At 29.2% G+C, this 68,710-nt stretch overlaps 14 protein-coding genes across 21 annotated transcripts in view; all 14 read left to right on the top strand.

The window, feature by feature from the left end:
• The window catches only part of LOC116853075, a 2,436-nt gene extending 889 nt beyond the window's left edge, over nt 1-1,547 (top strand). Inside the window, exons 3-5 of one of the 2 annotated variants that reach the window (XM_032833941.1) lie at nt 745-794; nt 1,091-1,211; nt 1,356-1,547. In XM_032833941.1, coding sequence (XP_032689832.1) covers nt 745-794; nt 1,091-1,211; nt 1,356-1,450 — 266 coding nt within the window. In that variant the 3' untranslated portion in view covers nt 1,451-1,547. Of the gene's footprint in view, nt 1-744; nt 795-1,081; nt 1,212-1,355 lie in introns of both variants that reach the window. The other variant, XM_032833940.1, reaches the window with a different exon arrangement.
• A 1,160-nt stretch (nt 1,548-2,707) lies between these two features.
• LOC116853071 lies at nt 2,708-5,597 on the top strand. The gene is made up of 6 exons (XM_032833935.1): nt 2,708-2,822; nt 3,116-3,220; nt 3,867-3,960; nt 4,766-4,815; nt 5,106-5,235; nt 5,380-5,597. Exons 2-6 carry the CDS (start codon nt 3,179-3,181, stop codon nt 5,475-5,477), a joined length of 414 nt encoding a protein of 137 aa, XP_032689826.1. The 5' UTR covers nt 2,708-2,822; nt 3,116-3,178; the 3' UTR covers nt 5,478-5,597.
• Nucleotides 5,598-7,097: 1,500 nt separating this feature from the next.
• Nucleotides 7,098-10,997, top strand: LOC116853079. The gene is made up of 5 exons (XM_032833949.1): nt 7,098-7,199; nt 9,162-9,255; nt 10,046-10,095; nt 10,426-10,546; nt 10,693-10,997. The coding sequence occupies exons 1-5, from the start codon at nt 7,158-7,160 to the stop codon at nt 10,785-10,787; spliced, it is 402 nt and encodes a 133-aa protein (XP_032689840.1). The 5' UTR covers nt 7,098-7,157; the 3' UTR covers nt 10,788-10,997.
• Nucleotides 10,998-11,875: 878 nt separating this feature from the next.
• LOC116853080 lies at nt 11,876-14,973 on the top strand. Of its 3 annotated transcripts, none has more exons than XM_032833951.1 (6): nt 11,876-12,118; nt 12,222-12,517; nt 13,181-13,274; nt 14,044-14,099; nt 14,408-14,528; nt 14,679-14,973. In XM_032833951.1, exons 2-6 carry the CDS (start codon nt 12,476-12,478, stop codon nt 14,762-14,764), a joined length of 399 nt encoding a protein of 132 aa, XP_032689842.1. In that variant the 5' UTR covers nt 11,876-12,118; nt 12,222-12,475; the 3' UTR covers nt 14,765-14,973. The 3 variants fall into 3 exon arrangements, with proteins under 3 accessions (XP_032689842.1, XP_032689841.1, XP_032689843.1); XM_032833950.1 differs by having other exon boundaries at nt 11,879-12,118; nt 12,413-12,517; XM_032833952.1 differs by having other exon boundaries at nt 11,924-12,118; nt 12,413-12,517; nt 14,050-14,099.
• Nucleotides 14,974-16,198: 1,225 nt separating this feature from the next.
• On the top strand, nt 16,199-18,565 carry LOC116853077. The gene is made up of 5 exons (XM_032833945.1): nt 16,199-16,303; nt 16,944-17,037; nt 17,709-17,755; nt 18,045-18,165; nt 18,297-18,565. Exons 1-5 carry the CDS (start codon nt 16,262-16,264, stop codon nt 18,395-18,397), a joined length of 405 nt encoding a protein of 134 aa, XP_032689836.1. The 5' UTR covers nt 16,199-16,261; the 3' UTR covers nt 18,398-18,565.
• Nucleotides 18,566-19,853: 1,288 nt separating this feature from the next.
• On the top strand, nt 19,854-22,428 carry LOC116853074. Its single transcript, XM_032833938.1, has 5 exons — nt 19,854-20,021; nt 20,647-20,743; nt 21,522-21,571; nt 21,859-21,982; nt 22,125-22,428. The coding sequence occupies exons 1-5, from the start codon at nt 19,980-19,982 to the stop codon at nt 22,220-22,222; spliced, it is 411 nt and encodes a 136-aa protein (XP_032689829.1). The 5' UTR covers nt 19,854-19,979; the 3' UTR covers nt 22,223-22,428.
• Nucleotides 22,429-23,674: 1,246 nt separating this feature from the next.
• LOC116853076 lies at nt 23,675-30,099 on the top strand. 3 transcript variants are annotated; one of them, XM_032833943.1, is made up of 5 exons: nt 23,675-23,856; nt 24,482-24,578; nt 29,193-29,242; nt 29,530-29,653; nt 29,796-30,099. In XM_032833943.1, the coding sequence occupies exons 1-5, from the start codon at nt 23,815-23,817 to the stop codon at nt 29,891-29,893; spliced, it is 411 nt and encodes a 136-aa protein (XP_032689834.1). In that variant the 5' UTR covers nt 23,675-23,814; the 3' UTR covers nt 29,894-30,099. The 3 variants fall into 3 exon arrangements, with proteins under 3 accessions (XP_032689834.1, XP_032689833.1, XP_032689835.1); XM_032833942.1 differs by lacking the exon at nt 29,193-29,242 and adding an exon at nt 25,357-25,406 and having other exon boundaries at nt 23,681-23,856; XM_032833944.1 differs by lacking the exons at nt 23,675-23,856; nt 24,482-24,578 and adding exons at nt 27,527-27,691; nt 28,317-28,413.
• Nucleotides 30,100-31,123: 1,024 nt separating this feature from the next.
• On the top strand, nt 31,124-37,706 carry LOC116853083. Its single transcript, XM_032833955.1, has 7 exons — nt 31,124-31,272; nt 31,894-31,981; nt 33,142-33,365; nt 34,342-34,429; nt 35,832-35,881; nt 37,171-37,291; nt 37,410-37,706. The coding sequence occupies exons 3-7, from the start codon at nt 33,324-33,326 to the stop codon at nt 37,499-37,501; spliced, it is 393 nt and encodes a 130-aa protein (XP_032689846.1). The 5' UTR covers nt 31,124-31,272; nt 31,894-31,981; nt 33,142-33,323; the 3' UTR covers nt 37,502-37,706.
• A 5,825-nt stretch (nt 37,707-43,531) lies between these two features.
• Nucleotides 43,532-47,041, top strand: LOC116853072. The gene is made up of 5 exons (XM_032833936.1): nt 43,532-43,895; nt 44,578-44,665; nt 45,467-45,516; nt 46,577-46,697; nt 46,783-47,041. The coding sequence occupies exons 1-5, from the start codon at nt 43,836-43,838 to the stop codon at nt 46,875-46,877; spliced, it is 414 nt and encodes a 137-aa protein (XP_032689827.1). The 5' UTR covers nt 43,532-43,835; the 3' UTR covers nt 46,878-47,041.
• A 1,330-nt stretch (nt 47,042-48,371) lies between these two features.
• LOC116853067 lies at nt 48,372-51,052 on the top strand. 2 transcript variants are annotated; one of them, XM_032833930.1, is made up of 7 exons: nt 48,372-48,502; nt 48,953-49,040; nt 49,502-49,551; nt 49,984-50,104; nt 50,248-50,436; nt 50,592-50,712; nt 50,798-51,052. In XM_032833930.1, the coding sequence occupies exons 1-5, from the start codon at nt 48,383-48,385 to the stop codon at nt 50,334-50,336; spliced, it is 468 nt and encodes a 155-aa protein (XP_032689821.1). In that variant the 5' UTR covers nt 48,372-48,382; the 3' UTR covers nt 50,337-50,436; nt 50,592-50,712; nt 50,798-51,052. The 2 variants fall into 2 exon arrangements, with proteins under 2 accessions (XP_032689821.1, XP_032689820.1); XM_032833929.1 differs by having other exon boundaries at nt 50,248-50,512.
• A 1,179-nt stretch (nt 51,053-52,231) lies between these two features.
• Nucleotides 52,232-54,390, top strand: LOC116853066. Its single transcript, XM_032833928.1, has 5 exons — nt 52,232-52,398; nt 52,841-52,928; nt 53,389-53,438; nt 53,859-53,979; nt 54,104-54,390. Exons 1-5 carry the CDS (start codon nt 52,279-52,281, stop codon nt 54,196-54,198), a joined length of 474 nt encoding a protein of 157 aa, XP_032689819.1. The 5' UTR covers nt 52,232-52,278; the 3' UTR covers nt 54,199-54,390.
• A 2,904-nt stretch (nt 54,391-57,294) lies between these two features.
• LOC116853064 lies at nt 57,295-61,140 on the top strand. Of its 2 annotated transcripts, none has more exons than XM_032833925.1 (5): nt 57,295-57,458; nt 58,158-58,260; nt 59,023-59,072; nt 60,281-60,401; nt 61,031-61,140. In XM_032833925.1, exons 1-5 carry the CDS (start codon nt 57,327-57,329, stop codon nt 61,132-61,134), a joined length of 510 nt encoding a protein of 169 aa, XP_032689816.1. In that variant the 5' UTR covers nt 57,295-57,326; the 3' UTR covers nt 61,135-61,140. The 2 variants fall into 2 exon arrangements, with proteins under 2 accessions (XP_032689816.1, XP_032689817.1); XM_032833926.1 differs by lacking the exon at nt 61,031-61,140 and adding an exon at nt 60,516-60,731.
• A 1,833-nt stretch (nt 61,141-62,973) lies between these two features.
• LOC116853065 lies at nt 62,974-66,334 on the top strand. Its single transcript, XM_032833927.1, has 5 exons — nt 62,974-63,133; nt 63,832-63,934; nt 64,710-64,759; nt 65,874-65,994; nt 66,112-66,334. The coding sequence occupies exons 1-5, from the start codon at nt 63,002-63,004 to the stop codon at nt 66,195-66,197; spliced, it is 492 nt and encodes a 163-aa protein (XP_032689818.1). The 5' UTR covers nt 62,974-63,001; the 3' UTR covers nt 66,198-66,334.
• Nucleotides 66,335-67,466: 1,132 nt separating this feature from the next.
• The window catches only part of LOC116853087, a 3,401-nt gene continuing 2,157 nt past the window's right edge, over nt 67,467-68,710 (top strand). Inside the window, exons 1-2 of the mRNA XM_032833958.1 lie at nt 67,467-67,620; nt 68,301-68,388. Coding sequence (XP_032689849.1) covers nt 67,579-67,620; nt 68,301-68,388 — 130 coding nt within the window. The 5' untranslated portion in view covers nt 67,467-67,578. The remainder of the gene's footprint in view (nt 67,621-68,300; nt 68,389-68,710) is intronic.

Genomic DNA, 68,710 nt, shown 5'->3' with positions numbered 1-68,710 from the left:
AGAAATGTCATAAAAAATAGTATAATTATAAACAATAAATTTCAATGCAATCAAATAAATATAGTCCGAGTTAGGGAACCCGGAGTATTAAATTTATTCCAAAGCAGGACGCTAAGAAACTTCGAGACGAGCATCTAAATACATGATAATAGAGACTCAAGCTCTATTTACGTTGTAATACATATTGAACGCGGAAACTTATATCTGGAATCGTTACCGTTCTCGCAAAAAAGCATAAGAACTTAAGCTAATAAAAAGCAATTTATGCAATGCAATGAACTATTTGACATGTTCATTGTTCTATTAAATCGTATTATTAAATAATTTCTAGTTCAGTCAAAACATATATTAATATAGAAAGATTTATTATTAGAAAAATTTATACTGAAAAAATTACAGGCGCTCTATCACCTGACGGTTGTTTTTTATAAATATTCATATGAGTTTACAAAACAAAAATATAATTTTGCATAACAAAATAATAATTTTATTAGCAATTACTTTTTAATTAGACAAACAAAACCAGAATTGTTCTAACTTTGCTTCTCTATTATATGAAGTTACTTACGTCCTATATTGTAAATAATATTTCATATCTGCTTTGTAATTGCTCAATAGTTTTGTGTTTCGAGTAAACAAAATAAGTACATCCTTATCAATACATCGGATTGATTTGCGTAAGAGCTAGCATTACAAAAGAAAATCTCTAATTGTGTGCGTTATTAATTAATTCTTGCGTTTCAGCGATTCTCAGTGCCGGAATGTTTGTTTGCGCCTTGCAGAAGGACGGCCAAGTACGTATATTTGTATTTAATGTAAAAAGTGAGATGCTACTTACACTTTGCAGATTATAATTAAAATAATCGCCCTATCAATAACCAATAACAATACTATGAAAAAATTTATTATACAATATAAAACTAATTTAGCTAAAGTATACATCACAATATCAATATTAAGGGCACAATTTAATAATAATTAATTATTATATTCTAAAGAAAGAAGATCATCTATATATTGACAGTTATCATTTTGCATACTCTTCGAAGTATGTTTTAATAAAACGAGGCCTATGAAATAGATATTTCAGGTTTTTGACGATGAAAGCGTGATCAAATTAGGTGCAATGCATAAATTTATGACAGACGTCATCCCCAATGTAAGCAATATAGAATCTTCATGGATTGAATTCAACATTTGCAACAAGAGAGGTACTCAATTATTTCTATGCATGCCTATATGTATACGTGTGTGTTATAATGAAACTAAAATACTATTAGGAGAATAATAATATTCTTCAAAATGAATTCTTTCATATCAAATATTCAATTTTCATTTAATAATTTGTTTCCTAGCTGACTCTCTGGAGTATCCTTACAACATTCGAATATTATATATTTTTACCTGCATCGGACCGATTGTGTCTACCTTTAAGCTAGATGTGGATTAATAATTTCGCTTTATACAATATACAAACTCTGTTTTCATTCTTTATCTGATATTCTGTAAAACTTTCTCTATTACTGTTTCAACTATTTATATAACTTTATTATCTATAACAAATTAGTGCCATGATCATACAATTCAACAGTGTTTCTGTAATAATTGTATAAAATGTGGTTCAATAAAATATAGTTGTTCTATAAAAATGTATTTTGTTCCTAGCTTGTTTTCGCAGGATAATACTCGAGTAATGGGATTAAAGATAATATTATACATAATTCTCATTTAATGTAAATATTATATTAATGCTAGGGCATAAAATTGATAAGATGGCTCGCTTGAGTCACTTTGTACTATTTGTGGAATTAACTTAAACACTTAAACACTTAAACACGAAAATAAACACTCTTTCCGAACATCAGGTAAATTAAGGAAACAATAACACAACGGTTCGCGCAATTCAAATTTCTTTAATATTTTTCCACTGTCTTGCTGTAACAACATCTTCTAACGCAATTGCGTGGTTAAAATATCTGAATCGTGTATGACAAAAGGAATAGCACCGTTTACATAATTAATTTATATCAAAAAAATATAGAGAATATATGTAATAATCATAAGAAATATATACATATAATAAGAATAAGAAATATTAAAAAATATAAAAAATAAGAAACATAAGAAACATAAAAAGTATAAGAAACATAAAAAGTATAAGAAACATAAGAAACATAAAAAGTATAAGAAACATAAGAAACATAAAAAGTAAAAGAGACATCTATCTGCAAAAACGAGGTTAACCGTTTTCCTGTTCTTTTACTCATTTCATCAAAATTCAAATATATATTAATATTAAAAATTATTCCGTTAGTTATGTGATAACAAAAAATAATCTAGATACAACCGGACATACTTCGATATTGTTTACGAAAGGAAAGAGTTGCGAAGGAAAAAAGATAAAATTTTAATGCAGATGCATGCGTACATCCTTGAGGTGCTACTTTCGCTTTACAGATTGTATTCAAAGTAGTTGTTTCGCGAAACTATTAAACATTTAATCATATAATATGAAAAGAATTAATCACAATTTTATGGGACACATACAAAAATATTGATTTTTAAATATAACTTAATAACATCTTATGAGCAAAAGATTTGCAGAAAAATATATTTTTTACAAAGAGACCGTTTTCTAATATAATATTAGATACAAAATAATACGCTGGCTTGTATAAATATAAATCACTTATAAATACACGGTTTACTTATGATGCGAGATATAAATAAAATATGTGGCAATCGAATTTGTTAGCAGTGCTCTACAAAAACGATCCAGATGATAAAGACTCGTAGTCATTGTATGTATCCTGGCTATTACGGTAGGTGATACGCAACTATTAAATTAATTAATTATTATAATTAAGAGATAATTAGTATTAACCAATCATTATTGGGACATGACCGGTAGTTAAAATTAACGGATGTTTGTTATACTTACTCTAAGAGCAGTCATCTGGAAAACAAAAGGGGATACGATTCCCGCTCTAGTTCCTATAACATCAGCATCATATTTCAATATGTCATCTAAGTTATGAATAACTAGTATAATATATTAGATAATGCGCATGCTTATAACAGTGAGTCTCCTATAAATTACGCAATTCTTCGACAGAAGACACTATACCACTAAAACTTCTGGCACCTATACTTTCTTCCTCGTGTATATGAAAAAAGGATGAAGACCTTGGAGATTATTGGGTGTTTACTGGCCATTATAGTAAGTGATAATCAGCAAGTGAATTTTTTTGCAAGTCTTATGAATTCAATGAAAATATCGTACAAAAAAGAAACAACTCCAGCGCAATTGAATTTTATGTTACCTGAAAACCATATAAAAAAACTTGGTAATATGAACATAAAGATGCTTGTAAAAGATTTTTGCTCAGTCATTTGCACTCATTTATTTCAACCAAGTTTTGTTGCATCTATTTTTCTAGAAGAATGTCTCTAGTCACAGTAACGGAAATCTTATTTCTCGTCATTAAACTTTTCGCCCGGTTCCCCCCACTCAGTTACAAGAACGAAATTTTTTTCCATGTATTTGTTCAAATCATGTATTTAGTTTATAAAAGAAGAGTTTTAGTTTGTACTTGCAATACAACAAAAATTCAATCCGCATTTAAATAATAATTCAATGATTATCCTCTCTTTTTGACTGTTCGTATTTATGTAATTTACACTGTAAGAGATTACGTTACTATTGACGGGAATGGGAGAAAATATGACAGCTTGTAGTGAAATTAGCTACTTCTTGCAAATGAAAAGTTTGCCAAAGTTTCCAACGCTGAACATCAATATTGCACATAATTTTTAATTAAAGATAAAACAATTATTGTACGTTTTGGTAAGATCAATTCTTTTAGGTGGTTGGTCACGCTTACAATACCGACCGTGCTGTACAATTCAGAAGATACCTTGATGAATGCAGTGAAGAACTAGAGGAAACACTCACACTTCGTGAGTATTAAAATTTATTGCACCTAAAGAAATGTCATGAAAAATAGTATAATTATAAACAATAAATTTTAATGCAATCAAATAAATATAGTCCGAGTTAGGGGACCCCGAGTATTAAATTTATTCCAAAGCAGGACGCTAAGAAACTAACATCTATAACATCTATCTTCGAAACTAACATCTATAAAAAAACATGAAAATAGAGACTCAACCTCTATTTACGTTGTAATACATATTGAACGCAGAAATTGATATCTGGAATCGTTACCGTTCTCGCAAAAAAGCGTAAGAGCTTAAGCTCACGAAAAGCAATTTATCCAATGCAATTAACTATTTGACTTATTAATTGTTTTATTAAATCGTATTATTAAATAATTTCTAGTTCATTCAAAAGATATATTAATATAGAAAGATTTATTATCAGAAAAATTTATACTGAAAAAATTGCAGGCGCTCTCTCACCAGACGGTTGTTCTTTATAAATATTCATATAAGTTTACAAAACAAAAATATAATTTTGCATAATAATAATTGCAAAATAATAATCTTATTAGCAATTACTTTATAATTAGACAAACAGAACCAGAATTGTCCTAATTTTGCTTCCTTATTTAGTAAAGTTACTTATCGTTCTATATTGTAAATAATATTACATATCTGCTTCGTAATTGCTCGATAGTTTCGTGTTCCGAGTAAACAAAATAAGGACATCCTTATCAATACATCGGATTGCTTTGCGTAAGAGCTAGCATTACAAAAGAAAATCTCTAATTCTGTACGTTATTAATTAATTCTTGCGTTCCAGCGTTTCTCAGTGCCAAAATGTTTGTTTGCGCCTTGCAGAAGGACGGCCAAGTACGTATATTTGTATTTAATGTAAAAAGTGAGATGCTACTTATACTTTGCAGATTATAATTAAAATAATCGTCCCATCAATAACCAATAACAATACTATGAGAAAGTTTGTTATACAATATAAAAGTAATTTAGGTGAAATATATACATCACAATATCAATATTAAGGGCACAATTTGATAATAATTAATTATTATATTCTAAAGAAAAAAGATCATCTATATATTGACAGTTATCATTTTACAATACTTTTCGAAGTATGTTTTAATAAAACGAAGCATATGAAATAGGTATTTCAGGTTTTTGACAATGAAGGCGTGATCAAATTAGGTGCAATGCATAAATTTATGACAGACGTCATCCTCTATCCAAGCAATGTAGAATCTTCATGGATTGAATTCAACACTTGTTACAAGAAAGGTACTCGATTATTTCTATGCATGCCTATGTGTGTATGTGTGTGTTATAATGAAACTAAAATACTATTAGAGGAATAATAATATTCTTCAAAATGAATTCTTTCATATCAAATATTTAATTTTCATTTAATAATTTGTTTTCTAGCTGACTCTCTGGAGTATCCTTACAACATTCGACTAACGTACATTTTTACGTGCATCGAACCGATTGTGTCTAACTTCATGCTAATTGAGGATGGGTAATTTCGCTTTATACAATATACAAACTCTGTTTTCATTCTTTATTGGATATTCTGTAAAACTTTCTCTAATACTGTTTCAACTATTTATATAACTTTATTATCTATAACAAATTAGTGCCATGACCATACAATTCCAAAGTGTTTCTGTAATAACTGTATAAAATGTGGTTCAATAAAATATAGTTGTTCTATAAAAATGTATTTTGTTCCTAGCACGTCATTTTATGTTAGGTTTGCGCGTTAATTTAATTTTATTACAGGATAATTTTCGAGTAATGGGATTGAAGATAATATTACACATAATTCTCATTTAATGTAAATATTATATTAATGCTAGCGCATAAAATTGATAAGACGGCTCGCTTGAGTCACTTTGTACTATTTGTAGAATTAACTTAAACACTTAAACACTTAAACACGAAAATAAACACTCTTTCCGAACATCAGGTAAATTAAGGAAACAATAACACAACGGTTCGCGCAATTCAAATTTCTTTAATATTTTTCCACTGTCTTGCTGTAACAACATCTTCTAACGCGATTGCGTGATTAAAATATCTGAATCCTGTATGAAAAAAAAATAGCACCGTTTACATAAATAATTTATATCAAAAAAATATAGAAAATATATATAATAATCATAAGAAATACATACAAGGAATAAGAAGTATTAAAAAATATAAAAAATAAGAAACATAAGAAACATAAAACGCAGTAAAAGAGACATCTATCTGCAAAAACGGAATTAACCGTTTTCCTGTTCTTTCACTCATTTCATCAAAATTCAAATATATATTAATATTAAAAATTATTCCGTTAGTTATGTGATTACGAAAAATAATCTAGATACAACCGGACGTACTTCGATATTGTTTACGAAAGGAAAGAGTTACGAAGGAAAAAAGATAAAATTTTAATGCAGATACATGCGTACATCCTTCAGGTGCTACTTTCGCTTTACAGATTGTATTCAAAGTAGTTGTTTCGCGAAACTATTAAACATTTAATCATATAGTATAAAAAGAGTTAATCACAATTTTATGGGACACATACAAAAATATTGATTTTTAAATGTAACTTAATAACATCTTATGAGCAAAAGATTTGCAGAAAAATATATTTTTTACAAAGAGACCATTTTCTAATATAATATTAGATACAAAATAATACGCTGGCTTGTAAATATAAATCGCTTATAAATACTTTACTTATGATGCGAGATATAAATAAAACATGTGCCAATCGAATTTGTTAGCAGTGCTAGTTTTACAAAAACGATCCAGATGATAAAGACTCGTGATCATTGCATGTATCCTGGCTATTACGGTAGGTGATACGCAACGATTGAATTAATTAATTATTATAATTAAGAGATAATTAGTATTAACCAATCATTATTGGGACATGACCGGTAGTTAAAATTAAACGGATGTTTGTGGAACCTACTTTGAGAGTAGTCACCTGGAAAACAAAAGGATTCGATTCCCGCTCTAGTGCCTGTAATATCAGCATCACATTTTAATATGTCATCTATGTTAAGCATAACTAGTATAGTGAATTAGATAATGCGCATGCTTATAACAGTGAGTCTTCTATAAATTACGCAATTCTTCGACAGCAGACACTGTACGACTAAAACTTCTGGCACCTATATTTTCTTCCTCGTGTATATGAAAAAAGAATGAAGACCTTGGAGATTATTGGTTGTTTACTGGCCATTATTGTAAGTGGTAATCAACAAGTGAATTTTTTGAAAATCTTATAAACTCAATAAAAATATCGTACACCAAAGAAACAACTCCGTTAGGGCAATTGAAATTTTTGTTATCTGGAAAGCAGATGGAAAACACTATAGTAGAACCAGAAAGATTTTTGTAAGATATTTTTGCTCAGCCATTTGCTCTTAGTAATCTCATCCGAGTTTTGTTGCAACTAAATGTGCAGACGAATGTCTCTAGTCACAGTAACGGAGATCTTATTTCTCGTCATTGAACTTTTCGCCTGGTTCCGCCCACTCTTTCAACAGAACCAAATTTTTTTCCATGTATTTGTTCAAATTATGTATTAGGTGCACAACTTTGCTTCCTCCGTTTTCCTATAGATGGCTTTAGCGATAAGTGGTGGTCGAAATAAATAGATCATAGACGTCATACAATAAACTTGGGCATCTGTCAACATAACCCCATAGAAACATTAGTCGATTTGTGTCTGCATCATAAAGTTATTGACGATTGAAAATATCAGTTTACGAGTCAAATTTTCCTCATTTGCGAGAGGTTTTATTTTCTGCTTCAATATGAAGAAATCTGCGGCTGAGACTCATCGAATGCTCTCAAATACTTATGGTGAGGCCGCTATTAGTGAAAGAACATGTCGTGAGTAGTTTCAACGCTTCAAGAAAGGTGATTTTGACGTCGAAGACCGGCATAGCGGTGGAAGGGAGAAGGTTTTCGAAGATGCAGAATTGGAGGCATAATTTGATCAAGACTCGTGTCAAAATCAAGAAGAATTGGCACGATCATTGGGAGTAACTCAACAAGCCATTTCAAAACGCCTCAAAGCCATGGGAATGATTCAGAAGCAAGGAAATTGGGTGCCGTACGAATTGAAGCCGAGAGATGTTGAACGGCGTTTGTTTGCTTGTGAACAGCTGCTTGAAAGGCAATGACGGAAGGGATTTCTGCATCGCATTGTTAATGGAGACGAAAAATGAGTTCATTACAATAACACCAAGCGCAGAAAATCATGGGGAGTTCCCGGCCATGCTTCCACGTCGACGGCCAAACCGAATATTCACGACTCCAAGGTCATGCTCTGTATTTGGTGGGACCAGCTCGGCGTAGTGTATTATGAGCTGTTAAAACCAACTGAAACAATCACAGGCGATCGATATCGAACGCAATTGATGCATTTGAGCCGAGCATTGAAAGACAAACGGCCGCAACACAACGAGAGACACGATAAAGTGATTTTGCAGCATGACAATGCTCGATCCCATGTTGCGAAAGTGGTCAAGACATACTTGGAAACGTTAAAATGGGAAGTCCTACCCCACTCGCCGTATTCTCCAGACATTACTCCCTCTGACTATCACTTGTTTCGATTAATGGCACACGGCCTGGTTGACCAGCACTTTCGGTCTTATGAAGAAATAAAAAATTGGATCGATTCGTGGATCGCCTCAAAAGATGACCAATTTTTTCGACGCGGGATTCGTACGCTGTCCGAAAGATGGGAGAAAGTAGTGGCCAGCGATGGACAATACTTTGAATCATAAATGTATAACCAATTTTTACAACAAAGCCTCGAATTTCGGAAAAAAAACGACGGAAGCAAAGTTGTACACCTAATATTTAGTTTATAAAGGAAGAGTTTAAGTTTGTATTTGCAATATAACAAAAATTCAATCCGTATTTAAATAATAATTTAATGACTTCCCTCTCTTTTTGACTGTTCGTATTTACGTAATTTACACTGTAAGAGGTTGTGTTACTATTGACGGGAATGGGAGAAAATATAACAGCTTGTTATACTTTTGCTGAAATTTGCTACTGTTGAAATTTGCTACTTTTTGCAAATGGAAAGTTCGTCAGAGAGTTTCCAATGCTGGACATCGATATTGCACACAATTTTTAATAGAAGATAAAACAATTATTGTACGTTTTGGTACGATCAATTCTTTCAGGTGGTTAGTCACGCTTACGATTCCTACCGTGCTGTACAATTCAAAAGATACCTTGGTGAATGCAGTGAAGCACTAAACAAAACACTCGTACTTGGTGAGTATTAAAATTTAGTGCACCCAAAAAAATGTCATAAAAAGTGGTATAATTATTAATAATAAATTTCAATGCAATCAAATAAATATAATCCAAGTTCGGGAACCCAGAGTATTAAATTTATTACAAAGCAGGACGCTAAGAAACTCCGAGACGAGCATCAATAAAAAAACATGATAATAGAGACTCAACCTCTATTTACGTTGTAATACATATTGAACGCGGAAACTTATATCTGGAATCGTTACCGTTCTCGCAAAAAAGCATAAGAACTTAAGCTAATAAAAAGCAATTTATGCAATGCAATTAAATATTTGACTTGTTAATTGTTCTATTAAATCGTATTATTAAATAATTTCTAGTTCAGTCAAAAGATATATTAATATAGAAAGATTTTTAATTAATATAGAAAGATAGAAAAAAACTTATCCTGAAAAAATTACAGGCGCTCTCTCACCTGACGGTTGTTCTTTATAAATATTCATATGAGTTTACAAAACAAAAATATAATTTTGCATAACAAAATAATAATCTTATTAGCAATTACTTTATAATTAGACAAACAGAACCAGAATTGTTCTAACTTTGCTTCCTTATTTAGCGAAGTTACTTATCGTTCTATATTGTAAATAATATTTCATGTCTGCTTCGTAATTGCTCGATAGTTTCGTGTTCCGAGTAAACAAAGTAAGGACATCCTTATCAATACATCGGATTGATTCGCGTAAGACCTAGCATTCCAAAAGAAAATCTCTAAATCTCTGCGTTTTAATTAATTCTTGTGTTCCAGCGAGTCCCGGTCCCGAATTGTTTATTTGCGCATTGCAGAAGGACGGCCAAGTACGTATAAATATACGTACTTAATGTACGTATTATACGTATTTAATGTAAAAAGTGAGATGCTACTTATACTTTGCAGATTATAATTAAAATGACGGTCCCATCAATAACCAATAACAATACTATGAAAAAGTTTATTATACAATATAAAACTAATTTAGCTGAAGTATACATCACAATATCAGCATTAAGACGCACAATTTAATATTAATTCTTATATTCTAAAGAAAGCAGATCATCTATATATTGCCAGTTATCATTTTACAATACTCTTCGAAGTATGTTTTAATAAAACGAAGCATACGAAGTAATCGGACTCATCTATTTCAGATTTTTGACGATGAAGGCGTGATGCAACAAGGTGCAATGCGTAAATTTATAACAGACGTCACCCCCAATGAAAGTGAAGTAGAATTTTCATGGCATGTACTCGACATTTGCTGCAGTAATGGTACTCGATTATTTCTATGCATGCCTATGAATGTGTGTGTGTATGTTATAATGAAATTAAAATACTATTAGAGGAATAATAATATTCTTCAAAATGAATTCTTTCATATCAAATATAATATTTTCATTTAATGATTTGTTTCCTAGCTGACTCTCTGGAGTTTCCTTCCATGGTTAAGATGACGTATGTTTATAACTGCATCATACCGATTGTGTCTAACTTTAAGCTAGATATGGATTGATAATTTCGCTTTATGCAATATACAAAATCTGTTTTCATTCAAAATCTGTTCTTCATCGGATATTCTGTAAAACTTCCTCTAATATTGTTTCAACTATTTATATAACTTTATTATCTATAACAAATTAGTGCCATGACCACACAATTCAACAGTATTTCTGTAATAATTATATAAAATGTGGTTCAATAAAGTATAGTTGTTCTATAAAAATGTATTTTGTTCTTAGCACGTCTTTTTATGTTAGGTTTGCGCGTTAATTTAATGTTTTCGCGGGATAATACTCGAGTAATGGGATTGAAGATAATATTATATATAATTCTCATTTAAAGTAAATATTATATTAATGCTAGGGAATAAAATTTATAAGACGGCTCGCTTGAGTCACTTTTTACTATTTGTGGAATTCCACTCAAACACGAAAATAAACACTTTTTCCGAATATCAGGTAAATTAAGGAAACAAGAGAATAACATAACGGTCGCGCAATTCAAATTTCTTTAACATTTTTCCACTGTCTTGCTGTAACAACATCTTCTAACGCGATTGCGTGGTTAAAATATCTGAGTCCTGTATGACAAAAGGAATAGCACCGTTTACATAAATAATTAATATCAAAAAAATATAGAGAATATATGTAATAATCATTAAAAATACATATAAGGAATAAGAAGTATTAAAAGATATAAAAAATAAGAAACATAAAAAACATAAAAAGTAGTAAGAGATATCTATCTGCAAAAACGGGGTTAATCGTTTTCGTGTTCTTTTACCCATTTCATCAAAATTCAAAAATATATTAATATTAAAAATTATTCCGTTAGTTATGTGATTACAAAAAATAATCTAGATACAACCGGACATACTTCGATATTGTTTACAAAAGGAAAGAGTTACGAAAGAAAAAAGATAAAATTTTAATGTAGATACATGCGTACATCCTTGAGGTGCTACTTTTGCTTTACAGGTTGTATTCACAGTAGTTGTTTCGCGAAACTATTAAACATTTAATCATATAATGTGAAAAGAGTTAATCACAATTTTATGGAACACATACAAAAATATTAAGTTTTAAATGTAACTTAATAACATCTTATTAGCAAAAGATTTGCAAAAAAATATATTTTATACAAAGAGACCGTTTTCTAATATAATGATAGATACAAAATAATACGCTGACTTGTAAATACAAATCGTTTATAAATATGCGGTTTATTTATGATGCGAAATACAAATAAAATATGTGGCAATCGAATTTGTTAGCAGTGCTAGCTCTACAAAAACGATCCAGACGATAAAGACTCGTGGTCATTGTATGTGTCCTGGCCATTACGGTAGGTGACATGCAACAATTGAATTAATTAATTATTATAATTAAGAGGTAATTAGAATTAACCAATCACTATTGGGACATAACCGGTAGTTAAAATTAAACAGATGTTTGTGGAACTTACTCTAAGAGCAGTCACCTGGAAAACAAAAGGGGATTCGATTCCCGCCTTAGTTCCTATAATATCAGCATCATATTTTAATATCTCATTTAAGTTAAGAATAACTAGTATAGTAAATTAGATAATGCGCATGCTTATAACAGTGAGTCTCCTATAAATTACGCAATTCTTCGACAGAAGACACTATACAACTAAAACTTCTGGCACCTATACTTTCTTCCTCGTGTATATGAAAAAAGAATGAAGATCTTAGAGATTATTGGGTGTTTACTGGCCATTATAGTAAGTGGTAATCAACAAGTGAATTTTTTTTTAAGTTTTATGAACTTGATAAAAATATCATACAGGAAAGAAACAACTTCGTTAGTGCAACTGAATTTTATGTTACCTAGGAACTAGATAAAAAAACTTGGTAGAAACGTAGTTCCTTAGTAGTAGAAAGATTCTTGTAAAAGATTTTTGCTCAGCCATTTGCTCTCAGTTATCTCAACCGAGTTTTATTGCAACTAAATTTCCAGACGAATGTCTCTAGTCACACACACAATAACGGAAATCTTATTTCTCGTCATTGAACTTTCCGCCTGGTTGTCCCCACTCAGTTACAAGAACGAAGTTTTTTTTCCATGTATTTGTTCAAATCATGTGTTTAGTTTATAAAAGTAGAGTTTAAGTTTGCAATATAACAAAAATTCAATCCGTACTTAAATAATAATTCAATGATTTCCCTCTCTTTTTAACTGTTCGTATTTATGTAGTTTACACTGTAAGAGATTGTGTTACTATTGTCGGGAATAGGAAAAAGTATAACAGCTTGTAGTGAAATTAGTTACTTGCAAATGAAAAGTTCACCAGAGTTTTCAACGTTGAACATCGATATTGCACACAATTTTTAATTGAAGATAAAACAATCATTGTTTGTTATTTTGGTATGATCAATTCTTTCAGGTGGTTAGTTACGCTTACGATTTCGAACGTGTTGTAGAATTCTTTACGTACCTTTATAAATGCAGCGAAACACTAAACGAAACACTTATAACTTGTGAGTATTAAAATTTATTACACTCAAAGAAGTGTAATAAAAAATTGTAAAATTATAAACAATAAACTTCAATACAATCAAATAAATATAGTCCGAGTTAGGGAACCCGTAGTATTAAATTTGTTCTAAAACAAGACGCTAGGAAACACTTGAGACGAACATCTATAAAAAAACATAATAATAGAGACTCGACCTCTATTTACGTTGTAATACACATTGAACGCAGAAACTTATATCTAGAATCGTTACCGTTCTCGCAAAAAAGCGTAAGAACTTAAGCTAATAAAAAGCAATTTATGCAACGTAATTAGCTATTTGACTTGTTAATTGTTCTATTAAATCGTATTATTAAATAATTTCTAGTTCATTCAAAAGATATATTAATATAGAAAGATTTATTATTAGAAAAATTTATACTGAAAAAATTATAGGCGATCTCTCAACTGAAAGTTGTTTTTTCAAATATTCATATGAGTTTACAAAAGAAAAATATAATTTTGCATAACAAAATAATAATCTTATTAGCAATTACTTTATAATTAGACAAACAAAACCAGAATTGTTCTAACTTTGCTTCTCTATTATATGAAGTTACTTACGTCTTATATTGTAAATAATATTTCATATCTGCTTCGTAATTGCTCGATAGTTTCGTGTTCCGAGTAAACAAAGTAAGGACATACTTATCAATACATCGGATTGCTTTGCGTAAGAGCTGGCATTACAAAAGAAAATCCCTAAATCTCTGCTTTATTGATTAATTTTTGAGTTTCAGCGAGACTCAGTCCCGAATTGATTATTTGTGCATTGCAGATGGACGGCCAAGTACGTATATTTGTATTTAATGTAAAAAGTGAGATGCTACTTACACTTTGCAGATTATAATTAAAATGATCGTCACATCAATAACCAATAACAATACTATGAGAAAGTTTGTTATACAATATAAAACTAATTTAGCTGAAGTATACATCACAATATCAGTATTAAGACGCACAATTTAATATTAATTAATTATTATATTCTAAAGAAAGAAGATCATCTATATATTGCCAGTTATCATTTTACAATACTCTTCGAAGAATGTTTTAATAAAACGAAGCATACGAAGTAATCGGACTCATCTATTTCAGATTTTTGACAATGAAGGCGTGATGCAACAAGATGCAATGCGTAAATTTATAACAGACGTCACTCCCAATGAAAGTGAAGTAGAATCTTCATGGCATGTATTCGACATTTGCTGCAGTAATGGTACTCGATTATTTCTATGCATGCCTATGTATGTGTGTGTGTGTGTGTGTTATAATGAAATTAAAATACTATTAGAGGAATAATGATATTCTTCAAAATGAATTCTTTCATATCAAATATTCAATTTTCATTTAATAATTTATTTCCTAGCGGACATTCTGGGATTTACTTCCACGCTTAAGCTGACGTATGTTTTTAGCTGCTTCGGACCGATTGTATGTAATCTTTATGTTTGATGTGGATTGATAATTTCGCTTTATACAATATACAAAATCTGTTTTCATTCTTTATCGGATATTCTGTAAAACTTTTTCTAATACTGTTGCAACTATTTATCTAACTGTATTATCTATAACAAATTAGTACCATGACCATACAATTCAACAGTATTTCTGTAATAATTGTATAAAATGTGTTTCAATAAAATATAGTTGTTCTATAAAAATGTATTTTGTTCTTAGCACGTCTTTTTATATTAGGTTTGCGGGTTAATTTAATTTTTTCACAGGATAATACTCGAGTAATGAGACTGAAGATAATATTATATATAATTCTCATTTCATGTAAATATGGGATAAATTAAATGAAATGGAATTCAGCTAAATAAACGTTAGATCACACTTACTGAATTCCTATCAAGATAAGCAAAAAATATTCTCTTGAATAAATATAGCAAGATTTCATCGCTTCTAAATTGATTGTTATCTATATTGACTCTTGATTAGATCTATGTTTGTGTTTATTTATTTCGCGAATAAAAGAGTAAAGTACCTCTTGTCGTCATCGTTACGAATATCGAGCAAGAACCACGGTTTTACAACAACAGCGCGATGATCGTCCGTGTAACACTAATGGCGAATTCTATTTGGAATAGAAGTGCACACTAAGGCCGTTTCGTGGTTTGTTCTTAATATTTGCATCTTGTATTTAAAATTGTTTTAAATTCGCCTCGGAATGTTCCGTAATTATTGTAACATTTTGTATAGCATCTGAAGATAAATAAATTTATCTCTCTAATAAGTTAGTTCTCAGTTATTTTAGTTGTTTTAACACGATTAAGTGTTCAAATGAATAATTTTGGCTACGGTGACAGAGATACATTATTTCTCGTTAACGTATTTTCCATTTGATCTCCCTCCTGTTAAATAAACTAAAATTTTTTCTGGGTGTGTGTCTCTATCGGTTGGCCGACGCGGCAGAATCCATTTGATCCGGCGATTTCACGCATCGCACCGAAGTCCGCAAAGCGAATTCTCTTCGTTTACTCTTATAGGCGAATGAGATACTGTACATAGATGAGATGTATTGAGAGCAGGAGTCTGAATAGCTCAGCACTTAAGGCCCAGTTCCACAATCTCCAGTTAATTCCACTGGCTGGTTATTTCATTGGATTTGACCAAACGCATTTGATGTTAAAAAGAATTCATTAGAATCAACCAATCACTATTGGGGATTAACCGGTAACTAAAATTAAACGGATGTTTGTGTAATTTGGCATAAGAGCAGTGAAACAAGGGCTGGAAAACAAAAAGGGTTTTGATTCCCATTCTAATTCCTATAACATCCGCATCATTTTTAGTATATAAGTTAAGAATAACTAGTATAGTAAATTAGATAGTGCGCATGCTTATAATTGTAAGTCGCCTATAAATTACGCAACTTTTTGACAGAAAACACTATACGACTAAAACTCCTGGCACCAATACTATCTTCCCCGAAAATACGAAAAACAGATGAAGACCTTGGAGATTATTGCGTGTTTATTGGCCATTATAGTAAGTGGTAATCATTAAGTGAATTTTTTTACAAGTCTTATGAACTCGATAAAAATATCGTATATGAAAGAAACAACTCCGTTAGTGAAATTGAATTTTATATTACTTGGAAACCAGATGAAAAATTCGATAATAGGAACGGAAACATTCTTGCAAGAGAATTTTTCCTCAATCATTTGCTCTCAGTTACCTCAACCGAGTTTTGTTACATCTATTTTTCTAGACGATGTCTTTAGTCCCAGTAAAAGAAATCTTATTTCTTGTCAACAAACTTTTCGTCTGGTTTCCCCTACTCAATTACAAGAACGACATTTTTTTCCATGCATTTGGTCAAATCATGGATTTAGTTTATAAAAGAAGAGTTTAAGTTTGTATTTGCAATACAACAAAAATTCAATCCGCACTTAAATAATAATACAATGATTTTCTTCTCTCCCTTTATTGTTCCTATTTATGTAATTTACACTGTGAAAGATTGTGCTATTAAAGACGACAATAGAAAAGATTATAACAATTTGTGATGAAATTAGCTACTTCTTGCAAATGAAAAGTCAGAGTTTTAAACGCTGGCTATCGATATTGCACACGATTTTTAAGTGAAGATAAAACAATTTTTATTTGGTACAATTAATTTTTTCAGATGGTTGCTCACACTTACAGTTACTCACGCTCTCTACTATTCCAGGAGAATCTTATTAAATGTAGCAAAAAATTGAACGAAAAAATCATACCTTGTGAGTATTAAAATTCATTGCACCCAAAGAAGTGTCATAAAAAGTTGTAAAATTATGAACAATAAAGTTCAATGCAATTAAATAAATATATTCCGAGTTAGGGAACACGGAGTATTAAAATTTATTCCCAAGCAGCACGCTAACAAACACTTCAGACAAACATCCATAAGAAAATATGATAACAGAGACTCGACCTCTATTTCCGTTGTAATACATATTAAACGCAGAAACTTATTTTTGAAGTCGTCACTGTTCTCGCAAGAAAGCGTAAGAACTTGAGTTAACAAAATGTAATTTATGCAATGAAATTTACACTGAAGAAGACTACAGCGCTCACACGACGGTTGTTCTTAATGGATATTCATATGAGTTCACAAAATTAAAAAATAATTTTGCATAATAAAATAATAGTCTTGTTAGCAATTACTTCATAATTAGACAAATACAGCCAGCATTCTTCTAACTTTGCTTCTTTATTTTGTGAAGCGTATACTTACCGTTCTATATTGTAAACAATCTCTCATGTCTGTTTGATAATCGCTCGATAGTTTCGTATCCCGAGAAAAGAAAGTAAAAACATCCTCACTAATACATCCGACTGATTCGATTAAGAGCTAGTATTTCAAAAGAAACTCTCTAAACTGCGTTATTAATTAATTCTTGCGTTCCAGCGGAATCCAGTCACAAATTGCTCCATTGCGCATTGAAAAACATTGAAGTATGTATATTTATATTTAATGAAAAAAGCGAGATGCTACTTATACTTTGCAGATTGCAATTAAAATAATCGTCCCGTCCATAACTAACAACAATACTACGAGAAAGTTTATCATACGATATAAAATTAATTTAGCTGAAGTATATAACTCAATATCAGCATTAAAACGCACAACATTTACTAATAATTCACTAATATGTATTACGGAAAAAAGATCATCTGTACATTGAAAGTTATCAATTTACTAATAATACAAGGTATACGAAGTAATCGGTCTCATCTATTTCAGGTTTTTGACGAGGATGGCTGGCTCATAAAAGAAAAAATGTATCGAGTGATAATAGATTCCATCCCCAATAAAAGATTAGCACAATCTTCATTGCATTTATTCGCCATATGCTACACATACGGTACTCAATTTTCTCTATACATATGTGTGTGTTACAATGAAATTAAAATACTGTTAAAAAAAAAGTAAAATTCTTTAAAATCTATTCTCTCATTTAAACATTTAAATTACATTTAATGATTTTTCTTCTAGCTGACTCTCTGAGAAATGTATCTACCGCTTATAAGACGATGCATGTCTTTAACTGCAGCAGTCCGATTGTATCTCACTTCATGGTAGACCCGCAATCATAACTTCACTTCATATACTATACAAAAGCACTTTTTATTCTTCAACGGATATTCTGTAAAACTGTTTTTAATATCGTTTTGGTTATTTATCTAACTATATTATCTATGACAAATTAGTGCCATGACCATACAATTCAACATTGTTTCTGTAATAATTGTATAAAATGTAGATCAATAAAATATTGTTGTCTTACATAAATGTACTTTATTCCTAATTTTTATGTTGGGTTTACGCGTTAATTTAGATATTTCATGGAATAATATTCGAGTATGATGGGACTGAAGTTAGTATTATATACAATATTATATATAACATTAATATTATATAATATCGTATAATATTAATATTATATAATATTCCATAAATATTATATTATATATAATTCTCATTTAATATAAATATTATATTAATGCTGGGATGCAAAATTTGTAAGACGACTCGCTTGAGTCACTCGTCTTATTACCTGTATTTTATGTTTGCTGTCTTCATGTAAATCTTAATATATCATAAAACGGCATACAAAAGGCGAAGCGCGATTGATCTGATGTGTGTTTTAATATAATTATTGAAAAAAACTGCTTCAATACTAAATCAATAGCGTTATTCTCGAAAAAGTTTAATCCATTTCAAGAGTTTTATCTAGAATTCTATTTTATGCACCCAAAGGTACCGATTCAATCATAGAATTAATTGACAATAAAAGGTTAAAGGTCATATTTGCAATCCCAAAATAACAAAAATTTTAACCTTACGTATGTAATTTGTATAATTTTTTCTGTAGAAGAATAAACTACTAGAGAAAGATAATAAAGAATATAACAATTTACCATAAAATTTGCTATTTTCACAAACAAGAAATTTATTCAATTTGTAACCATTTGATATCTGATCATAATTTCAAACGAATATTAAGCCAAGTTGATATAATTCTGATGTTTTGGTACATTCTATCCTCTCAGACGGTAGTTTACAAATTACCAGTCGTGGCGACCAAATATAACGAACGCGTTCAAATATTTTACGAGGATTTGTTCAAATGTTTTTTGGAAGCGGGTGAAAAAGTGTGAGTGAATATTAAAATTTAGCGCACATTAAAAGGAATACATCGCTCTTGAGTGTGCGATGCGAATTCGTTTACTGCTATAGGCGAATAAAGTAATGTATAGGCGGGAGATGTAACGAAAGCAGAAGTCTGAATAGCTTAGCGGTTAAAACCAGTATTTTTAAAACAAAAATAATTGTATCAATTGTCACACGAGCACGTACATAAATATGTCTCACATTAGACATCATATTGTGTATTATATTTAGATGAAACTTATGTGTCAAATATATTCTCAAAGAACTCACATACATACGTACGCACACATGGGATTTTACTGTTTCCGGTCTTGTCTTAGTCCCTACACAATCAGCATCATCTTTTAGTATATCATATGAGCTACGAATATCTAGCAGAGTAAATTAAAAAGTGCGCATGCTTATAACTGTGAGTCGCCTATAATTAGGCAACTCTTCGACAGAAGACGCTATACAACTGGAACTCCTGTCACCTAAACGTTCTTCCCTGTGTATACGAAAAAAATGAAGATTTTGGGGATCATTGTGCGTTTACTGGCCATTATAGTAAGTGGTAATCAACAAGTAAAGTTTTTTATAAATTTTATAATCTTGATAAATATATTGTACACGAAAGAAACAACCCCATTAGTGCAATTGAGTTTTTTGTTGTCTGGAAATCAGATGAAAAATTCCGTAGTAGGAACAAAAAGATTCTTGCAAGAAATTTCTGCTCAGCCATTTCTCTCAATTATCTCAACCGAGTTTTAATGCAGCTGAATGTCCAGATAAATGTCTTTAGTCACAGTAATCTTATTTCTCGTCAACGAACTTTCCGTCTAGTTCCCTCTGTTACACGAACAAAATTTTTTTTCCGTGTATTTCAAATCATGAATTTAGTTTATAATAGAAGGTTTTAAGTTTGTGTTTGCAATACAACAAAAATTCAATCTGCACTTTAATAATAATGCAATGCTCTTTCTCTCTTCTTTGACTGCCCATATTCATGTAATTTACACTGTAAAAGATTGTATTACTATAGACCGTAATGGAAAACAGTATAACAATTTGTAATAAAATTCGCTACTCCTTGCAAATGAAAAGTCCGTCACAATTTTAAACGCTGAATATCGATATTGCACACAATTTTTAAGTGAAGATAAAACAATTATTATACGATCAATTCTTTCAGATGGTTGCTCACGCTTACGATTACTTACGCGCTATACAATTCAAAGATAATCTCATTGATTGCAGCATAGAAATGGATATATCAACTTTCATACTTAGTGAGTATTAAAATTTATTGCAACCAAAGAAGTGTCATAAAATGTTCTAAAGTAACATTAAAGTTCAATACAATTAAATAAATATAGTCCGAGATAAGGAACACGGAGTATTTAAATTTATTCCAAAGCAACACGCTAGCAAACACTTGAGACATATATAAAAATACTTGAAACCTCTATAAAAAACGTGATAATAGAAACTCGACTTTTATTTCCGTTGTAATATATATTGAATGCAAGAACTTATTTCTGAAGTCGTCACGTTTCTCGCGAAAAAAGCGTGAGAACTTTAGCTAACAAACAGCAATTTATGCAATGCAATTAACTATTTAATTTGATAATCGTTCTATTAAATTGTACTATTAAATAATTTCCAATTCAGTCAAAAGATTTATAAATAGAAAAAGATTTATATTTGCAAAAAAATTTACACTGAAGTAGACTAGCGCTCACGCGACGGTTGTTCTTAATAGATATTTATATGAGTTCGCAAAATTAAAAAATAATTTTGCATAATAAAATAATAGACTTGTTGGCAATTACTACATAATTAGACACAGCCAGCATTGTTCTAACTTTGCTTCTTTATTTTGTGAAGAGTATATTTTTCGTTCTATATTGTAAAAAATATCTCGTGTCTGTTTGGTAATTGTTCGATAGTTTTGTGTTCTGAGTAAACAAAGTAAGAACATCCTTTCCAATACATTCGATTTATTCGCATGAGAGCTGGTATTTGAAAAGAAAATTACTAAATTATTAATTAATTCTTGCGTTCCAGCGAATATCAAGGGCGAAATGTTCTTTTGCGCATTGAAGAAGGACGGCCGAGTACGTATATTTGTATTTAATGTAGAAAATGAAATGCTACTTATACTTTGCAGATTGCAATTAAAATAATCGTCCCATCAATAAATAACAACAATACTGCGAAAAAGTTTATCATAATATGTATAACTAATTTAGCTAAAGTATATAACACACTATCAGCACTAAATCGCACAACATTTACTAATAATTCATTAATATATGCTACGGAAAAAATATCATCAATATTGAAAGTTATCATTTTAATAGTAAAATGAGGTATACGAAGTAATCGGTCTCATCCGTTTCAGATTTTTGAGAGGTTTACTGACAACATCATAGGAGACGAAATGCATAATTTTTTAATCGATACCATCGAAGATAAAGACGTAGCAACTGCTTCATGGAATTTATTCCGCATTTGCTACGATTATGGTACTCAATTTTATCTATGCATGCGTATGTGTGTATGTGTGTTATAATACAATTAAAATATTACTAAAAGAAAAATAATATTCTTCAAAATGAATTCTTTCATTTCAAACATTCAATTTACATTTATTAATTTTTTTCCTAGCTGACGAATGGAACAAATACCCTAAAGAGAAGTGGAACTATGTTTTTAACTGCAGCGCACCGATTATACCTAGGTTAATGCTGGAAAAATTTGGTTAATGCTTTAATACTTTCGTTTGTACATTATACAAAATATCTCTTCATTCTTCATCGGATATTCTGCAAAACTTTTTCTAATACTGTTTCAACTATTTATCTAACTGTATTATCTATAACAAATTAGTGCCATGACCATACAATTCAACAGTGTTTCTGTAATAATTGTATAAAATGTGGTTCAATAAAATATTGTTGTTCTACATAAATGTACTTTATTCCTAATTTATATGTTGGGTTTACGCGTTAATTCAGATATTTCACGGGATAATACTCGAGTATGATGGGACTGAAGTTAGCATTATATACAATATTATATATAACATTAATATTATATAATATCATATAATATTAATATTATATAATATTCCATAAATATTATATTATATATAATTCTCATTTAATATAAATATTAAATTAATGCTGGGGTGCAAAATTTGTAAGACGACTCGCTTGAGTCACTCGTCTTATTATCTGCATTTTATGTTTCCTGTCTTCATGTTAATCTTAATATATCATAAAACGGCATACAAAAGGCGAAGCGCGATTGATCTGATGTGTGTTTTAATATAATTATTGAGAAAAACTGCTTCAATACTAAATCAATACCGTTATTCTCGAAAAAGTTTAATCCATTTCAAGAGTTTTATCTAGAATTCTATTTTATGCACACAAAAGTACCGATTCAATCATAGAATTAATTCACAATAAAAGGTTAAAGGTCATATTTGCAATCCCAAAATAACAAAAATTTTAACCGTGCGTGTGTAATTTATATAATTTTTTCTGTAGAAGAATAAACTACTAGAGAAAGATAATAAAGAATATAACAATTTACCTTAAAATTTGCTATTTTTACAAACAAGAAATTTATTCAACTTGTAACCATTTGATATCGGATCATAATTTCAAACGAATATTAAGCCAAGTTGACATAATTCTGATGTTTTGGTACATTATATCCTCTCAGACGGTAGTTTACAAATTACCAGTCGTGGCGACCAAATATAACGAACGCGTTCAAATATTTTACGAGGATTTGTTCAAATGTTTTCTGGAAGCGGGTAAAGAAATGTGAGTGAATATTAAAATTTAGCGCACATCAAAAGGAATATATCGCTCTTGAGTGTACGATGCGAATTCATTTACTGCTATAGGCGAATAAAGTAATGTATAGGCGGGAGATGTAACGAAAGCAGAAGTCTGAATAGCTTAGCGGTTAAAACCAGTATTTTTAAAACAAAAATAATTGTATCAATTGTCACACGAGCACGTACATAAATATGTCTCACATTAGACATCATATTGTGTATTATATTTAGATGAAACTTATGTGTCAAATATATTCTCAAAGAACTCACATACATACGTATGCACACATGGGATTTTACTGTTTCCGGTCTTGGCTTAGTCTCTACACAATCAGCATCACCTTTTAGTATATCATATGAGCTACGAATATCTAGCAGAGTAAATTAAAAAGTGCGCATGCTTATAACTGTGAGTCGCCTATAATTAGGCAACTCTTCGACAGAAGACGCTATACAACTGGAACTCCTGTCACCTAAACGTTCTTCCCTGTGTATACGAAAAAAATGAAGATTTTGGGGATCATTGTGCGTTTACTGGCCATTATAGTAAGTGGTAATCAACAAGTAAAGTTTTTTATAAATTTTATAATCTTGATAAATATATTGTACACAAAAGAAACAACCCCATTAGTGCAATTGAGTTTTTTGTTGTCTGGAAATCAGATGAAAAATTCCGTAGTAGGAACAAAAAGATTCTTGCAAGAAATTTCTGCTCAGCCATTTCTCTCAATTATCTCAACCGAGTTTTAATGCAGCTGAATGTCCAGATAAATGTCTTTAGTCACAGTAATCTTATTTCTCGTCAACGAACTTTCCGTCTAGTTCCCTCTGTTACACGAACAAAATTTTTTTTCCGTGTATTTCAAATCATGAATTTAGTTTATAATAGAAGGTTTTAAGTTTGTGTTTGCAATACAACAAAAATTCAATCTGCACTTTAATAATAATGCAATGCTCCTTCTCTCTTCTTTGACTGCCCATATTTATGTAATTTACACTGTAAAAGATTGTATTACTATAGACGGTAATGGAAAACAGTATAACAATTTGTAATAAAATTCGCTACTCCTTGCAAATGAAAAGTCCGTCACAATTTTAAACGCTGAATATCGATATTGCACACAATTTTTAAATAAAGATAAAACAATTATTATACGATCAATTCTTTCAGATGGTTGCTCACGCTTACGATTACTTACGCGCTATACAATTCAAAGATAATCTCATTGATTGCAGCATAGAAATGGATATATCAACTTTCATACTTAGTGAGTATTAAAATTTATTGCAACCAAAGAAGTGTCATAAAATGTTCTAAAGTAACATTAAAGTTCAATACAATTAAATAAATATAGTCCGAGATAAGGAACACGGAGTATTTAAATTTATTCTAAAGCAACACGCTAGCAAACACTTGAGACATATATAAAAATACTTGAAACCTCTATAAAAAACGTGATAATAGAAACTCGACTTTTATTTCCGTTGTAATATATATTGAATGCAAGAACTTATTTCTGAAGTCGTCACGTTTCTCGCGAAAAAAGCGTGAGTACTTCAGCTAAGAAACAGCAATTTATGCAATGCAATTAACTATTTAATTTGTTAATCGTTCTATTAAATTGTACTATTAAATAATTTCCAATTCAGTCAAAAGATTTATAAATAGAAAAAGATTTATATTTGCAAAAAAATTTACACTGAAGGAGACTAGCGCTCACGCGATGGTTGTTCTTAATAGATATTTATATGAGTTCGCAAAATTAAAAAATAATTTTGCATAATAAAATAATAGACTTGTTGGCAATTCCTTCATAATTAGACACAGCCAGCATTGTTCTAACTTTGCTTCTTTATTTTGTGAAGAGTATATTTATCGTTCTATATTGTAAACAATATCTCGTGTCTGTTTGGTAATTGTTCGATAGTTTCGTATTCTGAGTAAACAAAGTAAGGACATCCTTTCCAATACATTCGATTTATTCGCATGAGAGCTGGTATTTGAAAAGAAAATTTCTAAATTATTAATTAATTCTTGCGTTCCAGCGAATATCAAGGGCGAAATGTTCTTTTGCGCATTGAAGAAAGACGGCCGAGTACGTATATTTGATTTAATGTAGAAAATGAAATGCTACTTATACTTTGCACATTGCAATTAAAATAATCGTCCCATCAATAAATAACAACAATACTGCGAAAAAGTTTATCATAATATGTATAACTAATTTAGCTAAAGTATATAACACACTATCAGCACTAAATCGCACAACATTTACTAATAATTCATTAATATATGCTACGGAAAAAATATCATCAATATTGAAAGTTATCATTTTAATAGTAAAATGAGGTATACGAAGTAATCGGTCTCATCCGTTTCAGATTTTTGAGAGGTTTCTGACAAGATCATAAGAGACGAAATGCATAATTTTTTAATGGATACCATCGAAGATAAAGCCGTAGCAATTGATTCATGGAATTTATTCTGCATTTGCTACGATAATGGTACTCGATTTTTTCTATGCATGCGTATGTGTGTGTGTGTGTTATAATAAAATTAAAATACTACTAAAAGAGAAATAATATTCTTCAAAATGAATTCTTTCATTTCAAACATTCAATTTACATTTATTAATTTTTTTCCTAGCTGACGTATGGAACAAATACTCTAAAGATAAGTGGAACTATGTTTTTAACTGCAGCGCACCGATTATACCTAGGTTAAAGCTGGAAAAATTTGGTTAATGCTTTAATACTTTCGTTTGTACATTATACAAAATCTCTCTTCATTCTTCATCGGATATTCTGTAAAACTTTTTTTAATACTGTTTCAACTATTTATCTAACTGTATTATCTATAACAAATTAGTGCCATGACCATACAATTCAACAGTGTTTCTGTAATAATTGTATAAAATGTGGTTCAATAAAATATTGTTGTTCTACATAAATGTACTTTATTCCTAATTTTTATATTGGGTTTACGCGTTAATTCAGATATTTCACGGGATAATACTCGAGTATGATGGGACTGAAGTTAGTATTATATACAATATTATATATAACATTAATATTATATAGTATCATATAATATTAATATTATATAATATTCCATAAATATTATATTATATATAATTCTCATTTAATATAAATATTAAATTAATACTGGGGTGCAAAATTTGTAAGACGACTCGCTTGAGTCACTCGTCTTATTACCTGCATTTTATGTTTGCTGTCTTCATGTTAATCTTAATATATCATAAAACGGCATACAAAAGGCGAAGCGCGATTGATCTGATGTGTGTTTTAATATAATTATTGAGAAAAACTGCTTCAATACTAAATCAATACCGTTATTCTCGAAAAAGTTTAATCCATTTCAAGAGTTTTATCTAGAATTCTATTTTATGCACACAAAAGTACCGATTCAATCATAGAATTAATTCACAATAAAAGGTTAAAGGTCATGTTTGCAATCCCAAAATAACAAAAATTTTAACCGTGCGTATGTAATATATATAATTTTTTCTGTAGAAGAATATACTACTAGAGAAAGATAATAAAGAATATAACAATTTACCATAAAATTTGCTATTTTTACAAACAAGAAATTTATTCAATTTGCAACCATTTGATATCTGATCATAATTTCAAACGAATATTAAGCCAAGTTGACATAATTCTGATGTTTTGGTACATTCTATCCTCTCAGACGGTAGTTTACAAATTACCAGTCGTGGCGACCGAATATAACGAACGCATTCAAATATTTTACGAGGATTTGATCAAATGTTTTCTGGAAGCGGGTGAAGAAATGTGAGTGAATATTATAAAATTTAGCGCACATCAAAAGGAATACATCGCTCTTGAGTGTGCGATGCGAATTCGTTTACTGCTATAGGCGAATAAAGTAATGTATAGGCTGGAGATGTAACGAAAGCAGAAGTCTGAATAGCTTAACGGTTAAAACCAGTATTAATAAAACAAAAATAATTGTATCAATTGTCACACGAACACGTACATAAATATGTCTCACATTAGACATCATATTGTGTATTATATTTAGATGAAACTTATGTGTCAAATATATTCTCAAAGAACTCACATACATACGTATGCACACATGGGATTTTACTGTTTCCGGTCTTATCTTAGTCCCTACACAATCAGCATCATCTTTTAGTATATCATATGAGCTACGAATATCTAGCAGAGTAAACTAAAAAGTGCGCATGCTTATAACTGTGAGACGCCTATAATTAGGCAACTCTCAGACAGAAGACGCTGTACAACTGGAACTCCTATCACCTATACGTTCTTCCCTGTGTATACGAAAAAAATGAAGATTTTGGGGATCATTGTGCGTTTACTGGCCATTATAGTAAGTGGTAATCAACAAGTAAAGTTTTTTATAAATTTTATAATCTTGATAAATATATTGTACACGAAAGAAACAACCCCGTTAGTGCAATTGAGTTTTTTGTTGTCTGGAAATCAGATGAAAAATTCCGTAGTAGGAACAAAAAGATTCTTGCAAGAGATTTCTGCTCAGCCATTTCTCTCAATTATCTCAACCGAGTTTTAATTGAGCTGAATGTCTAGATAAATGTCTTTAGTCACAGTAATCTTATTTCTCGTCAACGAACTTTTCGTCTGGTTCCCTCTGTTACACGAACAAAATTTTTTTTCCGTGTATTTCAAATCATGAATTTAGTTTATAATAGAAGGTTTTAAGTTTGTGTTTGCAATACAACAAAAATTCAATCTGCACTTTAATAATAATGCAATGCTCTTTCTCTCTTCTTTGACTGCCCATATTTATGTAATTTACACTGTAAAAGATTGTATTACTATAGACGGCAATGGAAAACAGTATAGCAATTTGTAATAAAATTCGCTACTCCTTGCAAATGAAAAGTCCGTCACAATTTTAAACGCTGAATATCGATATTGCACACAATTTTTAAATAAAGATAAAACAATTATTATACGATCAATTCTTTCAGATGGTTGCTCACGCTTACAATTACTTACGCACTATAAAATTCAAAGATAATCTCATTGATTGCAACCTAGAAATGGGTGAAACAAATTTCATGCTTAGTGAGTATTAAAATTTATTGCAATCAAAGAAGTGTCATAAAATGTTCTAAAGTAACATTAAAATTCAATACAATTAAATAAATATAGTCCAAGATAAGGAACATGGAGTATTTAAATTTATTCCAAAGCAACACGCTAGCAAACACTTGAGGCATATATAAAAATACTTGAAACCTCTATAAAAAACGTGATAATAGAACTCGACCTTTATTTCCGTTGTAATGTATATTGAATGCAAGAACTTATTTCTGAAGTCGTCACGTTTCTCGCGAAAAAAGCGTGAGAACTTCAGCTAACAAACAGCAATTTATGCAATGCAATTAACTATTTAATTTGTTAATCGTTTTATTAAATTGTACTATTAAATAATTTCCAATTCAGTCAAAAGATTTATTAATAGAAAAAGATTTATATTTGCAAAAAAATTTACACTGAAGAAAACTACAGCGCTCACGCAACGGTTGTTCTTAATAGATATTTATATGAGTTCGCAAAATTAAAAAATAATTTTGCATAATAAAATAATAGTCTTGTTGGCAATTACTTCATAATTAGACACAGCCAGCATTGTTCTAACTTTGCTTCTTTATTTTGTGAAGCGTATATTTATCGTTCTATATTGTAAACAATATCTCGTGTCTGTTTGGTAATTGTTCGATAGTTTCGTGTTCTGAGTAAACAAAGTAAGGACATCCTTTCCAATACATCCGATTATTTCGCGTGAGAGCTGGTATTTGAAAAGAAAATCACTAAATTATTAATTAATTCTTGCGTTCCAGCGAATATCAAGGGAGAAGTGTTCTTTTGCGCATTGAAGAGGGATGGCCAAGTACGTATATTTGTATTTAATGTATAAAGTGAGATTGGACTTATACTTTGCAGATTGCAATTAAAATAATCGTCCCGTCAATAAATAACAACAATACTGCGAGAAAGTTTATCATACTATGTATAACTAATTTAGCTGAAGTATATAATACACTATCAGCACTAAATCGCACAACATTTACTAATAATTCATTAATATATGCTACGGAAAAAATATTATCAATATTGAAATTTATCATTTTAATAGTAAAATGAGGTATACGAAGTAATCGGTTTCATCCGTTTCAGATTTTTGAGAGGTCTGCTGACAAGATCATAAAAGACGAAATGTATAATTTTTTAATGGATACCATCGAAAATGAAAACGTAGCAACTATTTCATGGAGATTATTCCGCATTTGCTACGATAATGGTACTCGATTTTTTCTATTCATGCGTATGTGTGTGTGTGTGTTATAATAAAATTAAAATACTAGTAAAAGAGAAATAATATTCTTCAAAATGAATTCTTTAATTTCAAACATTCAATTTACATTTATTGATTTTTTTCCTAGCTGACGAATGGAACAAATACCCTAAAGATAAGTGGAACTATATTTTTAACTGCAGCGCACCGATTATACCTAGGTTAATGCTGGAAAGATTTGGTTAATGCTTTAATACTTTCGTTTATACATTATACAAAATCTCTCTTCATTCTTCATCGGATATTCTGTAAAACTTTTTCTAATACTGTTTCAACTATTTATCTAACTGTATCATCTATAACAAATTAGTGCCATGATCATACAATTCAACAGTGTTTCTGTAATAATTGTATAAAATGTGGCTCATTAAAATATGGTTGTTCTACAAAATTGTATTTTATTCCTAGTGCGCCTTTTATGTTAGGTTTGTGCGTTAATTTAGTTTTTTAACGGGATAATACACGAGTAATAGGATTGAAGATAATATATATAATTCTCATTCAATTTAAGTATTATATTAATGCTGGAGTACAAAATTTATAAGACGGCTCGCTTGAGTCACTTTGTACTATTTATGGTATTCCACTTAAACACGAAGATAAACACTCTTCCCAAGCATCAGATAAATTAACGAAACGCAAGAGAATAATACAACAGTTCGCACAATTGAAATTTCTCTAATATTTTTGTAATGTCTTGCTGTATCTTCTAACGCGATTGCGTGGTTAAAATACTTGAATCGTGCATGAAAAAAGAAATAGTGTCGTTTATAGAAATATTTTATATCAAGAAATATAGAGAATATGTAATAAATATTAAAATGTAATAAACATTAAAAATATATACAAGAAATAAAAAGTATTAAAAAATATTAGAAATAAGAAACATAAGAAACATAAAAAGTAGTAATCATAAAAAGAGATATCTATCTGCAAAAACGAGGTTAACCGTTTCGTGTTCTTTCACCCAGCTTAATAATCTCATCAAAATTCAAAAATATATTAATATTAAAAATTATTCCCGTTATAATCGTTATTATAGCCGTTGGTTATGTGATCACAAACAATATTCTAGATACAACCAGACATATTTCGATATTGTTTACGAAAAGAAAGAATTACGAAGGAAAAGAGATAAAATTTTAATGTAGATACATGCGTATATCCTTGAGGGGTTACTTTCGCTTTACGGATTGCAAATAAAGTGGTTGTTTCGCGAAACTGTTGAATATTTCATCATATAATATGAAATGACTCAATCACAGTTTTATGGAACACATACAACAATATCGATTTTTAAATGTAACTTAATAACATCTTGTTAGCAAAAGATTAGCAAAAAAATATACAATTTTGTACAAAGAGGCCGTTTTCCAATATAATAACAGATACAAAATAATTCTCCGGCGTAAATATAAATCGCCTATAAATACGCGGTTCATCTTTGACGCGAAATAGTCTACAAGTAAAACCTCTGATAATCGAATTTGTTAGCTGTATTAGCTGTACAAAAACGATTCAGAATAAAGACTTTCGTGGTCATTGTATGCGTGCTGGCTATTATGGTAAGTGACATGCAATGATTGAAGTTCTATGTGAATTCACGAAATATTTCCGACATATCTAGGTAACTTAAATATTATTACTATTTTATTCTAATATGTGTAATTACAATTAAGTCTTATTACCTGCATTTTATGTTTACTGTCTTTATGTTAGTTTTAATACATCATAAAGCAATACGCAAAAGGCGAAGCGCGATTGATCTGATTTGTGTTTTAATATAATTAATGAAAAAATTGTTACAATACTAAATCAATATCGTTATTCTCCGAGCAAATTTAATCCACTTCAGAAGTTTTGTCTAGAATTCTGTTCTATGCAAGGACATCGATTCGATCATGGATTTATTTGACAATAAAAGATTAAATGTCATATTTGCAATCCCGAAATAACAAAAATTGTAACTGTATATAATACATAATTTATATTACTTTTTCTGTAGAAGAATAAACTTCTACAGAAAAATAATAAAGAGTATAATAATTTACAGTAAAATTAGCTATTTTTTACAAACAAGAAATTTGTTTGGATTGTAATTATTTAATATCTGATCATAATTTCAAACGATTATTAAGCCAAGTTGAAATAATTTTAATATGTTTTGATACATTCAATCCTCTCAGACGGTAGTTTACGGTTTCGACCAAAGACGCCTTGATTGCTTTTACAAGAATTTGCTTACATGTCCTCTAGAAGCAAAGGAGCCCGTGAGTGAGTATTAAAATTCAACGCATGTCAAAAGGAATACATCATAAAACATTGTAAAATCATAGATAATACGGAGTTATGCAGTCAAATTAATACAATAATTTTACCAAGTAAAATTAAAACACGATATATTAAAATTTATTTCATAAGATTAAAACAAGGACACTTACAGAAAAACGCGGTAATATGTGCTTCAGTTTTTTTCCTCTTACAATACACGTTGGGAACAGAATTCTATTATCTGAAGAAATCGAAACCGTTGTCTCAAGAACACATGAGAATTTGAAATAACGAAATTTGGTTGATATAATTACTAACTATTTTTATATATTTTAATAAATATATATTTATTTTATAATTAACTATATATTTATTTTATAATTAATTATATGTTTATTTTGTCAATTATATAATTAAATAGTGTGTAGTTTACAATTCAAAGATTTATTAATAATCTTAATATAATATCTTAATAATAATTTTAATCAAGGTCCTACTGTCGAGCAAGAGGAGGCGAGTATTTTCAATTGTAGCGTAAAAATTATATTTCATTTCCCACCTCCAAAGTCAGAGAACAACTGAATTACAATTTAGTCACAGTATACAGAACACTCTTTTTATATCTCTTCCTAGGTTATCTATGTAATTTTTTCTACACTTTGTTTGAACTATTTCTGTTCAATTATATATTCATGATAATGATGAGTAAAATGTAGTTGTCCTCGAGAGTATTCGAGACTAAACCTACGCTTATCCTGTTGATAATCGATAATGTGTAAGGTTGCAAAATTAAAAAAGAAACATTCGCGTTACATATTATAAGAGAAGGAATTGATGAGGAATAATGATTATCAATTGCCACGAAAATATACTTATGTCAAACATTGTATGTATTAGATTTCCAGACAGCACAATGTCAAATCGGGTCATAAGACGTCTTTAAAACATCTTTAAGACATCTTTAAGACAAGTTTATAAGGTATTGTCTTAAAGATGTCTTAAAGACATCCTAAAGACATCTTATAACTCGATTTTGGACATTTGTGCTGTCTGGGTTTGAATGCAAAATAAGAGTCACATATTTTCAAGTAATCCACATGGGATAGCTCATTTCCTCGTCATGATTTAGTCAAGATTTCCTGCAAGATTAGCGTTAATTTTAGCAACGGAAATCAGATGAATTACAACAAGGAATAACTGGCATAACAAACTGCGTGAGGAACGTGTTTACAGTTCTGTGAGTCGCCTATAAATACGTAACTCACTTTCAACGAGAAGCAGTATACGATTAAAGTCGTTCGTACTAATTTTCTTTCCTTCCTGTACACTTGGAAAGTAGTCCAAGATGAAACTTTCGGCAATTATCGTGACTGTGCTGTGCATTATAGTAAGTAATTAGTACTGAGTAATATTCTTGTTGACTCACTTTATGAATTCGATAAAAACATAATGTTTTGATCGTGTATTCGGTTATTAATAAAAGTAAATTCGTATTTCCATTCGCGATACAACAAATATTTAAATCGCATTACTATTTACGTATATTAGACATCGATATATTGTATTTGCCTGGTTATTATTCATCAAGTCCGAGATTCAAGAATGTAACAATTCCTGTGCACCTAGGAATTTCGATATAGCGCTGAGCACAAATAGATAATAATACGAGAAAGGTATCCTTCTCTTCACAGTCCGTAAATAAATAATTTTGAAAAATTGAAATAATAGAAAGCTTCTTAAAAATAAATAAACTAATAGTGAGAAATTAACGGCACATAAGGAGCAAGCACGAATGTCTTAGTGCTATTAAATACTAATATTACTTTATTTAATATTAATATGATTGTGGGAGGATAAAAATGTCCAGTATGTTAAACGCACGTATCGAAATTTTTTCTTCGATTATCGTACGCGGAGAATCACCTTCCATACTTAGACCGATCCTTGAGTCCCAATTTTTCAATATATATTTTTATTAAAATTCCAAACCCCCATTAAGCAAATGACTCAAATAAATTCCTTATATATGTTGCGAAAAAAATAATAATGATAATGAATTGAAGATTGTATCCAGAAAATCTCCGAGATAAAGTGGGCACAAAATGTTTACGAGAAATGTTATAATAAATGTACGTTATCATTAAATAATTTTGACTGTAAGAGGCTGTAAATAATAAAACTACTACAAATAACGGTGAAAAAATACAACAATTCCTTGCAAAATTTGCTACATTATGTAAAAGAAATGTCGATTTGAGTTACAAACGCCAGATACTGCTGTAGCAAACAATTCTTAAGCTTAAGCTAAAAATAAGATAATGAAACAATTCTAATATATGTTTTAATGGAATTAATCCTCTCAGGCGACTGCTCACGGTTTCAACCCAGACCGAAGTATAAATTTTCAGCAGAATATCCAATATTGCCTTGAAATAGAGAATAAAACACCTTGTAAGTATTAAAATTCAGCACACTTAAAAGAACATATAAAAAGTTGTAAGACAATGAATAATAAAGATCAATGCAGACAAATAGATACAATTTAAATTAGGGCACCAAATATTAAAATTTATTCCAAAGCAGGAGGCAACAACAAAAATACGCGACAAACATGTTTAAAAAAAAGACTTGTAACAGGAGTTCAACCTTTATTTTTGTTGTAATATACATTAGAAGCTTAAATCTATTTCTTGAAGAAATTCACACCGATGTCTCAAGAAAGCTTGAGGATTGTTACAAAGTAGTTTATGCAATTACTAGCTATGTGTACTATTAAATAGTTTGTAGTTTAGTCAAAAAATTTATTGTTAGAATTGTGTTTAAAAAATTATATCAGAGGTCCTCTAAAAAAATATTTAAATATTATACAAAACAAAATAACTGTTTGGTGGTAGCAATTATTTTATAGTTGAACAATCGAAGGAAGAATATTCCCAACTTCACTGCGCCTCTTTATTTTATTAAGCGCTTCTTGTTGTGCACTCAGTTGCTTTGATAAATTTGCAGGTTGCAATAAATTTATCAGGTCGATAGTCACTAGAAAGTTTCGACCAACCGTGTCCGTTTCTGATTGTTTTTCATGACTGTTGACTCATCCGGTAAGAGGGAATGTGTTAAAATAGAAATGACATTGTCTAGATATAGCTTCCGGAATGGAGCCGTGTCTTGAATCAGCGATATGCCGGCATATCGCTGATTCAAGACACGGCTCCATTCCGGAAGCTATATCTAGACATTGTATCAATGGCCGTGAAAGCCTCAAATCTAGTAGAAATGACATTCTGACAGTTTTTCGTGTTAATATTTTATTTCAATATTTTCACGCTATTTTCTCTCGAACTATTTGTTATTTGATAAGCGCTCCAGAATATTAATAAACATTCTACTTTAATGTATTAAAAAAAAATATTTTAAGTAAAAAAATATTTAAAAATATTTTTTATTTACTTTTAACATTCTTACTCTTCTTCTACTAATTGCGCGTTACACGTGAGCAGATAACCTTCTGATGAAAATACATCATCTCATATCTAAGAAACATCAAGCTGTTAAAATGTCACTTCTGCTTTGACACATTCCCGCTTGCCTGATGAATCAATAGTCATGAAAAACGATTAGCTAGAAACGGACACGGGTGGTTGAAATTTTCTAGTAATTATCAATCTAGTGAATGATATAGCATCAATACAACTGAATGTACATTATAAGCAATCTTACGTGTCTAATAACTGCTCAATAATTTCATATTTCGGGTAAAAAGTATTGAGGACATCCGATTAATTCGTATTAGTGACAGCATTCGAGTAGAAAATCTCTCAATTGCGTTATTGCATCAATAATTGTTGTGTTGCAGCTAGAATCGATTCCAAAATATTGAAGTGCGCATTGACATTTGATGGCCAGGTATGTATATTTATATTTAATGTAGACTTGTCGGCAGAGGGAGAGAAAATAATTCAAACGTGCAGTAGAACTAAATTCCTATTATTTTATAACTATATTTGTTTGTTTCATTAAGAGAGAGAGAGAGAGAGAGAGAGAGAGAGAGAGAGAGAGAAGCAATCAAAATAACAGATTATTAATTTAACATACCTAGCAGAACATGATACTATATTAATAACATCAAATATAACGTGTATATATTATTTTTATCAAAATCTGAAATTAATTTTAAAATCGCATATCTTAAGAAGAAATCGTAGACAAACTTAGAAAGAAGCATTTTTAGAAAAAGGAAAATAAACAATTCAATCTTTACTGTGATTTCAATAAATTTGAAGAAAAATTCTTTTTATTCGGTGAAATGCATAAAAATAATTTCCAAGGAACGAAATACTTCCTGGTTTGATAAAGTATAGTTCTGTAAGAAAGTGATATTATTTAAATTTGTGAAAAGCACTTTGTAATAGAAACTTTATCCTTTAAAATTCTTTTTTCTACTACGTTTCTATCTTAAAACTACAATAGTTTAAAACTTAACATATTTTACGAGAAAGAAGCGTTCTTCATTTTATTTTAAAGATATATTAAGATTATTTTATATACTAGCTGGTGTGTGAGCGTAGGATGTCCTGAATTTTAAACGATCTCTTGATATATTCTATGCAAGTAGAAAGAAAATAGATATAACATAAATGTATAATGCGAGTATATATTCATACGTAAAATACTACTTATGCTTTGCGGATAACAATTAAAATAGTTTTCTCGCCACACAATACTGTCAAAGAGTTTATCATACACAATATCAAAATAATTTAAACAAAATAGATAACATTGTTCTGTAATATTGCTATTGAAATGCATGCAACATTTACTGATAATTAATTATAAAATGCTACAAAAAAAGACCTACACTGAAAGAAATTATTGAATAAAAATTAACAAACGAATATTTCCGATCACATACCGATTTTTTGTATTCGATCAGGAAACATTCAATGAGAAATATCGATTCATAATTTTTTAATCGGTTTATCTGATAAAATATCATTATGATCGGGAGTATTCAATTAAGTTTAATTAGATATCCTAATCAGATATAAAAATTCATCAGTATTTTGATCGAAAATATCTGTTTATTAACTTTTTTTAGATAATTTCTCTAACATGTACAGAATACTGTACATTCGAAGTTATCATTTTACAAAATATTATAAGACATACAAAGTAATTGCTCTCATCTGTTCCAGGTTTTTGATAAAAATAACCAAATCAGGAGGGCTGTAATGGTAGCATTAATAATAGACATTATCGACGACGGATATCAATCGATGATGGCACAAACGTTATTCAGAGATTGCTGCAATAATGGTAACCGATTTTATCAATTAAAAGATAATTGGAGAATAATTAAAAAAAATAATGTTCTTAAAACATAGTTCTTTTATTTTAAAAACAAAATTTGCATTTACTGATTTCTTTTATTTAGAAAACGTTGACGACAATATCAGCAACGACCAAGAGACGACGAAAATAATTGAGTGTTTCTCCTCAATTAAAAATTACATTACGTTAGAGTAACATACAAAAACATAATAGAAACAAATTGAGTGCAATAGCCAAATTTTATCTTTTGCCGTACACTATACTAAACACTCTTTTCAATTTTCTTCTTGGTTTCTCTGTGTGACATTTCTCTACATGTGGTTTTAACTATATATATATATGTGTCTTTTTCTGTTAAATTATATGGTTACAAAAATAATTGATTATGGTTGTTATATGATATGGTTGTTATTTTTATAAGTACTATATAAATATTGAAAAATATATAAGAACTTTACAAGACACGTTTCTGGTCATTTTGTATTATTCGTCTCACTTGGACACAGGAACAAACATTTTTCTTAAACATCGGGCAAATCAGCAAAACGTAAGTAAATAATAACTCGAATAACTCTAACTCTTTTCCAATACCTTTCTCCAATAACATCTTATAACTCGCGTTGTGTGTTCAAAACACATTTGAGGCACACGTGGTAAAAGAAGAAGCGCGATGTATAAATAATTTATATTATAAACAAAGAGAACACACATAACAATCGCAAGAAATATAAGGAATAGGAAACTTAAGAAACACAAAAAGCATCAGAAGCAGCAGAAGTAGAAAAGAAATATCTACGAAAGCTTGGTTAACCGTTCCCGAGTTTGCACAGTTTAACGATCTCCCGTCTAAAAATATACAATATTATATTAACCCTTAAGCTACGGCGTTATTTTTCTAAATATTAGTTATAACGTGAAGTCCTCGACTGACTCAATTTTGCTTTTATTAGATAAGAAAAAATATGAAAAGGAATGAAAGAAATAATTAGGTGATAATTACAAAAATTTTTACAATGTTTAGTACTTTAATAAAAATTTTCTCAAAAGATATTGTAGAAAAACTATTCTTGATATCCTTTTGAGATCTTACATTGTAGTTTGACGGTTAAAATTGTTTTGTTGGTTATATAATCATGCGCGATACTTTAAATTTAAACAGACATACTCTCTCAATATTCTTTACGACTGGAAAGAAAAGAGACGTAATTTTAATGTAGATACAAGCAGACAGTCTTGAAGTGTTACCTTCGCTTTGCAGAATGAGTGAGCGGTAGAACGAGCTCCTAACACAAAGTTTCATCTCGAAGATGATTTGAATCTATTCACGATCGCCTGGTAAGCGAGAAATAATACTAATTGTACAATTATATGTTTCAAAATCATAAATACTTAGTAGCTGCCATGAGATTGTCAAAAGATACATGTTAAATGAGACTTTGTCTAAAGAACTCATCCCACCACATCAGGCACGTTCTAATTTGTTAATTTTCGTTAATTAACACCTGAACAATTATCGTGATTATTTATAAATAAACTTATTCGCTCAGTTTGATGAAATCTACTTGCATACAAGTGAACACATGTGCTCTTTGGGAGACATCATGTATATTATATTTTAATAGAAAGTACATGTCACAAATTCTCAGATAATCCATTTGGATTTCTCTTATTCTTTATCTTGCGCTATATTTTCTGCAAAATCAGCAGTAACTTTTAGTATCATAAATCAATAAGTCAGAAGGATTGAGGGACAAAAAATAAATATTATATCAAACTATATAATACGCCTGCTTTTAATTGTGAATCGCCTATAAATATGTGGTTTATCTTCGATGTAAACTAGTCTATGAGTATAGCTCCTCGCATCGGGTTTATTTTTGTATAAACTTCAATCCAAGATAAAGACTTTAACGCTTTTTGTGCGTATTTTGACTATTACGGTAAATAACAAGAAACGAGTGAAATTCTTTGCAAATTCACAAAATATTGGCGATACATCTTGGTGATACAAAATTTTATTACTATTTTATTCTAATGATTACTCGACTTAAATTTTATTACCTGTACTTTGCGTTTGTTTTTCATGTTAATTTTAAAATTTCATAAAGCAGCACGCAAAGTGTAAAGCGACTGATCTGATGTTAATATGATACGTTATTCAATGTATGTTCTAATACTAAAACATCTTTATTTTCCAACAAATTTAAATTCAAAAATTTTATTTAAAACACTGTATTCTTCAAAAATATTAATTAGATCATAAATTTAATTGATAACAAAAGGTTTAAAGTTCAATTTTTCATTCGTAAAATAATAAAAATTAAATCCGTAATAATAAAAATTAAATCAAATAACGATATGCCTTTTTCCTAAATATTTATGTAATTTTCTCTATGTGGAAGAACGTACTGTCATAGGTGATAATGAGAGAGTATATTAATTTATCATAAAACTAGCTATTTGTTGCAAGCAAAAAATATGATTGTTTTGCAAATTTTTTATATTATAATTTTAAACGATTATTAAGCCAAGTTGAAAAAATTTTAATATCTTTCGATACGTATACAATCTTTTTACGGCGGTGGTTTACGGTTTCAACGAAAAACGCAGATACAAGTTTCGTGACAATTCCGCTAAATGCAGTGCACCGAGTGAAGTAAAAGGTGAGTATTAAAATTCGGTGCACTTAAAGACATAAAATATATATCATAAAAAGTTGTCAGATCATGTACGATAAAAATTTCGGAAGATAAATATTGAGTAAGTTAAAAAGTTAACATGTATTAATATTTATTTAGCAACAAAGCGAAAAAGAACTCGTACACTTACAAACAAATGCGACAATAGATATCCAAGTTTCCTTTGTGTTGTTTTATATCTGTTGGAAGAAGAATTCTATTATCCGAAGAAATTGATACCGTTGTATCGAGAAAGTGTGAGAGTTTGAGCTAATTAAGTGCGGTTAATTTAGTTATGAACTTTAATTTGGTAATCGTATAATTAAATAATGTATGGTTTAGCCAGAAAACTTATGAATAGAATACTAGAAAAATATTAACTTAGTATTTTTTCGCGGGATATTAAACGAGCGTTCTTAAAAAGTATTTAAGCGAGTTTGCTAAACAACTGTTTTGTTATAGCGATTATTTCATAATTATATAATGTGAAAGGGAATGATTCTAGATTCATGACGCCTCTTATTTTGTCAAGCACATATTTCTCGTTTAATATCGTTAACAATCTTCTGCATTTGTTTGAAAACTATTTAATAGTTTCGTATTTTGAATAAAGAAAATGTGGATGTTGCTAAAGCAAATAGAATTCGCGTTTAATTAAAATTCAGCATTCAATTCAGCATTCAAACAGAGAATCTCTTAATTACGTCATTACATTTATAATTTTTGCGTTGCAGCTGCTGACGCGTTTATTTGCGCACTGCGGAAGGATGGCTTGGTACATGTATTTTGCATTTAATTTACATTTACTGGCAGTATTTAATTTCAATCCGAATTCAAAACCGAACTCGAATAGTCAGACATCCAATACCTTGGAGGTCGCATACAATCAATCTGGCTTATCTGTTCCAGCTTTTTCATGAGGATGGCCGAAACAAGATGTTACGATGTTCGTAAACAAGACATGTTGATATTCTTGACAGATTGTATCGGCGAATTGCAGGATATGAAATGGTCACAGAATTTATTTAAGAAATGCTACAAAGATAGTAACTGATTTTATTAGAAGATACTTAAAGAATAATTTAAAAAATTTATATTTTTAAAAAGTAATGCTTTCGTCTGAAAACTAACTTTTACATTTAATGACTCCTTTTATTGCAGAGGTTATAGAACAAGATACCCACAACGAACAGACAAAAAACATTATTCAATGTATCACGCCAATTCTATATTATTTAAGTATAACACATATATAAACGCGAATTTCAGATTTTGCTGCATACATTATATACCAAATGTTCTCTTCGTAATTTTGTATTTGGATTCTCTCTGTACAACATATTCTACATATCGTTTAAATTATCTCTGTCAAGTTACATATTCATAACATTTAATAAAATATATATATTCATATTCAATAAAATATGAACGTTTTAAAAGAACATTCTGCAAGATTAAACGTGTCCTTGTCGTACAAGCCAGTAAATAATCGTCCAAACAAGTGTGCGGGGAAATGTGTTTGCATGCGAATCGTCTCAAGATTATTTAAGAATGTACTTCTTAACAGTTCAAGTTCTTCTATATTCACGCAAAAAAATTTATTTAAGAAAAAATAATTCGTTCTATCTACGTGTAATGTCTTCCTCATTCGTAATGTCAAGGAAACAGTTTATTCAAAGACAGGTTCACTATTTCCCATAAATTTACAGTTACAAAATTTCAATTTTGATTTCAATCTTTAAGATTGACGCAAGATATTTTTTTATTTCCATCCTTTAATTACTTAGGATCATTTTTTATCGAAAGCAAATCGAAAAATTACATTAATCAGTTTTGTTTTCATACATTGGAGGAGAATGATATATGTGCGAAACATTGCGGTGTATTTATGCGTGAAATTTTGTACAAGATACAATATGTTGATAATGGACAAAGATCACATAAAAATCTCTAATACACCATTATTCAGCATCACACTCGCGACGGCAATTATGGTGAACGCTAAAGACAAAAAACAACACAGCAAAGAAGAATTTTCTTTCAAATATTGAAAATGGGTCACAATATTCGTGCGATTCTTTCTTCTCGATGCAAGTATAGTGCGAGCTGCAGATATAATTTTAGATAAATAGTATAAAATAATAAAATAGTGCAAAATAAATTCTTTAAAAATGTATTAAATGTATATAAAATGAGTCTTATCGTATAACTATCGTTGCAATAAGTCCTCACGGAAATCTATTAGGTGCACAACTTTGCTTCCGCCGTTTTTTTTCCGAAATTCGAGTCTTTGTTGTAAAAATTGGTTATACATTTATGATTCAAAGTATTGTCCATCGCTGGCCACTACTTTCTTCCATCTTTCGGACAGCGTACAAATCCCGCGTCGAAAAAATTGGTCATCTTTTGAGGCGATCCACGAATCGATCCAATTTTTTATTTCTTCATAAGACCGAAAGTGCTGGTCAACCAGGCCGTGTGCCATTAATCGAAACAAGTGATAGTCAGAGGGAGCAACGTCTGGAGAATACGGCGGGTGGGGTAGGACTTCCCATTTTAACGTTTCCAAGTATGTCTTGACCACTTTCGCAACATGGGATCGAGCATTGTCATGCTGCAAAATCACTTTATCGTGTCTCTCGTTGTGTTGCGGCCGTTTGTCTTTCAATGCTCGGCTCAAATGCATCAATTGCGTTCGATATCGATCGCCTGTGATTGTTTCAGTTGGTTTTAACAGCTCATAATACACTACGCCGAGCTGGTCCCACCAAATACAGAGCATGACCTTGGAGTCGTGAATATTCGGTTTGGCCGTCGACGTGGAAGCATGGCCGGGAACTCCCCATGATTTTCTGCGCTTGGGGTTATCGTAATGAACCCATTTTTCGTCCCCAGTCACAATGCGATGCAGAAATCCCTTCCGTCTTTGCCTTTCAAGCAGCTGTTCACAAGCAAACAAACGCCGTTCAACATCTCTTGGCTTCAATTCGTACGGCACCCAATTTCCTTGCTTCTGAATCATTCCCATGGCTTTGAGGCGTTTTGAAATGGCTTCTTGAGTCACTCCCAATGATCGTGCCAATTCTTCTTGAGTCTTGATCAAGTAATGCCTCCAATTCTGCATTTTTGAAAAACTTCTCTCTTCCACCGCTCTGCCGGTCTTCGACGTCAAAATCACCGTTCTTGAAGCGTTGAAACCCCCCCACTCATGACACGTTCTTTCACTAATAGCGGCCTCACCATAAGTATTTGAGAACATTCGATGAACCTCAGTCGCAGATTTCTTCATATTAAAGCAGAAAATTAAAACCTCCCGCAAATGACGAGAATTTGGCTCGTAAACTGACATTTTCAATCGAGAATAACTTTATGATGCAAACATAAATCGACTAATGTTTCTATGGGGTTATGTTGACAGATGCCCAAGTTTATCAATAACGTCTATGATCTATTTATTTTGACCACCGCTAAAGCCATCTATAGGAAAACGGTAGAAGCAAAGTTGTACACCTAATATATCAGAAAAATAATCACGTTGTAAAGACAGTGTTTATTTTATAACGGTACGAATGCTTGTTATAATGACAATATTATTTCACGTGTTGTTATCCAATCATTACATGATATATCAATTTTTCGCGATTACACGACACAGATATCCCAATTTCTCTGCAGATCAACATTACTTTTTAGCAAGATAACCTGTAAGATTACGGTAAATAATAATTAATATAACAAACTATATAGTGCGCCTGCTTATAACTCTAATCGCCTATAAATACGTGGCTCACCTTCAACATGAAACAGTCACTGCGACTAAAACACGTCGTACCGAATTTGTTGCCTTTTGAATGCCACTAAAAGGATCCAAAATGAAGATTCTGACGATTATCGTGTGTGCGCTGACCATAGTAAGTGAATCGAATGCATCTCTTTGTAAACCTATGAAATACCCGCGTCATACCTCCCGGTGATATTATTAATATTATAAATATAATTGTTATTTTATTTTCATTAGTACTTGACTCACATCTTATTAAGTGCTTTTCGCGTTTGATTTTAATTAGAACATTTTATATAATAGTAAACAAAGAACGAAATGGCAATTCCAAAAATAATGCGACATTTTATTCAAAAATTCCGACAATAATCAATATACTCATTTTCTGAAATATTCAGGTCTATTTAAAAACATTATTTAACGTCCTACCTTCTTTATAAATACACATAGATACTACAGTTCATGTGTTTGAATCAAATATAACGTCTGAATCGGATATAAATGACAATAAAATATTTCTAGTTCATATTTGAATACACGAAACAATTAAAATCAGTGCCTAAACGCGCGATATCATTCTTTATTTTTTTTAATTTATGTTTATGTAGCTTTCTTATATAAAATTCGTTATGTGAAACTATAGTACTATATACGAGAGATTATGTAGTGTAAGAATATAATAATCTATCGAAACTTGCTACTTATTTAAAACAAAAATTTGTCCGAGTTATAAATGTCTAATATTGCGATTTCCCACGATTATTAAGCCAAAATGAAACAATTTTGATACATTTTGCGATCAATTCTCTCAGGCGATGGTTTACGGTATCAATGTCGAGCGCATATCAAAGTTTAACAAGAATTACGTTGAATGCTGCCAACGAGAAGGCTTGCTATCGAGTGAGTATGAAAATTCGACGCATCTATTGGAACATATTATAAAACGTTGTAAGAGCATGAATTATAAAGATTCTACCAAACAAATAAATCTGTCAGTTAGAACAGCGAATATTAAAATTCAACACGCCAGCAGAATACAAGAAACTTGGCAATAGTTTCTTGAGTTCCTTTTCTTTGTGATATACATTGAAAGTCGTAGACTATGCAGAGATTGTGCTGTGCATGTTATTCGTCGACGAATAATGAAAAAATGTATCTTGTACTTGCGCATATAATTCTATATGTATTGTTGCATTGTCATGTCGCAAAAAATAAAAAAACAGAGAATTGAAATAATGAATTTCAATTGACGTAAATACAAATTTTTTCATTCGTTAATCGCTATTATTAAAAAGTGCGTCGCTCAGTCAAAAAGGAATATTAAAAATGTTATATTAAAATAAACTGCACCGTATCTCGAAGACAGTCAGACGAAATCAAATGAATATTCCTGAAAAATATTTAAGTAACCTTACAAAATAAAATAACTGCCATGTAATAACAATAATTTCATTATTTAGTAATTGGAAGGAAAATAATTCTAGATTTATTATATATCATTATTTTGTCAAGCATATATTTATCGTTTATATTGTTAACAATCTTTTGTGTTTATACGATAATTATATAAGTGAGCGTTTTTGTAAGAGAGAGAGAGAGAGAGGAGGGAGGAGGTAAAACTAATTAATTCGATGTTAGTTCAAGCATTCAAATAGAAAATCTCTCGAGTACGTTATTACATCTGTAATTTGCGTGTTGCAGAGTCATTCCATATCAATGCATACAAATGCGCACTAGACATGGATGGTATGGTAAATATATTTTCGTTTAATGTTTATTCACCGTTAGAAAGAGAATAGTCTTATCACATACAATGCGATTACTCTATACGTATTTTATAACCATGCACTTTCCTTTAGACGTTAATGTAAAACTATCACAGTGAGAAATTATTGATTTAACATTTCCAGAACACTATGTCGTAGTAATAATCACGAATAACGCATTAACGACGACAGTGACGTGTTTCATAGATCATTATGCTTGTTTGGATATTTATCTCACTTTCATAAATGATCAATAAAAAATAAATCAGTAATATGATCAGAAAATTCTAATAAGCTAGTTTCATTGTAAATTAAGATTATATTAATTTTTAGTGATTATAGAATATTCTGAGCAAATGTGTTATTTCGACATTCTTTTCGAGTGGAAAAAAACAGATATAAAAATAGATGAGTTTTTTTGAGATTTGAGCAATACATCCGAAAAAGTTCATTCTACTGCTAAGGAAAGCAACTCACTTTCCTTTTTTTAAATAATGGTTATATTCATCAAAGAGTATCCTCTTGATAATAGACTTAAAATATATTCTTCGTAAGAATATTACTAAACTATATAGAAGATAAAGTTGATTTAACTTTATATAGTAAACAAATCGAATTCTTTTATTTAATATGCTTAGTTGAAATATGATAAACTTACCAGAATTCAGAATTTATTTTGAATAAATTTGATATGATAAAAATCTATGGTAAATTTATAGATATATATAAACTTATATGGATGAAATAATCAAGACAAATAACATTTACTTGAAATCAGTACGCATTTTTCCATGTATAATTCGCAAACCGTGATTAAAATAGTTATCTCGTGACACAATACTGTTGAACAATTGATTAATATAAATATAAGAATAAAGCCAATAATTTTAAATATAATATAAAACAAAATTATCTTCACATAATATATGAATATCTTATTAATAAAAAGTTCTGCTATAGAGGAAGGTCCTACTATAATTAAACATTTTTATAGTTTTGTACGATACAATATGGAATTCAAAGCAATATATTTCATTTATTTCAGATTTTTAACGAAAATGGCCGAGTCTTAAAGAATGCATTTTTGACATTTATTGAGGACGTTATTTCCCACGAGGGCGAAATGAATTGGGCGAAACAGTTATTTATGGAATGCTACTACGAAGGTATTCGACTTTTATTAAAAAATAATTTTAAAAAATCTTGATAAAATAATTTAACCAAATTATCTTTTAATTGCAACGCTTTAAGTCAAGCACCCTATAGAGAGGGACAGTGAAGAAGAGAGCAACCAGATTTGCATGTGCACCTTGTCAATCTTGATTCTATTTCAAAGCCGAGAATAAAGACGAATTACAGAACTTCCACCATACCGTATTATGAAAGACTTCATGATCTTCACATTTTCCTGGATTTTTCGTCTATTTCTTTAAATATCGGTTAATATTTTTCTATTGAATTATATGTCCATGATAATGATTCAATAAAATATAGTTATTCTAAAAAGAAACATTCAACAGAACTTAATCATTGCCCTATCAAATAAATAACAATCATCTGATATAATGTGTGGTAAGATATGTTTGTTTCCTTTACAAATAATTATTAAAATCGAATATACCATGCTAGGCTTAAGATACTTAAGACATGCTTTTGGGTCACCCTGTATTATTCGCGGGCATTCACTTGAACGCGAGAAGAAACATTCGTTTCAAATCTCGAGCAACGCGAAATCACGCAAGAGAACAATACAATGGCTGCGTTCGCTTCGGGCACTTACGCGCTGTAAGCGTTATTCTATCTTTATCGCTCATTATATGCGGGAAAAAGATAAAATGACGCTTACAGCGCATAAGCGCCCAAAGCAAAAGCAGCCATAGTCTCCATTTGATTCAGTATCTAACCTACTTCTAGTCCCCATTTCTAACAACATCTTATAACTCCCATTGTGCGGCCAAATCACTTGAAGAGCAAGTGGCAAAAGAAGAAACGGCGCGTACACAAATAACATGTGTACATAAATAACATATGTCAGAACAATACAATCATAAGAAAAACAAGAAATAGAAAACATCAGAAACATGAGAAATAAGGAATATGAGAAACTCGAAAAGTACGAAATAAAGCACACATCTACGAAAACTTTCTTAATCGTTAATTTTTGTATTATTTAATAAGTTTACCAAATTAAAAAAATGCAAAGCTACATTAAGATTATTTTGTTGAAGCGTCCCATAATTATATAATATTCTAAATTCGAACAGATGTACTGACTCAATATTTTTTAATGGAAAAAGAAATAGTCTTAATTAACAAGAAAATATTCTTAAAAGGTTATTTACGTTTTACAGATTGCAATTAAAATAGTTACCACAAGAAAATATTGTCAAAAATTTAGTTATATACACAAATAAAAATAGTCGAATAGTTTTAGGTGCACATATATACAAGCACAATATTGATTTTATAAAATATTCAAAGCTATTAACATAATAAATAATATAAAAAAGGTGCTATGTACAAAAAGATTCTTTTACAAAATATAATAATAGACACAAAATAATCTAAACTACCACTAATTTTTAACATAAATAATAAATGTATAAAGCAAGATGCCTTAAAGTCATTTAGATATCATATCTTCAATATGTAATTGGAATAAACACTAACGATATTCATTAAATACTTCGACAAGCTCTCGATCTTATTACGGTCAAAAAAAATAATTTTCTTTATCACCGAATTATTTTTTAAAATTATTCTTTTAGCAACACAATTCAAATGAATTACATCAAAGGATAACTAATCTAGCAAATTATGTAATGCGCATGCTTGTAAATAATCTATAAATATGATATTAACCTTCGACGCGAGATATTACATGTCTAAAACCACTCGCATCAATTGTGTTTTATCCTTATACATACAGAAAAGTATCATGAAAATTGTGATGATTATCATGGCCGTCATGGTAAGTGACACTCAATGACCTCTGTGCACACACGAAGTATCGTAATGCGCATTGTACGAAATATAATACTTCCGGAAATATATATATTAATAATAATATATTTTTCGCGGTAATAATAATATATTTCGCGATACATGTTTAGACTGTGAATGTAAATAACAATTAAAGATTTCTATTTAGTATTTGAATAGGCGAGATAATAAAAATTGAATCAATAATTAAACAGTAATGTGCGCGCGGTAATATATCTCCTTTTGAAGATGTATACTTAAGTAAATTTTTCTGTGAGAAATAATATTATAGATAATAAGCTATAGGAAGAATATAATAATATGTCATAAAATTTTCGACTTCTTGTATACAAAAGATCTGATGGATTCCATGATTTCTCACAACACTTAAATCAACATGAACCAATATCATATGACTAAATGTAATCAATCCTTTCAGACAGTTGTTTACGGATACAACTCCAAACGCACTGCAAGGTTTGGAAAATATTATATTGAGTACAACAAATCATATGGTTATGAAAGGCGTGAGTATTTAAATTCAGCGTATCTAAAGGAATGCGTCATGAAAATTGAAAGCTCATGGATTAAAAAGCAAACAAATAAATAAAATAAATTATACCTTTACCCAACATGCCATTAAACGAACATTCTTAGAAAATATTTTTGTAAACTTATAAAATAAAATAACTTATGTTATGCAAATAACTTATTAATGCAATAAATTCTTAAATAAACAATCGGAGAAGAAATAGTCTCAGATTTACGGTGCCATTTTATTTTATCAAGCATATACTTATTGGTCGAAATTAGCCACAACTTTTTTTGTCTGTTTAACAACTATTTAATAATTTTGTGTTTGTCATAGAGAAATTTTTGTGGCTGATTGGTTGACGCCCCATGACCCAAATAGAAAACAAAATCTCTCCATTTCATTTAAACAAAAAATTTCCCTTTCGTTATTACATCTGTAACTTTTATGTTGCAGTTACATTGTGCCACCAATCGTTCAAATGTGCATTAAGTAAAGAGGGTCAGGTATATATATTTGTGTTTAATGTAATCTTATATAATGTAATTTACTTCGTTAGAATAACTTTAACTCAAAGTGTAATTAGCAATTTACCAATGCTATCGCAATGACAGATTTAGTATAGACAATAGAACATTATGCCATCTTAATGATGTAAGAAGATATATAAAAGTATATAATAACGTACTAATAATGTCCGTGATGTCATTAGTACTCTTTAAAAATTTATCTATATAAATATAAATTTATATTTTGCAATTTAATAATGTCAAATAATTTTAGGTATAATATATAATATTATTACTTTTAAAACGCAACGTATTGATGTTTCTTATTAACGTAAGATAGATAGAAAGGGTATAGCATACATAAAAAATTATCATTTTATATAATACAATGTATGAGACATGTAAAGCAATCGATCTTATCTATGTCAGGTTTTTGGCCGATACGACCAATTGTCAGAGGCTAAATTCTTGGAGTTTTTAAAGGATGTCATCTCCGACGAAACGGAATCGCAAAAATTACAAGAATTATTCAAATCTTACTATAATGAAGGTAAAGGATTTTATTAAGGAATAAATGTAAAATTTTGATTTTAAACAATAATTTTCCTATATAAAATAAATATTTTGTCTTAGAAATAATTTTTACAATAACTAAGTAACTTTTACAATAACTAAATTCCCTTTTCATTGCAGCGTATGAAAACAGACAAGACAAATATTATCCACTGACGGAAAATAACTTTATAGATATTTTGATGAGTAGTATGCTAATATTCTTTTGAACCCAGAATAAAAACGAATTACGGATTATATTTTAATATGACGAAACACACACGCTACCTTCATATGTTTTCTGGATATTTTTTTTGTATAACATTCTCTGTATGTTATTTGACTTTCCTTAAATTGTTGGACGTTTATAACAAATTATTAATGAAAAGTTCTGCTATAGAGGAAGGTTCTACTATAATTAAACATTTTTATAGTTTTACACGATACAATATGGAATTCAAAGCAATATATTTCATTTATTTCAGATTTTTGACGAGAATGGCCGGGATTTAAGGAATGCATTTTTGACATTCATTGAGGATATTATTTCCCACGAGGGCGAAATGAATTGGGCGAGACAGTTATTTAGGGAATGCTGCTACGAAGGTACTCGACTTTTATTAAAAAATAATTTTAAAAAATCTTGATAAAATAATTCAACCGAATTATGTTTTAATTGCAACGCTTTAAGTCAAGCACCCTTTAGAGAAGGACAGTGAAGAAGAGAGCAACAAGATTTGCATGTGCACCTTGCCAATCTTGATTCTATTTCAAAGCCGAGAATAAAGACGAATTACAGAACTTCCACCATACTTATGAAAGACTTCATGATCTTCACATTTTCCTGGATTTTTCGTCTATTACTTTAAACATCGGTTAATATTTTTCGATTGAATTATATGTCCATGATAATGATTCAATAAAATATCGTTATCCTAAAAAGAAACATTCAACAGAACTTAATCATTACCCTATCAAATAAATAACAATCATCTGATGTGTGGTAAGATATGTTTGTTTCCTTTACAAATAATTATTAAAATCGAATATGCCATGCTAATCTTAAGCTAATTAAGACATGCTTTTGGGTCAGCCTGTATTATTCGCGGGCATTCACTTAAACGCGAGAAGAAACATTGGTTTCAAATCTCGGGCAACGCGAAATCACGCAAGAAAACAATACAGTGTCTCCATTTGACTCAATATCTAACCTACTTCTAGTCTCCGTTTCTAACAACATCTTATAACTCGCATTGTGCGGCCAAATCACTTGAAGAGCACGTGGCAAAAGAAGAAACTGTGCGATGTGTACACAAATAACATGTCAGAACAATACAATCATAAGAAAAACAAGAAATAGAAAACATCGGACACATAAGAAACAAGGAATATGAGAAACTCGAAAAATAGGAAATAAAGCGAATATCTACGAAAACTTTCTTAATCGTTAATTTTTGTATTATTTAGTAAGCTCACCAATATAAAATAATACACAGATTACTATATTAAGATTACTTTGTTGGAGTGTTCCATAATTATACAATATTCTAAATACGAATAGATGTAATGATTCAATATTTTTTAATGGAAAAAAAGATACAGTCTTAATTAACAAGCAAACATTCTTAAAATGGTATGTACAGATTGCTTTACAGATTGCAATTAAAATGGTTACCACGAGACAATTTTATCGAAAATTTAGTTATACATACAAATAAAAATAGTCGAATAGTTTTAGGTGATATATACAAGCACAACATTGACTTTATAAAATATATCAAAACTATTAACATATTAAATGAAATAAAAAAAATACAGCTATATACAAAAAGATCCTTTTACAAAATACGATAATAGACACAAAAAAATCGATCTAAACTATCACTAACTTTTAACATGAATAATAAATATATAAAGCAAATCATTAAAGCCTTAAAATCATTTAGATATCATATCTCCGATATGTAATTGGAATAAACACAAACGATATTCATTAAATACTTCGACGAGCTCTCGATCTTATTACCGTCAAAAAAAGTAATTTTCTTTATCACCGAATTATTTTTTAAAATTATTCCTTTAGCGACACAATTCAAATGAATGACCTCAAAGGATAACTAATCTAGCAAACTATGTAATGCGCATGCTTGTAACCGTAAATAGTCTATAAATATGATACTAACCTTCGACGCGAGATATTACATGTCTAAAACCACTCGCATCAATTGTGTTTTATCCTTATACATACAGAAAAGTATCATGAAAATTGTGGCGATTATCATGGCCGTCATGGTAAGTGACACTCAATGACCTCTGTGCATACACGAAGTATCGTAATGCGCATTGTACGAAATATAATACTTCCGGAAATATATATATTAATAATAATATATTTTTCGCGGTAATAATAATATATTTCGCGATACATGTTTAGACTGTGAATGTAAATAACAATTAAAGATTTCTATTTAGTATTTGAATAGGCGAGACAATAAAAATTGAATCAATACTTAAACAGTAATGTGCGCGCGGTAATATATCTTCTTTTGAAGATGTGTACTTAAGTAAATTTTTCTGTGAGAGATAATATTATAGATAATAGGCCATAACGGAAGAATATAATAACATGTAAAATTTCATGTATACAAAAGATGTAATGGATTCCGTGATTTCTCACAACAGTTAAGTTAACATGAAACAATATCATGTGACTAAATGTAATCAATTCTTTCAGACGGTTGTTTACGGATACAACTCCGAACGCACTGCAAGGTTTAAAGAATATTATATTGAGTGCAACAAAGTACATGGTCATAAAAATCGTGAGTATCTAAATTCAGCGTATCTAAAGGATGTGTCATGAAAATTGAAAGCTCATGGATTAAAAGGCAAACAAATAAATAAAATAAATTATACCTTTACCCAACATGCCATTGAATAAAAATTCTTAGAAAATATTCTTGTAAACTTATAAAATAAAATAACTTATGTTATGCAAATAACTTATTAATGCAATAAATTCTTAAATAAACAATCGGAGAAGAAATAGTCTCAGATTTACGGTGCCATTTTATTTTATCAAGCATTTGCTTATTGGTCAAAATTAGCCACAACTTTTTTTGTCTGCTTAACAACTATTTAATAATTTTGTGTTTGTCATAGAGAAATTTTTGTGGCTGATTGGTTGACGCCCCATGACCCAAACAGAAAACAAAATCTTTCCATTTCATTTAAACAAAAAATTTCCCTTTCGTTATTATATCTGTAACTTTTATGTTGCAGTTACATTGTGCCACCAATCGTTCAAATGCGCATTAAGTAAAGAGGGTCAGGTATATATATTTGTGTTTAATGTAATCTTATATAATGTAATTTACTTCGTTAGAATAACTTTAACTCAAAGTGAAATTAGCAATTTACCAAAGCTATCGCAATGACAGATTTAGTATAGACAATAGAACATTATGCCATCTTAAATGTAAAAAGGTATATAATAACGTATTAATAATGTCAGTGATGTCATCAGTACTCTTTGAAAATTTATCAATATAAATTTAATTTATATTTTGCAGTATAAAAATGTCAAATAGTTTTAGATATAATATATAACAATATTATTTTTAAAACGCAACGTATTAATGTTTCTTATTAACGTAAGATAGATAGAAAGGGTATAGCTATACATAAAAAGTTATCATTTTACATGATACAATGTATGAGACATGTAAAGCAATCGAACTTATCTATATTAGGTTTATGGCCGATACAACCAATTGTCAGAGGATAAATTCTTGGAATTTATAAAGGATGTCGTCTCCAACGAAACGGAATTGCAACTGTTACAAGAATTATTCAAAACTTACTATAATGAAAGTAAATGATTTTATTTAAGAATAATTTTAAAATTTTGATTTTAAACAATAATTTTTCTATATAAAATAATTATTTTGTCTTAGAAATAACTTTTACAATAACTAAATTTCCCTTTTCATTGCAGCGTATAAAAGCAGACGACCCAAATATTATCCACCGCCGGAAAATAATTTTACAAGTCTTTTGATGCGTATTTTATCACTTCTATTAATCTTTTGAACGCAAAACAAAAACGAATTACGGATTATATTTTATATAATATGACGAAACACACACATTACCTTCATATGTTTTCTGAACATTTTTTTGTATAACGTTCTGTATAACGTTTCTGTATGTACGTTATTTGACTTTCCTTAAATTGTTGAACGTTTATAACAAAAATTCAATAAAGTGGTTATTCTAAAAAAACATTCAGCAAGACTCTATGCGAATCCCTATCGAACAAGATGGAAAATAAACGTTTGAGCAATTGTGTGTTATTGTGTATATATTATAATCATGCAATTATGCGTAACTCTTGCATTGTTGTCATTAGAATATTATAGTATAGACATATAGATAATTCAATTACTAAAATTTTATTTCTCATCACTTCGTACAAGATAATTTTCAGTTTAATTATCGCTCACGTCTTAATATTTTAATCATCTTTTTTCACGTTATTCATATCTTTTATTCATATTTTTCACGTTATTCATATCTTTTATTCATATTTTTCACGTTATTCATATAACTGTCAGCTTAATCATCGCTCACGCCTTAGTATTTTAACCACCTTTTTTCACGTTATTCATATTACATCAACTACATTATATTTAAACAGGAGGTAAATACCAGACGTTGATAAGTAATTCGTACGTACCTCGCCTCTTTTTCCTTACATATATTCTCGCTACAACGATGTAAATTTGTAATACGATAAATCCGGTGCACCGTAACTAACAATAAATAATATACCAAACTATATAATGCAAACGCGTCGCTGTAAATAATTCATAAAATCGCAGACTCAGATCGATGCAAAACAGTTCATGATAAAAAGCTCTTCGAGATGTCATACAATTTTTTGGATATACTTGAAAGATTCTGTGTGTAGATTTTAGTTATTTTGGGGGGTGTGTTGATTGTTACGGTACATATTAAGAAACGATCAAAACTTATCGTGATCTCACGAAATATAAGCAGTATCTCGCGATGTTATTAATAATATCATTATTACTTCACGTTCTCATGAGTATTTGGCTCGTATTTTATCACATGCTGTTTTGCGTTTGTCTTACATGTTAGTTTAAATAGTTTAAACAAGAGTATTCATATGTTAAGATCACAATTGCTCTACTAGTATTGCATCTTACTACAAAAGATTCCAGTGAAATTAAAGAGTTAATTCCTAAAAGCTCTGAATTTTATATTTTAAAAGTATCATTTAATACTATATATTTTCTACAAACATAAATATTATATTAACTGATGATTCAAATGGTATTAAGTCAATTTAATAAAAGTATAATGAGTCTTTTCTAGCAATCTGTATTTATTATAGACTTATATTCGTAGCAAATAGAACTCATATTCGTAGCAAATATAATATATCTGGATTTCTGCGAATAACAAATAAATACGAGGCTCACCTTCTAGGTGAAACAGTATATAACTAAGTCTCTCGCACCGATTTTGTTACCTTCTTCGATATACGAAAAAATACCAAGATGAAGACCTTAATTATTGTATGTATGCTGGCTATTATGGTAAGTGACAAATAACAAATGAATTTCTTTGTGAACTCACAAAATGATAAAAATATACCTTAGTGTTATTATATTTTAATGAGAATATTTTATTTATATCGTATTAAATGCAAATTGCATTTGATATTCGTGTCAGTTTGAACATTTTATAGAACAATACACCCAAAATGATACAGCAGCCTTGATATTAACGTGGTAACACATTGATAATCACTAACCCAATATTAAATCGATATATTTATTTTTTACACTATTTAAATCTATTTCAAAAGCATTATTTAATATATATTTTATTATGTGCATAAAGATTTTATATATTCAGGTCATGGATATAATTGAAAATTTCATATTTTTGCTCCGTGAAACAACAAAAATTGTGAATCCTTATTTAAATAATAATATGATGAATTTTCTTAAATATTCGTTCTTATGTAATTTTTTCTGTGGGTAACTTTCGTGAAGTTAGCTATTTGTAATAAGTAAAAGATCGACTCGAATTATATACTCCTAATCCTGCCATTTCGCACAATTACTAAGACAAAATTAAATTATTTTCTCAGATAGTTCATGGTTTAAACAAAGAACGCCGCTCTCTATTTCGAATTAATATGTTAAAGTGCAGCAATGAATGGGATGATAAACTTCATGGGTCATTGAGTAAGTATTAAAATACAGCATATCTCACAAGATGTATATAAAAATTATGAAAACTATGCGTTACACAGATTTAGAAAGATAAATAAATAAAATATCAAATCGATCTTTATTAACATTTATTCTACAGAAGGGAACAATCAGAAGATAAGAAGAAGCAAAACATTAAACTCACAATAAACAAAACTCGCAATTTTAAAAGCTACGGTAATAAATACTCGAACATTATTTCTGTTATCATACGCATTTAAAATAGAATTCTATTGGCGATAAAAATCAGCAACGGTATGCAAAAATGAAAACGTAAGAATTTGAGATGAGAAAGTTTAGTTGATGTAATTATAAATTATTTAATTTATAATAATGATACTGTTAAATAATATGTCGTTTGTACACATACACACATAGTCAAAAACTTTATTAAAACAGTTATACATTGAAACCAATAGCATCATGTCCAAAACTTTTTCATGATATTAGACAAATGTTCTCGAAAAGTATTCAAGTATGATAAATGAAATAAGGTCGCATTATAATATTAATTAAAAAACTACAGTTGAAGGAGAAATAATTCCAGATTCTATCTCTTTATTTTGTTGGATACATATTTCTCGCTCTATATTATCAACCTGTCGTTTAATTAATAATTATCAAATTGTTTTGCGTTTCTAGTGTTGAGAAAGCGTGGACATTGCTGCAACTAACTAGGAATTTTAATAAATATTACTTTTCAATTCACGTATTATATTGAAATGGCGAAGAAGTGTCACATATTATCATATCATCTACAGGGATCTCCAACGATTTTTCGTTGTCGTATCAAGTTTCAACACATAATCATCATTATTTTTTACCAACGTAAATCACATGTGGATTAAGATAGAGAATAACAAATGTGCAAAATATACAATGAGTTAGCGTTCCTGTCAATAACAAATAAATATGCGGCTCACTTTCTACGTGAAACAGTATATGATCAAAGCTCCTCACATCGACTTCGTTATCTCCTTCGATATACAAGAAGATATCAGGATGAAGACTTTGATAGTTATCGTGTGCATGCTGACTATTATAGTAAGTGACAAACAAGAAATAAATTTCTTTGTAAACTCACGAAAAACTAAAATTATACCTTAGTTTTATTATTTTATTTTAATAAGAGTATCTTGTTCATATCATATTAAATATAAATTATATTTAATTTTCATGTCAATTTGAACATTTTATACACACAAAACGATACAGCAGCCTCGATGTTAACGTGATAACTCACTCATAATAACCCAATATTAAACCGATATACTTGTTTTCTACACTTTTTAAATCTATTTAAAGAAACGTTATTTAATATTTCATCATCTGCATGAACTTATATGTTTAGGTCATGGATGTTTTTAAAAGTTTTATGTTTTTACTTAAATCGACGAAACAATAGGAATTTTTAATGAACTCACGGAATGCTAAAAATATACCTTAATGTTATTATTTTATTTTATTAAGAATATTTTGTTTATATCATTATTTTATTAAGAATATTTTGTTTATATTAAAAATAAAATGTATTTGATTAAATTTTTGCTTAAATAATAATATGACGATGACATTCTCTTAAATAGACGTAGTTATGTAATTTTCTCTGTGGGCGACTTTCGTAAAGTTAGCTATTTCTTGTATCAGAAGATCAATTCAAGTTATATATTCCTAATTCTACCATTCCGCACGATTGTTAGAACTAAATTTTTCAACAATAATTTTCATATATTTTGAATTTAGGTAATGGTCCACAGTTTCAGCCATGTACGTTACTACAAGTTTCAAATGAATTTATGCAGGTGCGACACTGAACAGAAAGAAATGAAGGTCAATCTACCAGAGAGTAAGTATTGAAAAATAGAACACATACAAAGCCTAAGAATACATATAAAAATTTTGAAAACTTGCATTATAAAAATCTGGGAAAATAAAGAAATAAAATAAAATCGATTATCTTATACTAATACTTTGCCCCCAGCAGAATGAGAACAAAGACTCACGACAACAAACATACACAACAAAAATTCACGGTTTCTTTTAAGAACTGCGATAATAAAGGTTCGACCTCTATTTCTGTTGTCATACGCATTTAAAGTTGAATTTTATTATTTGAAGAAATCGACGCCGGTACATAAAGACAGCGTGAAAATTTGAAATAAGAAAACTTGGTGATGTAACAATAAATTATTTAATTTGATAATCATATTGTTAAAGAATGTATCATAATATATGATTTAGTGAAAAAGTTATATTAAAATTAATTACTTAGTGTAAACTTTTCTACAATATTGGACAGATATTATTGAATATCATTTAAGTAATATTAAAAAATGAAATAATTTACGTTATAACACCAATGTCATAACTGTATTGTCGGAGAAGAAATAGTCCCAAATTCTACTTTCCTTGTTTTGTCAAGTACATCCTTCTCGTTCTATATTGTTTTATCAGTCTTTCGTATCTAATTAATAGTTATTAAATTGTTCTGCGTTTCTGATGGATAAGAGAGCGGGGACATTTCTGCGACTAACACTCGCGTCAGTATTCAAGAAAAGAACCAAAATATCTTCATTTCGTTATTACAACAATAATTTTTATGTTACAGGAGCACTCAATGGCTCTCTGATAGAGTGCGCATTTCGTAGGGACGGAGCCGTACGTATATTTCTATTTAATAAACATTTCTATACACAATATGCTTAATATGTAGTGTTATCAAGTTATTGATATTTTATAATCTATATATATTCAATCTTTGATATAAACATAAAATTCTATTATAAGGACACAGATCATATTAACCATATTAACAATTATTATTTATTATTTAACACAATTATCTAACATAATTATTTAACACAAATTATTTAACACAATTACCTATTATTATTTATTATTTCACATAAGATGACATATTAGTGATATCAAATAACTTATCAATATTTTCTTTAACAACATCAATGGTATCTTTAATGTTATTATACATGTTAATATATTCTTGCTTCTTTGAATAATCAATAAATAAAAAATGATTAGTTAAAATCAGCTTTAACGTTAAAATTCTTCACATTAAAACAATATATTGTTTTTAAATTATTATACCACATTTTTCTTAAATGTTGTATTCTTTACTTTTAACAAATAGCAATCGGTTTTATACAACATAGCGTTACAAAAAATAAATTTTTTCCAATACTCTATACTTTTTAAGTAAAATCTTTTTGAGATCAAAGAAATTTCTATTCAACCTTTTTGCAAAATTAACTTTTTTATGAAATGTCAATCGTAATTAATGATGCAAGGATATTCCTGACATTTTTGTGTTCAAGTAGAAAGATATGTTAAAAATATCCACTTTTGAGGAAATATGATAGAGATTAGATTTTCATAGTTGAAACTGCCTGGGTAAATTATACACTCAGTGTAATGAAATCGAGACTCAAAGTGTAGTGTTCTAAGATTAAGTTCATACTGTGACAGTTAGTCATAATAGGATCTTCTCAATATATCATAAACAGATGCACCATACATTTCGATATTTTCTCTATAAATAGAAAGGAAAGAGATGTTATATACATGTATATGCGATCATATATTTTAGAGATGTTACTTATACTGCAGATTTCAATCCAAGTAGTTGTCTCACGACATAATATTTTTGGAAAATGTAGCCATACACTATAAAAAAAGTCGCATTATTTTAGATGGAATGTATAACAATATTTTAAAGCATAACATATTAACAACTTATTATATAATGAAAGAAATACGGAAATACGGAATTAGATCCCGCTATACATAAATAGTTATTACTTTACATAATACGTTGAGACATACAAAACAATCGATCTTATCTATTTCAGGTATTTGATAAGAATGTTCAATACTCACTAACTGGAGTCAATGATATACTTGAGGACATTATCTACGACCAAAAATTATTGGCAGAAGCGAAAGAAATATTTCTCAAATGCTACAATAAAAGTATATGATTTTATTAAAAGATAATCAAAACTAATATTAAATAATATTTTGATATATAATTACACTGTCCTAGTAAACGATTTTTGCAATAACAGAATTATCTTTTAATTGCAGCGATGAAGGAATTCCCTCAGTTCCCTATATTGAAAGACATTTCTTACTGCTCCGGTTCAATTTTATCACTCCTCAGATAATCAACATAAATGCAAATGAATACTTCTTCGATAAAATATACGAAACTTCAGTTTATTGTTCACTACTTATATATAAATTTTCTTTATACTTAAATATTTTTTATATACATTATATATCTAAATTCTCTGTTTAAAACTTTTTCTTTCATTATTCGATCTTTTTAATTTAATTCTAATTTAATTATATATTCATAATAAGGATTTAATAAAACATGATTTAAGAAAAATTCGATGAAATTAAATTAATCTGTATTGACCAAAATTTCTTACCAATATCCTTCCTAATAGCAATATCCTTTCTAAATCAATATATTTCTATTCCAAAAATTAAAAATTTGTATACCAAATAATTTTAAGTAAAGCATGTAATAATATTATCTCGAAGATGTAATACTAATATCTTTTTGCAGTAACAGAATTCTCTTTTAATTTCAGTAAATTACAAGAAACGTCCAAGAAAGTTAATAACACTTTTATTATCCAAAAGAGTAGAGAACACTTCTTACTGCTCCTCTTCAATTTTATCACTCCTCAGATAATCAACGTAAAAGCGGATTAATACTTCCTCGATAAAATATAAAAAACTTTATATTATTGTTTACTACTTATATATAAATTTTCTTTATTTAAATATTTTTTATATATTTTGTATATATATAACATTTCTCTTTAAAACTTGTTCTATACATTATTCGATCTTTCCAATTCAATTCTAATTTAATTCTAGTTTAATTGTATATTCATAATAAGGATTTAATAAAATATTATTTAAGAAAAATTCGATGAAATTGAATTAATTTGTATCGACCAAGATTTCTTACCAATATCCTTACTAATAGCAATATCCTTTCTAAATAAATATAATTCTATTCCAAAAATTAAGAATATGTGTACCAAATAATTTTAAGTAAAACATGTAATAATATTATCTCGAAAATGCAAAATACTAATATCTTACTGATAAAAGATAGGAAAAAGGTGCAGTATTTCATAAGAAATAATTATTTTATATAATACAATAAGACATACAAAACAAAAAGTCTTACCTGTTCCGAGCTATTAATGAGTCCAAGTAACATGAATCATATTAATTAATAAAAAAATGTATTTAAAGACAAGTGTATTATCGATAAAAAATCAAGTGTGCTCCAATTTGTCGGATAGCACAATATACAACCAAATAGCTTACAAAGCAAATAAATTATGAATTTGCATTAACACTTTTCAACGAATATGATTTCCTAACAGACTGCATTACGCAATTTTAATATGTGTTTAACGTAAAGTTGTAAACAGAATAAATGTGAACATTTATGGAATACATTATCTTAATCTCATTTATGGAATACATTATCTTAAAGAATACATAATAAACTACATAAAGCAAATATTACTATTATGACATATACGATAAAAAGTTACAGACTTGGTCTATATAAAAATCGTTTTCATACTATGCCGTCAAAAGTTACAACCGACTTGGAAGTTTTACTCAAATTATTTCTTCGAAAACAACGTTACATAATTAATTCTAACAAATAAAGTAATTATCCTGATTATTTGACGTAGGAGAACAAATTATTGCAAAAAAGATCAGAAATATTAAGCTTATCTTTAAATAAAAAGTATGTTAAATAAATTCCAAATTGGACGATCATTGTAAAACGATATACAAATAAAATTTGTTGATATTATCATGAATATCCATCAAGCGTTAAAGCCGAATTGATATCGTCAAAGCAAGACCGAAAATTTTCATTTACTAAGATGTTACTTGCAGTAAATAATACCCGAATTAACCCGTCATTGGAAAAGTGGAATTTAATAAATTCTGTTTTTTTTTTTGTTGAATTTTTATAATTTCTCTAACCATATAATACATCTTTCATAATTTCATATTTCTCTAACCATATAATACGTCTTTCATAATTCTCTGGAATATTGAAATTTAATAACAGCCAACGGAACACAATTTTGAATCAAGATATTACAAAGATTCAAAAAGAGAACAAGTGGAATACGGGATCTTTCACCTTTCTGATGATGAAATGGGTGGGGATGGAAAGTCAAAGCATCAAATAAATATCAAAATTACCTAAATATGCATATATTTCACTCCCTAACCTTTCAAAATAATTTATCTACAAATAGGAATTCTAAATAAATAAATAAATAAATATTACTTTGTAAATTACGTATATTACATTACAATGGCGAATAAGTGTTGCATGTTCTCATATTATCTGCAGGGATCTCCAACGATTTTTCGTCGTCGTATCAAGTTTCAACACATAATCATCATTATTTTTTACCAACGTAAATCACATGTGGATTAAGATAAAGAATAACAAATGTACAAAATATACAATGCGTTAGCGTTAGCGTTCTTGTCAATAACAAATAAATATGCGGCTCACTTTCAACGTGAAACAGTATATGATCAAAGACTCTCGCATCGACTTCGTTATCTCCTTCGATATACGAAAAGATATTAGGATGAAGACTTTGGTAGTTACCGTGTGCATGCTGGCTATTATAGTAAGTGACAAACAGGAAATAAATTTCTTTGTGAACACATGAAATGCTAAGAATATATCTTAGTGTTATTATTTTACATTAATAAGAGTATTTTATTTATATCATATTAAATGTAAACTGTATTTGATTTTCATGTCAATTTGAACATCTTATATACACAAAATGATATAGCAACCTTGATGATAACTTACTGATAATAACTCGATAATACCCGATAATTACCCGAATATTAAACCGATATATTTATTTTCTACGCTGTTTAAGTCTATTAAAAAAAAAAAACGTTACTTAACATTTCATCATCTGCACGAACCTGTATGTTCAGGTCATAGATGTTTTTAAATGTTTTATGTTTTTACTTAAAGCAGTGAAACAACAAGAACTTTTTAAATGTAAACTTTTTAAGAACTCATAAAATGCTGAAAATATACCTTAATATTATTATTTTAATAGGGATATTTTGTTTATATTATGTTAAATATAAATTGTGTTTGATGGAATCCTTGCTTAAGTAATAATACGATAACATTTTCTTAAATAGTCGTAGTTATGTAATTCTTTCTGTGGATTACTTTCGTAAAGTTAGCTATTTCTTGTAACAAAAGATTAATTCGTGTTATATATTCCTAGTCCCACTTTTCCCCATGACAGCTAAAACTAAATTTCTCAATAGTAATTTTAACATGTTTTAAATTTAGATAATGGTCCACGGTTTCGATGAAGAACGTTACTACAAGTTTCAAATGAATTTATGCAGATGCAGCAAAGAACGGATCGTCAGGGATCCTAATGAGACGCAAGGTAAGGATTGAAAAACAGAACACTTAAAAACACATAAAAATATTGAATATTATGCATTATAAAAGTCTTGGAAGATAAAGAAATAAAATAAGATCGATTATCTTATACTAATACATATTCCGCAACAAAATGACAACAATTGTCGCTCGCGACAACAAACAAAACTCACGGTTCCTTTTAAGAACTGCGATAATAAATGCTCGACCTCTATTTCTCTTGTCGTACGCATTTAAAGTTGAATTTTATTATCTGAAGAAATCGACGCCGGTACATAAAGACAGCGTGAAAATTTGAAATAAGAAAACTTGATGATGTAATAACTAATTCTTTAATTTGATAATCGTATTGTTAAAGAATATATCGTAACCTATGATTTATTGAAAAAGTTATATTAATATCAATTGCTTCTGTGGCGTTCAAAATTTTTCTACGATATTGGATAGATATTATTGAAAAGTATTTAAGTATTATTAAAAAATGAAATAATTTGCGTTATAATGCCAATGTTATAATTGTATTATCGGAGAAAAAATAGTCCCAGATTCTACTTTTCTTGTTTTGTCAAGTACATTCTCTTCGTTCTATATTGTTATCATTATATCGTTATATTATTGTTATCAATCTTTCGTATTTAATAAATAATTATTAAATTGTTCCGCATTTTTGATGGATGAGAGAGCGGGAACATTTCCGCGACTAATACGCGCGTCAATATTCAAGAAAAAAACCGTAATATCTTCATTTCGTTATTACAATAATAATTTTTACGTTACAGAATATGTCAATGCCTCCCTATTGAAGTGCGCATTTGGTATGGACGGGGCCGTACGTATATTTCCATTTAATGAGCATTTTTAGGCACAATATATTTAATATGTAGTATTATCAAGTTATTGATATATTATGATATCTATATACATTTATTCTTTGGACATAAACATAAAATTCTATTATGAGGACGCAGAGTACTGTATTATCTATTATTATTTATTATTTAGAGCAAGATGACATGAAATGATATCAAATGACCTAATAACATTTTCTTTAACAACATCAATGATATCTTTAATGTCATTGTGCATGTTAATATATTCTCGCTTCCTTGAATAATCAGTAAAAAAAATGATCAGTTAAAATTAGTTTTAACGTTAAAATTCTTCCTATTAAAACAATATATTGTTTTTAAATTATTATACTACATTTTTCTTAAATATTGCATCCCTCACTTTTAACAAATAGCAATAGGTTGTATGCAACATAGCGTTACTAAAAATAAATTTTCAAGTAAAGTCTTTTTGAGATCAAAGAAATTTCTATTTAACTTTTTTGCGAAATTAATTTTTTTATAAAATGTCAATCGTAATTAATGATACAAGGATATTCCTGACATTTTGGCGTTCAAGTAAAAAGATATGTTAAAAATATCCACTTTTGAGGAAATATGATAGAGATTAGATATTCATAGTTGAAACTGGCTGGGTGAACTGTACACTCAGTGTGATAAAATCGAGACTCGAAATGTAGTGTTCTAAGGTTAAGTTCATATTGTGACAGTTAGTTTTATAAGATTTTCTCAATATATCATAAACAGATGCACCATACATTTTGATATTTTCTCTATAAATAGAAAGGAAAGAAATATTATATATATGTATAAGCGAGTATATATCCTGGAGATGTTACTTATGCTGCGTAGATTCCAATCAAAGTAATTGTCTTACGACATAATATTATTGGAAAATTTAGCCATACAATATAAAAAGAGCCACATAATTTTAGATGGAATATATAACAATATTTTTAAAGTAAACCTACTATATAACTATATAACTACTATTATATAACTTATTATATAATGAAAGAATGATACGGTATTAGTTTCTGCTATACATAAAAAGTTATCACTTTACATAAAAGCAATCGATCTTATCTATTTCAGCTGTATGGTCCATATGGTCATTACGACCTATATCGAGTCAATGAAATGCTTGAAGACATTATCAAAGATGAAGAATCAATAGAAAAAGCGAAAAATACATTTGGCAAATGCTTCATTCACGGTACATGACTTTATTAAAAAACAATCAAAAATAATATTAAATAATATTTTGTTGATAAATAATTACACTGTCTTAGTAAACGATTTTTGTAATAATATAGTTTTCTTTTAATTGCAGTAAGTTTCCAGAAATCTAGCAGATGGATGACTAACGTGGAATACATTTCTCATTGCTCTAATTCAATTTTATCACTTATCGAATAATCAACATTAGAGCGAATTAATACTTCCTCGACAAAACTTCACTTTATTGTTCACTACTTATATATAAATTTTCTTTATACTTAAATATTTTATATACTTTATATATCTAAATTCTCTTTAAAATTTTTTTCTTTCATTATTCAATTTTTTAAATTTAATTCTAATTTAATTCTAGTTTAATTGTATGTTTATAATAAGATTTTAATAAAACATGGTTTAAGAAAAATTCGATAAAATTAAATCAATTTGTATTGACCAAAATTTCTTTTCAATATCCTTACTAATAGTAGTATCCTCTCTAAATCAATATATTTCTTTTCGAAATATTAAGAATATGTGTGCCAAATAATTTTAAGTAAAACATGTAATAATATTATGTCGAAAATGCAAAATAATAATATTTTACTGATAAAAATTAGGAAAAAGATTCAGCAAGAAATAATCATTTTACATAATACAGACAAAATAATACAAAATAAAAGATCTTATCTATTCCAAGCTATTAACGTGTTCAAGTAACATGAATTATATTAATTAAGGATCTTACTAGAAAACACAATGAGATGGGCGCAACGGATATTCAGACATGCTTCAGCCACATTTTTATCACACATATTTTATTAATTTAATATAACACATATATTTTATTAATAAATTAATAAAATATATGTGAATGTAAAATTAAAGATAATAACTTTTTTAAATAAATGACTATTCAATCTTAATAAGTAATTTTTATATAAAACAAGTTTTCTCTTTTAATGGCGAAGACTCAAAGCTGACACTCGTACCAGATACACCCGAAGAATATAGCCAAGTGCGCTTAGAAACCTAATAAACAATTAACGGTAACATTACACTAACGTTATTATTCCTCAATCAACAATGTAACTGTTATATACAACATGAATTATGTTATATTTACACAGATGTATGAAAAATTATAATATTAATGTAATATTATTGTTAATGCTCTTTATGATAATTGTGCCTCTATTCGACAAACCAAAATAAATTTACAGTTTCTACAGATTAACATCATCTTTTGTTAAGATAAGTTTGGTAAATTAAAGAAAAAATAACTGAAGCAAACTAGTCGAGGTGTGTGTGTGTGTGTGGCAGGTAAGAAAAACGAAAAATGTAAGAGTCGTAGTAAATTGTAACCCCATAGGAGATTAGTAAAGACTTTATATATAAATATATAAACCGAAATGAATAATGTAACGCGTCTGCGTCTTCGTGAAAACCGCTCTATATATACTTCTTGGCTCTATATATACTTGGCTCTATATATACTTCTTGGCTCAATTTTTCGGGAAGTAGTTAACGTTCGCCTTTCACGAACGTGTGTTCAGCTGCTTAAACATTAGAAAAATCCAAAATGAAGAATTTGGTGATTATTATGGCTGTGCTGGTCGTCATGGTAAGTGACAAGCAGTGAAGCTTTTTGTAAACTTATGAAATAATGGTATCTCTCATTATTATTATTAATATTCTTATTAGTTTGATTTAATGATTATACGGTTTTCATATTATTACATTTATTGCTTTTTTATGTTAATTTAAAAACTTTATAGAACATAATCACACATAAAGCGAAACATCAATCTTGATATAACCTGATACCTTGATACCTGATATCTTGATACCTTAATATTGAATATTAAATATTAAATACACTTATATCTACACCTTTCAAATTTATTTAAAAAATGTTATTAAACCTTCTTTAAAATCAGCGTGTATGTATAGATCATGAACTTAATTAATTTAATTAAGTGAAAGATTTAACATTCGTTTATAAATACGCGAAACGACAAAGATGGATTTCTTTTACTTAATGTAATGATTCTTTTCTTAAATTAATATTAATACTAAATAAATTAATAAATTAATAATTAATAAATTAATATTGATACTTATATAATTTGCTCTTTTTTAAGAAAATATTAATAGTATAGAAAGTAAGAAAATATTATAATCTAACGTGAACTATTTCCTATAGATAAAAAATTCGCTCGAATTACAAACTCTTGATACTACTTCTACTCTTGATCGACAAGAAACGATTTTAATATGTTCTGATGTGATAAATTTTTTCAGATAATGGTTCATGGTTTTGATAATAATCGCGCAGAAAAGTTTAAAGAGGATCTCATCAAGTGCAGACGTGAAGTCGGTCTTCACAAGTGTAAGTAGCTAAAGTAGGTAATTCAATTTCAAAACGAAACATATAGAAAATTATAGGATCATCGGGATAGACAAATAAACATAAGGTTAGAACACCGAGTATTAGAATTTAGTCAGCAGCAAGATGTCAACAAAAACTCGCGACAAATACTAATAAGAAACACGATAATAAGTGTCCAAGCTTTCCTTATTTTGCGATACATATTGAAACGAAATTCTATTGTCGAAAGATAACGATACTAGGATATTAAGTTTGTGGGAGAACCTCAAATAGCGAAGTTCAATTTATATAATTGCAAAACATTAAATTTTAATTGAAAATA

Source organism: Odontomachus brunneus, unplaced genomic scaffold, assembly GCF_010583005.1.
Source record: "Odontomachus brunneus isolate Ranch 3 - 2012 unplaced genomic scaffold, Obru_v1 Obru_scaffold_276, whole genome shotgun sequence".
Taxonomy (NCBI): Eukaryota; Metazoa; Arthropoda; class Insecta; order Hymenoptera; family Formicidae; genus Odontomachus; species Odontomachus brunneus.
This window is presented reverse-complemented; position numbering and strand designations above follow the sequence as displayed.

Bases quoted from the DNA above. Each gene is read 5' to 3' on its own strand.
- LOC116853071 (XM_032833935.1), top strand. From the start codon at position 3,179: ATGAAGACCTTGGAGATTATTGGGTGTTTACTGGCCATTATA. The intron at 3,961-4,765 runs GTGAGTATTAAA...CTTGCGTTCCAG, and splicing joins AGAGGAAACACTCACACTTC to CGTTTCTCAGTGCCAAAATG. The intron at 5,236-5,379 runs GTACTCGATTAT...TTTGTTTTCTAG, and splicing joins CAACACTTGTTACAAGAAAG to CTGACTCTCTGGAGTATCCT.
- LOC116853079 (XM_032833949.1), top strand. From the start codon at position 7,158: ATGAAGACCTTGGAGATTATTGGTTGTTTACTGGCCATTATT. The intron at 9,256-10,045 runs GTGAGTATTAAA...CTTGTGTTCCAG, and splicing joins AAACAAAACACTCGTACTTG to CGAGTCCCGGTCCCGAATTG. The intron at 10,547-10,692 runs GTACTCGATTAT...TTTGTTTCCTAG, and splicing joins CGACATTTGCTGCAGTAATG to CTGACTCTCTGGAGTTTCCT.
- LOC116853080 (XM_032833951.1), top strand. From the start codon at position 12,476: ATGAAGATCTTAGAGATTATTGGGTGTTTACTGGCCATTATA. The intron at 13,275-14,043 runs GTGAGTATTAAA...TTAATTTTTGAG, and splicing joins AAACGAAACACTTATAACTT to TTTCAGCGAGACTCAGTCCC. The intron at 14,100-14,407 runs GTACGTATATTT...CATCTATTTCAG, and splicing joins CATTGCAGATGGACGGCCAA to ATTTTTGACAATGAAGGCGT.
- LOC116853077 (XM_032833945.1), top strand. From the start codon at position 16,262: ATGAAGACCTTGGAGATTATTGCGTGTTTATTGGCCATTATA. The intron at 17,038-17,708 runs GTGAGTATTAAA...CTTGCGTTCCAG, and splicing joins GAACGAAAAAATCATACCTT to CGGAATCCAGTCACAAATTG. The intron at 18,166-18,296 runs GTACTCAATTTT...TTTTTCTTCTAG, and splicing joins CGCCATATGCTACACATACG to CTGACTCTCTGAGAAATGTA.
- LOC116853074 (XM_032833938.1), top strand. From the start codon at position 19,980: ATGAAGATTTTGGGGATCATTGTGCGTTTACTGGCCATTATA. The intron at 20,022-20,646 runs GTAAGTGGTAAT...CAATTCTTTCAG, and splicing joins TGCGTTTACTGGCCATTATA to ATGGTTGCTCACGCTTACGA. The intron at 20,744-21,521 runs GTGAGTATTAAA...CTTGCGTTCCAG, and splicing joins TATATCAACTTTCATACTTA to CGAATATCAAGGGCGAAATG.
- LOC116853076 (XM_032833943.1), top strand. From the start codon at position 23,815: ATGAAGATTTTGGGGATCATTGTGCGTTTACTGGCCATTATA. The intron at 29,243-29,529 runs GTACGTATATTT...CATCCGTTTCAG, and splicing joins CATTGAAGAGGGATGGCCAA to ATTTTTGAGAGGTCTGCTGA. The intron at 29,654-29,795 runs GTACTCGATTTT...TTTTTTTCCTAG, and splicing joins CCGCATTTGCTACGATAATG to CTGACGAATGGAACAAATAC.
- LOC116853083 (XM_032833955.1), top strand. From the start codon at position 33,324: ATGAAACTTTCGGCAATTATCGTGACTGTGCTGTGCATTATA. The intron at 33,366-34,341 runs GTAAGTAATTAG...TAATCCTCTCAG, and splicing joins TGACTGTGCTGTGCATTATA to GCGACTGCTCACGGTTTCAA. The intron at 35,882-37,170 runs GTATGTATATTT...CATCTGTTCCAG, and splicing joins CATTGACATTTGATGGCCAG to GTTTTTGATAAAAATAACCA.
- LOC116853072 (XM_032833936.1), top strand. From the start codon at position 43,836: ATGCCACTAAAAGGATCCAAAATGAAGATTCTGACGATTATCGTGTGT. The intron at 43,896-44,577 runs GTAAGTGAATCG...CAATTCTCTCAG, and splicing joins TCGTGTGTGCGCTGACCATA to GCGATGGTTTACGGTATCAA. The intron at 46,698-46,782 runs GTATTCGACTTT...CAACGCTTTAAG, and splicing joins TATGGAATGCTACTACGAAG to TCAAGCACCCTATAGAGAGG.
- LOC116853067 (XM_032833930.1), top strand. From the start codon at position 48,383: ATGATATTAACCTTCGACGCGAGATATTACATGTCTAAAACCACTCGC. The intron at 49,041-49,501 runs GTGAGTATTTAA...TTTATGTTGCAG, and splicing joins ATCATATGGTTATGAAAGGC to TTACATTGTGCCACCAATCG. The intron at 50,105-50,247 runs GTAAAGGATTTT...TTTTCATTGCAG, and splicing joins CAAATCTTACTATAATGAAG to CGTATGAAAACAGACAAGAC.
- LOC116853066 (XM_032833928.1), top strand. From the start codon at position 52,279: ATGATACTAACCTTCGACGCGAGATATTACATGTCTAAAACCACTCGC. The intron at 52,929-53,388 runs GTGAGTATCTAA...TTTATGTTGCAG, and splicing joins AGTACATGGTCATAAAAATC to TTACATTGTGCCACCAATCG. The intron at 53,980-54,103 runs GTAAATGATTTT...TTTTCATTGCAG, and splicing joins CAAAACTTACTATAATGAAA to CGTATAAAAGCAGACGACCC.
- LOC116853064 (XM_032833925.1), top strand. From the start codon at position 57,327: ATGCGGCTCACTTTCTACGTGAAACAGTATATGATCAAAGCTCCTCAC. The intron at 59,073-60,280 runs GTACGTATATTT...TATCTATTTCAG, and splicing joins CATTTCGTAGGGACGGAGCC to GTATTTGATAAGAATGTTCA. The intron at 60,402-61,030 runs GTATATGATTTT...TTTTAATTTCAG, and splicing joins TCTCAAATGCTACAATAAAA to TAAATTACAAGAAACGTCCA.
- LOC116853065 (XM_032833927.1), top strand. From the start codon at position 63,002: ATGCGGCTCACTTTCAACGTGAAACAGTATATGATCAAAGACTCTCGC. The intron at 63,134-63,831 runs GTAAGTGACAAA...TTTTAAATTTAG, and splicing joins TGTGCATGCTGGCTATTATA to ATAATGGTCCACGGTTTCGA. The intron at 63,935-64,709 runs GTAAGGATTGAA...TTTACGTTACAG, and splicing joins GGATCCTAATGAGACGCAAG to AATATGTCAATGCCTCCCTA.